Source organism: Danio rerio, chromosome 3, assembly GCF_052040795.2.
Source record: "Danio rerio strain M-AB ecotype USA chromosome 3, GRCz13ab, whole genome shotgun sequence".
NCBI classification, from domain to species: domain Eukaryota; kingdom Metazoa; phylum Chordata; class Actinopteri; order Cypriniformes; family Danionidae; genus Danio; species Danio rerio.
Genome location: NC_141023.1, coordinates 30,886,615 through 30,958,703, shown reverse-complemented (window position 1 = coordinate 30,958,703; position 72,089 = coordinate 30,886,615). Strand labels below are relative to the sequence as shown.

The 72,089-nt window shown below is 35.3% G+C and overlaps 1 protein-coding gene and 1 long non-coding RNA gene across 4 annotated transcripts in view; one reads left to right on the top strand and one right to left on the bottom strand.

Moving 5' to 3' along the window:
* LOC147845657 (uncharacterized) overlaps window positions 1-2,070 on the top strand; it is a 154,784-nt gene extending 152,714 nt beyond the window's left edge. For both annotated transcript variants that reach the window (XR_015480946.1, XR_015480949.1), the window contains one exon: window positions 1-2,070. This exon is cut by the window's left edge and continues 373 nt beyond it. This is a non-coding gene — a long non-coding RNA (uncharacterized LOC147845657).
* Window positions 2,071-14,056: 11,986 nt separating this feature from the next.
* Window positions 14,057-52,914, bottom strand: c1ql1l2 (complement component 1, q subcomponent-like 1-like 2). 2 transcript variants are annotated; one of them, XR_015480896.1, is made up of 3 exons: window positions 51,706-52,914; window positions 14,365-17,840; window positions 14,057-14,325 (listed from the first exon to the last, which is right to left on the bottom strand). XR_015480896.1 is itself a non-coding variant. In XM_087244690.1 (2 exons), exons 1-2 carry the CDS (start codon window positions 52,315-52,317, stop codon window positions 17,661-17,663), a joined length of 792 nt encoding a protein of 263 aa, XP_087100816.1. In that variant the 5' UTR covers window positions 52,318-52,914; the 3' UTR covers window positions 14,057-17,660. The 2 variants fall into 2 exon arrangements, 1 of the variants encoding a protein (XP_087100816.1); XM_087244690.1 differs by having other exon boundaries at window positions 14,057-17,840.
* Between the last annotated feature and the right edge of the window lie 19,175 nt (window positions 52,915-72,089).

Below are 72,089 nucleotides of genomic sequence, written 5' to 3'. Positions count from 1 at the left end.
ATTAATTTTTTGTACTTTTTACATTTTTTTTATTTTGCAAGTCTCTAAAGGCTGATTTTAAACCAGTTTCTCCCCATAGTTCAGACAATTCTAGTTAATGACCCAATTATCTTGGTGGTTCTAAATATTATCTTATAAAATTTTCCTGCGGTGCAAGGTGTGTTAAGTGTGAATTAATCTGCTCGGGAGAACATTGGAGGAGCTCTGATCACGAATTGTAAATATTCAACATGTTGAATAGATGTTAGACAGCAGAAAAGGAGGATTAGCTAGTTGATTTTTGGCAACAGCACAAATGTTTATTCGCTTTTTCATCCACCATGCTTATTCTTAAATCGAGAGATTTTGCAAGATTTCCTATGCTTAAATTGGAGAATCCGGTGGTGTGTGGTGTGCAATCTTTGTCACCTCATGGCACACCACACTCTATAGGATCAAAATGGTCAACTCAAGGATTTATTGTCCTCATGTTTGTCTCTAACTTTTTTGAAAATCAGATTTAAAAAATATATTTTAGTGTGTACCTTGCATAAATACATTTTGCTCCCTCTTGTTTGAAGTTTTACAAGATGCTTGTAGCACTGATTTAAACCTCTTTAAATAAATCATGATTACCATCTATATGTTTTAATTAAAAGCATGTCAGTTAACAATACAGTAGATTTGTTGTTACAATCCATATGAAAAATCAAGACTTACATCAACAGAATGACCAAAACATGGAAGCAGATAGTCAAATTTTGATTGACGATTACAAAATCAGCACCAACAACAGCAAAACTTTCATGGATAAATTTTGTCTTATGGAGTCACCAGTTAGCGAATCACTGATTTAAATGATCCAGTCAAATTGAGTCTCCAGTTAACGATTTATTGATTCAGATGATCTGGTCACAGCAAGTCTCCAGTTAGCAATTCACTGATTCAAATGATCAATATCATTTACTCAAAGCGAGTCTCCAGTCAATTGTTAGGTGATTAAGATCGTCTGGTCACCATGAGTCTTCAGTTATAATGAGTTAGTGAAATAAACTTCAAACATTTGGACTTGTTAAATTAACCACAGAATCATTTTATCAGTGTCAGTCATAACCCACACACCAACATGCTATATCTTAAATACACTGTCCAAAAATGATGATGATGATGGCCTTACTATATAATTGTGTTTGTATGTATATGTATCCATGTGGAGTGTGTGTTTATGACATTGCGATTTACATAAGAAATATGCACAAAAATAGCTGTACTGCTCGGCTGGACTGACTGACTGACTCTCTCACTTTTGGTCTGGACACTGATGCATGAGGAGCTCCTCGCTGCTTTTAATGAGCGCAAAGAGAAACACAGCCACAGAGCTGCTGCTGTTCCCTGACTCTAACTGTACATGATGTCTTCTTTCCTGGGCTTTGTGTGATGGATGGATTCAGTGTTAGACACATACAGTAGTGAGGAGTTCAGTTTTGTCGCTGTCCGTGGTGCTGAAAACCTGCAAGTCTGCAATGCTGTTGTTTTTATAATGCTTTCACTACAGATAAACACACATGAAAATCTGAAATTTTAACAGCCTACATTTTGTAAACTAAGCTGAACTAGTAGTTAGTCTGGCTGTATCGATATGCTATAGACGTGTGCAGCTCCAGATGAATATGTTATGATCTCCAGACTGGGATTGAAGCACTGACCTTTCTAAGACACGTCCTTGGCCTTTGTGCACCAGTACAAAGGAAGGTAAGAAGAAAGTAGCAGAGCAATATTTAGTGTCCGGCTGAAGAGTCATGCATTGATTCCAGAGCACACTATGTTAGGATTCCTTGACAAACCACACTACAAAGGTCATTGTGCTGAATCTGACAGCAGTTTTGTGTGTGCGCGTGTGTGTTATCTATCAGGGGGGTTGTGTTGTGTGTTTGTGTGTGTGTTTTGTGGAAGTCAGGCAGTGGGTCAGTCAAACGCCCAACTCAGCATTTCTGCTGGCGAACACTAATGTGATTTAGCCTTATCCTGAGGCTAAAACCAGCACAGAGGGGATGGACAAGAAAACGATCTTAATGGAGGTCAACAAAACACACGAGTCCACAGCCATTGACATGCATACTGTGCTCTCAGACTCTCACACTCATTAAATTAAGAGAATTCTGCGTTTGTTGTAGGTATGTTCTCAGGTTGTAGTAAATAACATACACAATATCCTGAAGAATTTACAGCAGTTTGTCAGTAACTTACTGTAAATCAAGTACAGCAAATATACTGTATTTACATTTACAGCTGTCTTGCTGTATATGCATTTAAAGTATTGTATATCGTTACTGTAAAATATACAGTAATTGTTTAAATGTATCTTTAAAATACAGTAACATACTGCATAATGGTCCTACAGCAAAAATCAGCAATCACCAGTAACGTACTGTAAATAAATTACTGCTAAAATACGGTATTATTTTACAGCACTGTTTATATTACTTTATATATATTTACTGTATTGTATAGGTTTACTGTAAAATGTACAGTAATTTTCACAATGCAAGTACAGTAACATACTGCATAATGATCCTACAGTAAAAATCTGTTCATATTACATTTCAGATCTCTAATAACGTACTGTAAATCAATTACAGCAAAAATACTGTATTAATATTTACAGCACAGTTTATCTGGCTGTATATTTATTTACAGTATTGTATATCTTTTCTGAAATAAAATACACAGTCCTTTATTCAATGCTTCTTTAAAATACAGTAACATACTGCAAAACTGTCCTAAAGTAAAAATCAGTTCACAGTATTGACTACGGCATACTGTATTAATATGTACAGCATCATTTTTGCTCTATATGTGTTTGCTGTAAATTACACAGTAAATTTCACAATGCAACTTTAAAATACAGTAACATACTGCATAACTGCCCTACAGTACAATTCAGTTAATTTTAGAGTTAAATACTGAGTAATTTACATAAAAAATTAACAGTGTTGCACATGTTAGTATGCAAAAGACAATTTGGCAACACTATTAATAACTGCACACTTGAATCACTTGTTAAGCATTTGCAAATAGTTTCTTTGTTAAGCATTAACTCTACAGTGTCAGTAATAGATATTAGTAGTTTATAGAAACAGCAACAAATGTGTATTCTTGACTTGCTGTATAAGGACATGAATAATGTGCTTAATGTTTGTATTGTCATGCTTTGTTAATGATTGATTGTTTATTACTAAATTATATATTATTTATTTTTAAAATATTCCATCCATCCATTCATTTTCCTTTGGCTTAGACCTTTTATTCAGGGGTCACCACAGCGAATAAACCCCCAACTTATCCAGCACAGTGGATGCGCTTCCAGCTGCAACTCAGAACTGGGAAACATTGGAGTATTATTTAGTATTTAAATATTATTTTAAAATCAGTAATTTAATATAGTTGCTGGTTTTTAAGATCATATAGAACTATTCAAATGAACATTTATACATTAATTTGTAGTACATCTATGTAGTAATAGTTATGCTTAATGTTAATAAATGCTTTATTCACATGTTTTCCTACAGTTTTGTGAGCTCATCTGTAAGGACTATTTATGATTTGCAAAATCTCTTATAAATGAAAATTGAACCCTTATAGTTATATTCTAAACAGGAAAAGGAAATGAGCGAGGGGATGATTGGTAGCAAAAAAATAATAATTTTCAAGATTACAAAATAAAACTGCTAAGTGAATGAAATGGAATATAAATATTATCTAAATATAAAATTAAAACAAAAACTGTACTGTTTAAACTTTTCTGAATAGCAGGAGTGTCAAAATAGGTTTTTTACATGCAACAAATTTGATAAAACAACAATACAAAAATTTAACAATATGATACAACATTTGTTTTCTTTACTGATATTCAGAAAAGACTTATAATTTTACTTCTAATTTTAATCGAACCTCTTTTCTTTATATAAAAAAATACTTTTTAATTACATATTTTAAAATCTCCAGAGTTGTGATATAACTTGATACACAACCCTTTAAAACAAATTCACACTTTTTTGAACAAGAAATGTCCTTGGCTTTATACCCTGCCATCATGCATAATCATGTGGGTCTAAGGATGTCATTGTGTAACAGCAAGATTAAGGTCAACATGTACAAACGTGAATGAGAAAGTGAAGAAGAGAGCGAGATAAAGCTGGCCTTTATCAAAGTCAGCAGCTGCCCTTTTCTCCTTGAGTGGAATGTGTGCGCTCTGCTTAAGTCTGTTGACAGTCCATGCGGTATTCAGGATGTGTTTGGATTATGGCGTGCGATAGGGCTCGCGCGCACTTCAAACACTCGCGCACACACTTGTTTTCATTAGGCACGGATGCTGAGAGGCCGGATTTGATGTTGACCTCCATTATGAGCGTCGGGGTAAAGACATCACGCCTGTCCCTTTGCAGCCAGCTAAACGCCGCAAACAGGCAAATGCACGTAATTGCTTACACTCTGGTAATGTCAAATCAACTCTAAATAGGGTCAAGCTGAATATTATGCCGCCATGCTGGGTTTCTGTTCTCTCATGCTGATGAAACACAAAAAAGGCAATGAAGGAAATCAGCAGTTGATTATGGGGAAGTGGATTGAGCTTTTGGAGTGCTGGCTCATATATTGGATCATAACAAAGCTCTGCTGGATTCTGGATTTACAGTGGATCATATGAAAGCTTGTTTCTGGCATACAGTGCGATCTCATGAGGTTTATCACGCAATTTGTGACTTATTTTTTGTGATAAAGAAACTTTATGGCAGAAAAAACTTTGATTTTTAAATTCATAAATCTGAGAGTGAAATTGGAATATGAAATATTTCTAGAAGAAGAGAAAGAAATGGTCCTAAATGAACAATTTTATTATTAGTAGAATTATTATTAATGATATTAATGCATTATTATTGTTATTATTATTATTATTATTATTATTATTATTATTATTATTATTATTATTATTATTTATTTATTTATTTATTTATTTATTTGTTGTTGTTGTTTTCCCCTTGTTATTCTTATTAATATTATTTAACTTTGTTTTCTTATTCTTCATATATTATCATTATTATTGTAATATTGAATTTTCCTCTTGTTATTCTGCTGAATATTCTGCTGTCTTCTGCATCTTTTCCTTTTTTCCTTTTTCTCACTTTTATTCATTCTCTTCTATTTCTTTTTCTTTATCTTCCTCTTCTATTTGTTATTGTTGTTGTTGTTATTATTATTATTATTATTATTATTATTATTATTATTATTATTGTCCCATTCTCCCCTGACCTCCTGATTATCATTATTGTCATTAATATTATTAGTTCTATTTTTTTATCATAATTGTTTTTACTGTTCTGACATGTCCTCCTGTTATCTCCTCATTGTCATCATTATTTGTATTTCTACCTTTCTCATTATTCAGATTGTTGTTGTTGTAGCGATTGAAGTTGTTGTAGTAATAGTAGTTGTTGTGGTTTTAGTAGTAGTTGTGGTTGTTGAAGTAGTAGTAGTAGTAGTCGCAGTATATTAGTATAGCTGTAGCAGCAGTTGTAGTCAATGTAGTAGCATCAGTAATTCCTGTAGTAGTAGTTGATATAGTACTTGTAATAATTGTTACTGTTGTTGTCATTCTTATGATTTCTTTTTTACTGTCATTATATCTATCAATAGATTACTATCATTGTTGTCACTCCTTACCACAGATTGGTTTCTATCTGTTTTATTTATATCTGTGTTATTTGCTTTATTTATGGATATGTGAGACCTATAATAATTTTCTATTGTTATGCATGTTGTATATATGTGTATGTATTTTTCCATTTGTATGTGACAATTTGTGTACCTTTTGCATAAAATTGTAATAAAAAAATGATAAGGCTATTAGCAACAAGCAAATGCAAAAATACACCAAACAATCGCAAGCAAAAATCTAAATTTTTGTAAATAGTATCAATTAGTTTTTCTTATAGTTTAAGTATAAGTTCAAGAAAAAACAATAAATAAATAAATAAATAAAACTGTGGATGTTAATTCGTAAATGTGACTTTTTCTGTGGGTATTTAGAATTGAAAAAAACATATAGAGTAGGGGGAAAAGTCTTCAACACAACATGCTTTTTTCTGGGAAAAAATATTCTGAAGAAGCTGTTGACATGAAATTGAACAGGATTTTGGTAAAAACCCAAATACAAACATAAAAATATAACAAAACAGAAGAAATATGAAATCTGATCTTTATTTTTTATTGGATTCAAGTCAGGTGATTGGCTAGGCCATTCTACAGCTTGATTTACTTTCTCTGAAACCATTTGAGAGTTCTCTTGGTTGTGCTTTGGATCATTGTCTTGCTAAAATCTTTATCATCCTGCTAATGTAGATGTTGGACTGTAGCAGCTGATATTAATTTACAATGACGAAGGGCTGAGGGTTGCTGAAGAACTACTGAGAGATTTCAGTTGCTGTCTAGGCTTTCACTGCCTTCTACACCTTCCTTTCTTCATGTGTTCAATACTTTTTTTCCCTGCTATTTAATTTTATTACACCTAACGTAACGTGTGAAGTAATTAATCTTGTTGTCTTTGCATAAATTGATTTCTTTGATTGTTACCAACATATGGTGAAAGTTTCAAGTCAACGGTACCTTTAGAATGTTTTTTCATATTTTTTTTGTGAAAAATTGTGACGTATTTCTTATTGTCCCCACTGTGTATGAGGAAATGGCTCACCTCACAGTTCAGTTTTTTTCAGTAAATCATAATAAATGGATGCATTAGGTGTAGATTAGCTTAATAAAAACATTTCAGATTAAACACTCTGATAAGAAGAAAAAATGCATAATTAACACCTCTAACTACCTATAAAGACAAATGTTAATGATCCTTTTAGATTCCCCTTTTACACAATGTAAACATCTTTTTTTTTATTATTTTTTTTTATTGTGATTCATGATGCTTTGCTTTGTGGTGCCCAAATCCAGACAAATGCTTTTGTGATGACCCGTCTTCAGGACACCAGAGGCAAACACTTCTCTGTGTGGTTATCAGTATTTGTGTTTGCGGAGGGATGTGCCATAATCACATTGGGTTCAGGAGGTGTGAATAGAGGATGAATGACACTCATAGCACCAGATCTCTTTCTTTCTATCTCTCTCTCTCTCTGTGTGCATCTCTCTGTCTTTTGTGTAGTTTTCCATGAAGTACATTATAAGAGTATTCACAGTTGTGTTTCTGTTTACACTCTTCCCTATACACACTCTATTTCTAGTCTTCAGTTAGCTATTATCTGATTTAAATCAACCAGTCAAAGCAAGTGTCCAGTCAATTAATTAATTCAAATGATCTTGTCATGAGGAGTCACCAGTTACCGATTCACTGATTTAAATGATCCAGTCAAAATGAGGCTCTAGTTAATGATTCATTGATTCAGCTGATCTGGTCACAGCAAGTCTCCAGTTAGCAATTAGCTGATTCAAATGATTATTTAGTCAAAGTGAGACTCTTATTAGTTGATAAAGATCATCTAGTCACCACAAGTCTTCAGTTAATGATCCTTTGATTCAGATGATCTGGTCACAGTCAATGATTCAGTGGTTCAGATTATCTGGTCACAGTGAGTCTTCAGTTAATGATCCACTGATTTTGATTATTTGACAGTTAAGCTGTGGTAACACTAGAGTTTGTGTGTGCGAAATTCTGTCGTACGGCTCTGTGAAAAGGGGCGGGATTAAACAAGATGATTAGACATTTAAAAAGCAAGTGATTGCATCATATTTTAAATTTTTGTCCAGAGAGGTCATGTTTTGATCCTCGATTAGTCTCACGCAGTCTAGTAATGAGATTTTGCAGGTCAGAGTTCATCAAGCTTGAACTTTGAACCGCAGCAACCTGTGAAACTTAACTCATGATACTGCGCTTAACTAACAGTTTTGGAGAATTAAATGTTTCCTCATTCAGCCAGAATGCCAGAGTGTAATTTGGGAAAGGCGTTTTATGGATGGTCGCAAGTGAATTGACTTGCCTTAAACGAACGTTGATGGTGTCCAGTTAATGATTCAGATCATCTGGTCACAATAGGTTTGTAGTTAATGATTCACTTATTTAAATGATCCGGTCAGAGCGAGTCTTCAGTTAACAATTAACTGAATCAAATGATCTGCTCACAGTGAGCATCCAGTTAGCAATTCAATGATTCATTATTTGGTTCATTCATTCATTAAACTGTAATTAGTTGATTAAAATGATTCGATAAGGGCAAGTGTCCTGTTCAAAAATTCAATGAGTCATCTGATTCGATTAGAGTGAGTCTTAGGTTAATGATTCACTGGTAAAAATTATCTGGTTGGAGCATGTCTTCAGTAAACAATTCATTGAATTCACAAGTGTGACACTACATAAGCAAAGAACAGATGATCCTCAGACATGAATGCATGTAACTTTAGAATTTGAGTATTTATTGTAAATGTAAATTACAGTTTAGGTCACTACTGTAACTGTAAATGTTTTATACGTACAGCATTATCACTGCTTTGAATGTATTTTTAATCGAACAGATGTTAGCATATGGACCTTTAGGGAAAGTGTGATGAATGTGACTCTTGACTAATCAGCTGTTTATTGTCATGAGATTCTCCCTCCTGAAATGTCAGTTAATATCAAAGCTCTATAAATACAAAATCTTAATATTACACAAATATTGCATTAATATTTACCTTTGCCTGCAGTTGGAAAGTTTCTGTAGTATATAAATACACTGAACTTTCGAGGTGCCAATTTCTTGAGAATATTAACAGCATTTAATTTGAGGAGCTGAAATCTTTCTCATTTTCTTAAGGTATTTTAGGCTTTTTTATACCAGACAAAACACACACACACACACACAGACTCACACACACACACACAGACACATTTATTAAGAAGGATTGAGTAAATCTTTAACTAACCAGCATGTCGGGACACTGTGGCCTTTTCAGCTGGCAGAAATTGATGACCAAACTTCAGCCATCATCATGGAAAGCGGTGACTTCTCAACATTAGGAGCCTTCCACTTGTGTGACTTTGACCTTTGAGTCAGAAACTCTGAAGAAAGTCAACCACTCTGAGTTTGGTTTGTGTGTGCGTTTGCTGGTTTACACACACCTATATTTGTGGCTACTGTTCCCTCTGCTGTTGGCCCTGCATGTGTGTGCATGGGCATGTTTGTGTGTGTGTGTGTTGTATGAGACGAGTGTGGTACTGTAATTCAAGAACTATGTATGGTGGGACCATTGTCTAATTGCGCAGATGGCTGTGTGAATCTCCCTCAGTGATGTGATGGCCTTAAAGCAAAACACACACACACACACACAGACATGACAACACCTTTCTCTTCACACATGTGCACACGCAATTATCTTTTCCCCTTTTGTCTGCCTCGTCAGCCCAGTGATGAACCTCCATCTGTTCATGAAGCTTGCTTGAAGATTTGCACTGTGAGAGTGAGTGTTGGAGTAGAAGTTCCCTCTAGGATTGTTTTTGTTTTGCTTTTTTTAAATCAAGGGCCACTTGTGAATGTTCAGTGCTTCTGTCTATCACTCTACCACTCTATCTGTTTATTGATTTATCTGTCTGTCTGTTGTTCGTTTTGTCTGTCCGTCTGTCTGTTGTTTTATCATTCTACCACTCTATCTTTCATTTGGTATATTGTTTGGTATATTGGTATATTTGGTATATTGTCTGTCTGTCGTTCTGTCATTCTGCATGATCGTCAGCTTACCTGTTAATATAATACATATATTGTTATTATTGACATATTAAATGAATATGATGCTATTCACAAAATTAACTTTTTCACTTATAATAGTTTAGTTTGGAATAGTTGATATCATATATTAGACTACTGTGTAAAAGTACAAGTCAGGTTTTTTTTTTTTTTTTGCATGGAGCAGCAGCTGTGTGTGTGTGTGTGTGAGAAAGAGAGAGAGAATCAGTGAATGCTTCAGTTCTTGTCAGGCAGGTGTGTTGAATTCCTCCGAGCTGATAGCTGTGTGTCTGACAGTCTTTAAACTGCTCTGTGATCGCACTAAACTCAGAGACTCTTTGATGGCGTTTTGGTGCAGGACAGATCCCAGGACAATAGCATGGAGGTGTGGAAGCTCTGGAAGGTTAGAGCTCGTGGAGGAAGAGAGGAGCACAGGATGTCTGTTGGATGTTTTATCTCGTTTTCCAGTGGCTCCCTAGAGATGCTCAACTACATGCTGTGTGTGAATAGCGCAGAGAGAAATGAAGAGAGAATAAAAGGGTCTTCTGACCCATGATATTGTCAGGCGTCGGTGCTGATGTTCAGTAAAAAGCGTTCAGAATGAGAAAAGACTCGCAGCACACCAGAGGACCAAAGTGTGGAAAACAGAGAGAAAGAAGTAAAGCAACCGTGACTTTGTGTGCAAAGTTATTTCCAAAAATCACAGTAATGATTTAATCAAAGGGAAATGTTGACATAAGCCAACCTCCTCACTCCCATTTGCATACAGCATTCATTATTAGAGGTGGAAGCAAATTCCTCACAAAACACACATTCAAGATATGAGTTAATCACAAGTTAATCACATCTTTACCTTGTGAATTGCAGTCCCATGGCATACTTTATATTAAATAAAATATAATAATAATAATAACATTAATAATAATAATAATAATAATAATAATAATTATTATTATTATTATTATAATAATTAAAATAATTATAACAATTTTATTAATAATAATTAATCGTTTGTGGGCACAAAACCAGTCATAATTAACAAATTTTGTTTTCACATGAAAGTGAATAATTAAGCTATTCATTGATATGGTTTATTTGGATTGGACAATATATTTGGCTCAAATACTATTATTTTTGATTTGAGTGTTCAAAACAATCAAAGTATAGAGAAAATACACAAGCTTTTTAAATTTGTCCTTGTTTTCAACCTCCTTAAATTTTGTACTTCTCTTAGATTATATCCCCCTTGTCTTTCTTCAAAAAATTTTTTGTATGCACTTCGGATGTTATTTATTCCTAGCTTTAAACATATATTGTGCTGTTTTAAATTTAACCAAATCATTGAACTTAAGTATCTTCAATTAAAAAAAATAAAGTATTTGCATGGAGATTTTTGGCATGAGAGAAAAAAACTTAATGTTGACGTCTCTATCATTGATGTCCAGTGTTCTCCAGCCTCCGGTGCCTAAACTGCAGCTCTGTGCAAGAACTTTGGCCAGAGGAGAAATGGTCATGCCCAACTAAGCCTAGTTTCTCTCGAGGTTTTTTTTTTGTTTCACTTTTGTCAATTGGTGAAGTTTGTTCCTCGCCACTGGCTTGCTTGGTTTTGGGACTTGTTAAGCTGTGGATCGATGGATTGCTCTTTAGTGTTTGGACTTTCAACAATGACATTTAAACCACACTGAACTGAACTAAACTGAACTTCAACTTTGAAAACTGGACTGACACAGTTTACTAGATTTACTATATTAAATTTACTAGAACTACTATATTAAAGGGGCACAAAACACTGTTTCAGCAGCGTGTTTTCATACCTCTAGTTTGGAAAAAGTCAGGAAAGTGGGCATGTCCAGCTCTGTTTAGGGGGGAGTGTCGGAGGAGGGAAAAAGGGAAAGTGCATAAAATACCGCTGACAATACGTTGTCAATAAAACTAACTTTGCCATCTGAATAAATAAACGTAGACCATTTATTACCAAATCTGTAAAGACAAGAAAATCAACAACAACTGGTCTTTTTTAAAAAGAGACGAGCAGCAAATCCGGATTTCACCATTTCCAGATGAGAAAAGTTCTAGAGTAAAAAATGTTCCTTAGACACGTATTTTTATCAAGCGTCACATGCACTGTAATCCACACGTGAGTTCAGCTGCACTCTCATAGCCGGAAAATGAATACAAAAAACTTTCTTGCAGTAAATTTTAAAAGCAACACTGACGACCCATATCTTCAAACAATTCTTCTTCTTCCACTTGTTTTGGTAACACAACGGGACCTTTCTCTGCCGTCTGAACACTGTACAGGTACAAACAGTCTTCGAAGCTATCATGCATATTAATGAAGTTGCACTGCATACACAATACAGTGCGCTGATTGGTGTGAACCAAGCCTTTCTCATGAATGAATGCAGCACACTCAGAGACATCATGAAGTACTCCTAGGTCTGACATCCAGTCTCCATACTGGAAAACACGCAAGTATCTAATCGGCGTGATGCAGCTTCAAAAATTAGTTTCAAACAGGAAGAACGAATTTGCTCGAAATAAAGCAAAAACAAACAATTTTCACTTTTTAGTGAACTATATGAGTCCTAATAGTGTTTTTAACAGCGTGGGACACATATACGACTGTCAACAACTCAAAAATGTGTTTTGGTGTTTCGTGACCCGAAGCTGCTTTGACACAATCTACATTATAAAAGGGCTATAGAAATAAAAAATTATTGAATTGAACCAAAAATTGTATACTTGTGCAACATACATGTTTTGTGGCCCATGCAGGGTCACATTTGTTATACTGTAAATCTATTATAATTTTGAAATATTATTATCTATTAGGTTCAGTTCAAAAATATAATTTTAAAATTAACAAAGCGTGGAGCACAATGTTACAAAAAGACCGAAAACCTAGTAAAATGTCATGGTTTCTTCTGGAAATACATTTCATTTAGCTTTTCAGTTGGGTTTAAGGTAAAGTTTAGTGTAGCTGGCATGTTATATTCAAACACGATAGAGCATTATCCCCCTCAATGGACTTTGATTTTTAAAGGTTGTGATACATGCATAATATCAAACCATAAATCATCGCCACTCTCACGTTTAACTGTTTATGAGAAAATGAAGCACTAGTGTAACTCAATTAAAACCAATGTGAAAGGTGCCAAAAGCAATGTATTATTATTATTATTAATTTATTTATCTATTCATTTTGTTTATTTATTTTGCATTAGCATTGTCTGCTCCAAAATAGACACAGCACAGTAAAAGATTAAAGTTCTTCCAGTACTTCAGGAGAAAATGTAAGCTTCATTACTACTAAGAACAAAACAACTGTGCCTTTATACAAGACGATATCTTTAAATTCAGTTATCTTGTGCAATTTAAAATGGCGTCATTGTGGTGCAGTGGGTAGCATGATCGCCTCACAGCAAGAAGGTCGCTTCGAGCCTCGGCTTGTTCAGTTGCCATTTCTGTGTGGAGTTTCCCCGTGTTGGCTTCTCAGGTTTCCCCCACAGTCCAAACACATGCGGTACAGGTGAATTGAATAAGCTCAATTGGCCATAGAATATGTGTGTAAATACAAGAGTGTATGGGTGTTTTCCATTGTTGGGTTGTGGCTGGAAGGGCATGCACTGTGTAAAACATATGCTGGATAAGTTGGTGGTTCATTCCGCTGTGGCGAACCCTGATTAATAACAGGACAAATCCGAAAAGAAATTGAATGAATGAATGTACAATTTAAGAACAAATCATAATCAATTTTTATGGCACCCCCATTTATTAATTAAAATAAAAATAAACACATCACAGATACTGCCAAAACTGCACATTAAACCCGTCTCCCAAGAATGTCAGTTAATGTGATGTGTTTTGCAAATCTGTGCCAGCGTTTCTCTGGGTCTCAGTGGAAGTGACTGCTCAGAACAGCCAGTGTGTCCTCTGGAAGAAAGTGTCCTGAGATGCAACACAGGTGACAACGTGAATCAAGCAATGCGGCACACTTAATGAAAGCTTTTGTTAAGTCTACAGCTGTGTTTTTCCCTCTGTGCTTTTGTGAGCCAGGCCAGGTGACAGGCACAAGATAAAAATAGAGAGACAGGAGGGAAAAAAGTACATGGATGGATGGAATAGAAACCGAGGCTAAAACGTGCTATTTATTCTGATGTAATTTCAAACGACTAGAGTGTTTATTAAGTGCCCTGTAATGTAAAGTATTAGATAAATTGGAAGATTTATGCAAATGGGCTTCTGTTTCCCCAAAATCTGTTTTCTTGCATTGTCGGAGTGAATAAAAACAAAAACATTACACCACAAATGACTCCAAGTTTCCCATTTGTTATTTAAATTTATTCAACATTTTCAAAAGATAGAGTAGGACTGACAAACATAGCATAGATTCATTTAATTTACAGCTTTATTGTTTCTTTTATATCTTCTCTGTATAGGCTTAGCTAAACGTGTCTGATGCAATCTCATTGGCTCTATATCACGTCTTTGACCGGCTAAAGCATAGAACATTTCTCAAACCAATAATGTGGCAAAGACAAAATATAGTTCATGCTCTGGTGTTGGTACTGACACACACATACACACCCTGCCACACACACACACACACACACACACACACACACACACACACACACACACACACACACTTACAAATGCACATGCACGCTTACAAATAAACCTCATTTGCACACATTCATTCATCCCGCCGGGAATAAAATACTGCTGCGTAAATATTCTCTCTGCATGTAGTTGCATTTGTTATCAGGAATGATTGATTGGCAAGTGAAGAACCTCAAGAGCACCTCAAATATGCGTCTCCACACCTCTTCAAAAACTTCTGTTTTGATTATTTTATTTTATAAAAACCCATTTGACGTCTGAATTTCAGGATTAGTGTTTAGGTTATATCTGCTTCATCTGAAATTGCATGCTGTAAAGTAGATTTGACATAAAAAAAGTGTATTGTCCACCTTTTTCCTGTGTAACTGATGAAAGGTGATAGATTCTAACTTTTGAATGCTGTCTTGTTCTGGTCTCCATGTAACTACAGTGCTCAGCGTAATCGAGTACAGCCCATTTTGAAAATGGATATTTTTCTCCATTTCTCAGTAAATATAGGCTATGTATTTTGGTGCATTTAAACAAAACAGATTTATTAAACAGATATATTTATTAAAATAATATTTTATCCACCAAACATATTTAGAAATTGAAGGATAATACAATTAAATTCAAGTAAAATATTGCAAAACAAAATTACAACCTATACAATTTTAAGTAAATTTTTCAATATTTTTGCTTTTCTTGATTTTTCCTTCATTTTTTATATTTGTATTTAATATTTTTCTATAACATAAATTTGGAAGTACTAGTTTTTGGAGTGTTATTGTAGGTTATTTTGTTAGATAAGCTCCAGATTTGGCTTTAGTACCGACTAATCTAATGTATATGCACAAATATAATATTGTATAGCTTCCTATTAAAATATGAATTTAAATGATAGATTTGTGAGGGGTGTACTTACATATGCTGAGCACTGTACATGTTAAAAAATAAATGGAAATAAAAATGAAAACTTGATTTTTGCACTACTATAATATATTTACTTAAAGAAGTATATTTGTGCTTTAATACTTTTCACAACAACATCAATTTTCACCCTGAGATTAAGGTAGGATAAAATCGTTTATCTATATTCATTGTAGCAATCATCAGAGCACTTTTTGTCATTTACTCATTGATTAATGCTGTTAAGTGATAGAAAATTCATAGGCTTAACCCCATCTTTCCTTTCTGTTCTTATTTATTTGGTCTAGAAATTAAATCAAGAGTTAAATTTGTTTGTGGGGAACAAAATCATACAATCTTGTATTTGTTGGTTTCTGCCATTACAGAGTCATAAACTCTCAGTAATAATGGTTCAAAATCTGTCAGTGGGGTGGTAGCTGTTCAAGGTGGTACCATACAGGTGGACATTAGTATCTTTAGAGTACATTCTGTAAAACCCCAAAAGTTAAGGTAACTCAAACCATTTGAGGAAACCGATTGCAACAAACCATTTAACTACAAAAACTAATATATATATATGAGTACTGTGAGCTTACTCCATTTGAGCAAACAAAGCAATTTGAACACAGTAAAACCCAATAAATGAAGAGAACTCAAACCAACTGAAAACTGTAAAACTCAGTAAGTTAAGGCAACTCAAACCGTTTGAGGAAACCGATTGCAACAAACCATTTGAGTTAAAAACTAATCTATATGAACAGATTAGTTGTGAACTTACGTTATTTAAGTAATGAGGTATTTAATGAACTCATTATCTTCAACACTGAGTTCAAAACTCTTTTCAAATGAGTAGAGTAACTTTCAGTAAATTTTAACTACAGTAAGTTAACTACAGTAAGTTAACTATCAGTAAATTAACTACACTCATTTCAATTGATAAAGTTGACTGTTGGGTTTTACAGTGCAGTTTTGTACCGTTCAGGTTCACTTTTGCACTTTAAGGTACTGTGAGGTACACATTTGTACTTTTTAGGTATTAATATGTACCTTTAAGGACCTCACATTTTGTAACATTATTTCTGAGAGTGTAAAGAAAGCAATCAAGATTGGATAAAAAATTTCCAACTTTTTTTCTGTGTGTGCATTCTAAGTTCAAGTATGACAAATATCGAAAAGACCCAAAGAAAATAACTTATTTAATCAACAACATGCTAATTTGACTAGAAATAAGAAGCAGGATAAAATTCAGTGCTCAGGAAAAAGGTGGATTTTGTACTGAAAGTGTGTATTATGAAAAAATACATCTGCCATGTCAAAAGTGTCCAGAGGATGTGCACTTTCATGCATACTGTGATTTCTCACATACTACACACATTTACACCTACTGTTTATGGTATGGAAGTAGACATATTCAGAATAATCCCTATAAAGCAGTATTAGTGTGATTTTTATAATTCAAAACACCACCCATTTTTTTTTAAATGCTATTCTTCACATTTGACCTTTGTTGTTTAATTAGCTTCAGAAAAATAATCCTTTATAATGATTTCTTTCGACTGTCACATTCAGGCTCTGCATTCATTCCCCACACCATGTTAACAAATACTAAAGCATACGCATAAACATCCTTTAAACCATCATTTGCAGTCACTCATGATTATACGAAAGAGAACAGACTGGTACAAACTCATCTGCAGTCACTGGCAGGGGCAGGAGGAGACCAAGAGGAGGGAGTTTCGGGTCGAGTGCTAATTGACGGGGAGGAAAAGGATCATGGGAGGAGGGAATAGCAGCAGAGTATCAATTGTCTAAACTGAGTATCAAGTGCCTGTAAAGAAAAAACAAAATGAAAACATTCATTCACAACGCTCATTGGCTACTGCAGTCCCAACAGAGAACAACACATATGGAAAGAATGCAGATGAAAACCAGTTACCAACAATAGCCAACAGGGGGCGCTGTGTCCAATGTAGAGGTGAGGAGAAATCGAACACCAGCGTTATAATTCTATGAATACAGAACTTGTCATCATATATCCTTTAAAAGAAACACTTTTTTTCCACAGGGATATTTCAAAATTAGATATTTGTCGGTAAAGAAAGTTTTACTGAGGAGAAGCACACCATGAAGAGGTTAAAGATCTCTGCAAGTCACTCTTGGAGTCTTAAATGAAACCCTCTTTCAAAACTGAAAGAGAAAAATGTCCTATTTATCACTTTATTTCCTTGTTTTAAATCAATCGGTGAGGTGGTTCAAAGAGAAGCTACTGAACCCTTGTTCCACAGTTTGAAGTAGAAGTGCTGAAGCAACGGTGAGATCCTGAAAAAAAAAAGCGCTGGGTTGATGAATGCTCCTTTACCTTTCGCTTTTCCTCTTTCTTTCCCCAACTCCTTTTCCTCTGCACTCACATATTCAGTCAGCGTACAGAATGAAGCCAGAGAAGGTACTGTATTTGTTGTTGTTGCCCCCGTGGGCTTTGCCACCATCCAGTTTGATGTAGACTTCATCGCCAGCGTCTAGATGCAGGATCACACTGTTCGAGGCGTAGTCATAGTTCTGATCAGCATCTTGAGCAATCGCACTGGCTCGCACCTACAGGAGAGACAGAAAGATAGAAGAGAGAAAACTGACTAGGAGATTCAGCAATGGAAAATAATAGTCTTAGGTTTAGCTGGTTAGTTGGATTTGTTAATCCCAAAGTATACTATGGATTATGCTAGTGTACAGCACATGCAGAGGAAAGGTCTTCTTGTGTTCTAATATCTGGTCCTGAATCGCTTCTTACTTAAGCCCAACATTCCTAAATTAGCTCAAAGGGGAAAAACCCAACCTCAGACACCCGATAAATACACGATAACTGAATGACATTTATTTTCATTTCCAACCCAGACCCAGATGTAAACAGCATTGGTGCACAGTTCTGGTCCTGCGAACTGATTTGGAAAATGACTCTCATTTCTGTATTTACTTCTTGCAGTATGAAAGTACCTATCAGATGTAAACAAGTTAATGCTGAGTTTGGGTTTTAACTGCGATTAGAAGAGTGAAAAAAAGAAAAGAAAATACAAATTAAATCGGTCACACTTTACAATAAGGTTCATTAGTTAATGTTAAGTAATGCATTTACTAACAGGAACAAACAATGAACAATACATTTACTACTGTATTTGTTCATGTTAGTTAACGTTAATTAATGAAAATACAGTTGTTCATTGTTAGTTCATGTTAACTTATGGTGCATTAACTAATGTTAACAAGCATGGACTTGAATGTTAATAATGCATTAGTAAATATTCAATTATGATTAATAAATGCTGTACATGTGTTGTTCATGATTAGTTCATGTTAGTAAATGCATTAACTAATGAACCTTATTGTAAAGTGTTACCATTAAATCAATAGACTAACAGATCCTTAATTCACTGGTGTTGTCTGCAACCTTTACCTCATCTTTTTCTGATGGATCTGATGTTTTGTTTTTTGTTTTTTTTTGTTATTTCTTGTCTTTTTCTTTATAAAAGTTACTTGAACATACTGTTTAACTAGACACTATATCTAGAATACCATTTCATCCCTCAGTGATTATCACTGTAATTTCATTAAATCAGAAACTCCTACTATTCATACATTCTCCTTCAGCTTAGTCCCTTATTAGGGTTGCCTCAGTCAACCGCCAACTACTCCGGCTATGTTTTACACAGCAAATGCCCTTCTAGCTGCAACCCAGTACTGGGAAACACCTATTTACACACACACACACACACACACACACACACACACACACACACACACACACACACACTCATAAACTACGGCCAATTTTGTTTATACCACATGTTATTGGACTGTGGGGGAAACCAGAGCACTCAGAGCAATCCCACGTAAACACAGGGAGAACATGCAAACTCATTACAGAAATGCCAAATGAGCCAGCCATGAATCGAACCAGCGACCATCTTGCTATGAGGAAGCAATTCTTACCACTGAGCCACTGTGCCACCCAAACTCTTACTATATCCACTTAAAGTATCCAGGATTTTTTCAAATAAATACGTTGTTATCGGAACTTGTTTTGGGGGGGACACATTTATTTTGAATTGCCAAGGCCATTAATAGAGTACCTGACCCATGTCCACGGCACTCGTCACAGTTCTGTCAATTTTTGTTTGTTACTTTTGTACAATGTTTACACAGATAACGTACATGCAATTACAAGTACATGCAAAAAACTTACTTTGTTTGTTCACCAAGACAATAACTGCACTATCATTTTTGTGAGAAAAGAGAAAAAAGAGAACAGCAACAAACTACTGAAGCCAGCAACACCTCCTGATATGTGCTTGTGTGATATGATTAAAATGTATAAACAACTCTATTTTAAATTATTTTATTCCATGGTCTGTTGAAACTCTTGATTCTGATTAGCTGGAGGGTGTGCATTAAATTTATTAAAATGCACAGGTAGTCTCAGTCAGTTTTTATTATGGTTTAAAATAAATGTGCTTTTCCCAAACATTAGTTGTAACCATAGCAACTGTTATGAGTGACAGTTGCCGGAGCCTTAATTTTTCTGTAGTGCGGACGCATGTGTTCAATAGCTACTAAACACTGCCTTCTCTTCGCTGCTGAGTTCATTCTTCAACCCATTGTATGTGTGAGCTGGAGAAAGAGATTTTAACTTTGTCGTTAATAAGCTTAGGTTTTGTATTAAAATCAAAAAAAATGTATAAATTAAAACGTTCTCTCACCATTCCTAATATGTTTAAACAATTTCTTTTGCAAAAACAAATATGCATTAGACTGCAAATGAGATTTCTGATATGGGATAATATGGCTGCATTTTCAAACATTCCACACCCGTGAGCTGGTGTTTTTCATAAAATATAGCTTTATGAATGTTTCATTTCATATGTATAGTCTTTAATGTGTTTTTAATAATTGTATTTTATTTAAAGCCACATTAATGGATGTGTATGTGTGTATTTGTTGAATGATCAGTAATTTTGCATGATCAACTCCTTGGCATAATAATTATAATACTGTTTTATTATTAGATATTTTAATTACCTTTGATGTTAACAATAATAATAATAATAATAATAATAATAATAATAATAATAATAATATATAGCTTATATAGCCCCCCTTGGATTTTAATTTTCTTTTTTAAATATTTCCCAAATTATGTTTAACAGATCAAGGAAATTTTCACAGTGCTAAGGCAATTTTTAATTATTTAAAAGGCATTTTAAGGGCAAAACTATTAGCCCCTTTAAGCTATATTTTTCTTGATAGTCTGCAGAACAAACCATCATTATACAATAACTTGCCTAATTATCCTAACATGTATAAGTGACCCTTATTAATCTAGTTAAGCCTTTAAATGTCATTTTAATCCCTATAGAAGTGTCTTGAAAAATATCTAGTAAAATATTATTTACTGTCATCATGACAAAGATAAAAGAAAGATGTATATATTATCTTTTTCATGATGACAGTAAATAATATTTTACTAGATATTTTTCAAGACACTTCTATATATTATTGTATTGGAAATAAAATATATAGCCTGTCCAGTGTTGGGGAAAGTTACTTTAGAAAGTAATGCATTACAATATTGAGTTACTCCCCCCAAAAGTAAATTGTTACTTAGTTACTTTTTATGGTAAGTAATATGTTAACATTACTTTTGAGTTAATTTTGTGATACTTTTTGGCTTGATCTCTTTCAGAACTTGTTTATTTTTCTTTTTAATAGAGGAGCTCTACAATTAGCAATGCACGGTATAACCTACACCTTTAAAGAACACATAAAAAATAAATTAGGAAAATGTAACTTTCTTACTCCTGAGCTCTACATGCTGTATATACAGATTATATAAAGTCTAAAGCAATGTGTTTGCTACTTTTGTACTATTTGTCTTAAGTAAAATCACAGTCCATTGAGAATGTAATCCCTTTTTCTTTTTTTCGAAGCGTTCAAAATAATGAATCTCTCAATGACTGCATAATTCATTGTGACTAGTTTAATTTTAATTCAACAATTTATTTTTAAAAGCTTATTAATTAAACTAAAAAGTAACTTGCATTACATTTTTCAAAAAAAATAAGTCAAAAGTAAATTACTTATGTTTTAAACGTAAGGCGTTACTTTACTTGTTCCTTAAAAAGTAATATTGTTACATAATTCACGTTACTTGTAATGCATTACAGTACCTCAACACTGCCTATCATTTCATTAGTCAATGCATAAAGTAGCATACTCATGTTTAATTGCTCTGCTCTTTGGATGGTCCATTGGAAGGATTTATTGTGCAATAACAACCACATGAATGCACTTTATCCTTTACATAAAAAATAAAAATAAACATTTTGATTACTCAACTTTTAGAAAGAAGAATAGCAACTGGACAAGGATGATCACGCATTATATAATGGAAGACACTTTAAGATACAGTTGAAGTCAGAATTGTTACCCCCCTGAATTGTTAGCCCCCTTGTTTATTTTTTCCCCCAATTTAGAGAAGATTTCTTCAACACATTTCTAAACAGAATAGTTTTAATAACTCATTTCCAATAACTAATTTATTTTATCTTTGCCATGATGACAGTAAATAATATTTCACTAGATATTTTTCAAGACTCTTCTATGACACTTCTTCTAAGTGACATTTAAAGGCTTAATTAGGTTAACTAGGCAGGTTATTGTATTTAGGCAAGTTATTGTATAACGATGGTTTGTTCTGTAGACTATCGAGAAAAAAATAGCTTAAAAGGGCTAATTATTTTGACTTTAAGATGGTGTTTAAAAAATTTAAAACTGCTTTTATTCTAGCCGAAATTAAACAAATAAGACTTTCTCCAGAAAAAAAATATATATATTATCAGTCATATTGTGAAAATGTCTTTGCTCTGTTAAACATAATTCGGGAAATATTTAAAAAAAGTAAAAAAAAAAAAAGTAAAAGGGGGGCTAATAATTCTGACTTCAACTGAATGTGTGACAATCTGCATTGTATTTGCTTATGCTCACTTTGAGCTTTACATAATTGTTAATATAGTTTAGACCAATTTGAGAGATGTAAACAAAAACCTGTTTTTCAATTTTTTTTCCATAGCTTCTGAGAATCCAAAAAGAGACACATTTTGATAAATATTGTTATGAAAGCTGTTTTAACGTTGAGTTAGGGTTAAATTGTCTCTTGGTACAGGTATGAAATGGTTTGATAACAAGTAGGAAATGTTAATGGGCCAATGACATGACCACATTGAAATGGTCTATAGCTTCCCCAACTCAACAGCCATATATGAAAGTAACACTTGAGGTCATTAGCTAAAATAAAGGGAGATTATGTGCCAGTAACTGCCATTGGGATGAATGTGAATGTTAATGGATAGCTTTCTCCGTCTATTAATGATAAATCATGCAGTGAGAGTTATTGTACAAGCTATTCAGCTTAACGGTTGACACCAAGGTAATGAATGAATTTTAGTGGCAATTTTCTTTTCTGCCTTTGATACTTGAAAATCCGCAACCTCTGTGAAGGTTAAATCTCCCTCATTAAACAGGAACTATCAGATAACCACCAACACAAGACTCCGGGACACTTAAATACACGCAAGCATTGACACACATTCAGACTGGCTTAAAATTGATGACAACTGTTACCGTTCACCTGAGCGGCCCGGGAAAAGATTGAGACACGGATGGGTTTAATATATGTGGATTTGTTCGAGTAGCGCACAACAGCGTTCGGGAAATTGCTGAGGATTTCTGTAATCTGTCTGGTGAATTAAAGTTCGAGCTGGTAAAGGCATGAATATGTACAGCATGACTGCTTGGATTTTGCTCGCAACAAGCTGTGAAATGCGAGCATGTTTTAAAAGCAATGAACGTGACAGGCTGACTTTTTTTTTTACTTTTTTTTTCTAGTTCATTATCAGACAAAGTTCAGCTTCACATAAGTGCTAATGTCTGTTTAATTTATTAGAGAAACAGAAGAAAGGAAGGAAGTGTTTGTGTGGGTGTGTATTTGTGTGTCCTTGTGTTCTGGTTCTAGATGACCTCTGTTCCATCTAATTAAGAGTTCTGTTTGAAAGGGCTTTTTCAGACTCGAGGGAGAGACTCCGTAGGCAGAGGTGTTATAGCAAACCCCGATACACTATTATAATCAACACCAACATATGTGTGCGTGTGTCTCCCACACAATGATGCTTGCACTCATTGGCAAAATTGGTAAGGAATACACTGTAGAGATTTTGCAAGGTGAAGGGTCAGAAATAAATTTGCCTGAGTTAAATGTACATACTTTGTAGAGTTTGTTGGATGTATGCATACTGACAAACAAATGTTTTGTTTTGTGTTTAAAAGGAAATGTTACATGGCCACCTACAGTTGTTCTACTCCTTTATATTGTATATATATATATATATATATATATATATATATATATATATATATATATATATATATATGTATATATATATATATATATATATATATATATATATATATATATATATATATATATATATATATATATATCTATATATATATATATATATATATATATATATATATCTTTTTAATTTCTCCTTTTGTGTTTCAGAAGAAATAAGGTCATATACACCTGACAAAAGTTTTGTTGCCTATCAAAGTTTTAGGAACAACAAACAATAACTAGTTGATCATTTGGTGTCAGAAGTGGCTTATATGAAAGGCAAAGGCCTCTAGATCACGCTTCATTTACCAAAATTAAATACGATCATGCCTTGATTTTTAATTATCTAATTAGGACAGTAATGACTGACTTTGCTTAGAAAAAAGTCTTGTCACTTAACAAAAATATTGTACAGTATAGAATATAAAGTCATGGTGCAGTGGGAAAATAAATAATATTGTGTATGACTCCTATGAGCTTGGAGGACTGCATCCATACATCTCTGCAACTACTCAAATAACCTATTAATAGTTATCTGGAATGGCAAAAAAACCATACATGCAGGACTTCAAGAGTTCATCAAGATTCTTTGGATTCATCTTCAATGCCTCCTCCTTCACCTTACCCCAGACATGCTTAATCATGTTCATATCTTGTGACTGGGCTGGCCAATCCTGAAGGCTGTTCTACCTTCTGCTACTTTTATTCGAAGTCAGTCTACTAGAAGTCAAGTTGTAATTTGTTGCTCTTACAGCTGGGATCGACGACAAGACCTTTGTCAGGTAATGAATGGGTTTTGCAAGCATTTTCTTTTTAAGCCTCTTTTAAATCCACTTTTGGAGCCATTTTATGGTCTCAACACTATTACACAACAGAAAGGCATTCCCAGAAAGTAGTTTGAGAAGTTCTCAATATTTCCAAGTTTAGATAAAGAATTTGAATCCTAATTAGTTCAAACAAAAAAGTATTGGTGCAATGTGTTGTCAGCTCAGACATGTATAAAACAGATACTAAATATGACAAGATGGTTCATTATTGTTAATGTTCCTGACTCATTTTGAAGTTTGTCTGCTAAAGGTTGTTTGTCAGGCACATGCAGTATACATCACTGACGGTGTCTGTTTCGAGAAAAGAAAACATCATAAAACTGACTGTTATTCCTTGTGTTTTTTTTTATCTTTTAAAATCCAATGGCTTTTCTGATGATGTGTTTAGCCATAAATGCAACATCTGAAGTGTGCGTGCTGCCTTTAAAATGAGACTGAGGCTGCTTCTCAAATGGCTCAATAGGATGAGCGTCCTTCTGAGGCTTCAAGGCTAAAGCACTTCTCAGCATTTAACACAAGTGTGAGTCAAACTGATAAGTATGCAAGGCCGTGTCATACATGTTTCTGACCCTGCTGTCCTGGCCCCTCAAATAGTATTAAATCTCTGAAGGATACTTAAGTGCAGTACAGGTAGGGACACATCTGTGGTCTCCAAGTAGTTTACAAAAATTATTACCCAAAACCATTTTTTATATCTTGTTTACATAGTGAACTGAGCAAGATCTGTTTTGTCTGTTCTAATATTTAATTTAATTTTGTTTTGTTTTATTATTTTACTTTTATTTTACTATTTTATTTATTAATTATTTTTATTTTATTTATGTTTTATTTTATTTTATGATTTTAGTTAATGATTTAATTTTTTTATTCTTTATTCTATTCTATTTTATTTATATTTTTATTATTTTATTGTTTATTTATATTTTATTCATTTTTATTTTTATTTATTTATAATATTTTTATTTACATTTTTGTTTTATTTTATTTTACTTTGTTTAATTTTTTTATTAATTATTTTTATTAATTATTTTTATTTTATTTTATAATTTTTTAATTACATTTTTATTTTATTTATTTATTTTATTTTTACTTTTTTTATTTTATTTTTCATTCACTCATTTACACTCATCTTTTTGGCTTAGTCCCTTCATTAATCTGGGGTCGCCAAAGTGGAATGAACCGGCAACTTATCCAGCATATGTTTGTGCGCAGCAGATGCCCTTCCAGCTGCAACCCATCACTGGGAAACATCCATACACACTCATACACAACGGACAATTTAGCCTACCCAATTCACCTGAACCACATGTCTTTGGACTGTGGGGGAAACCGAAGAACCCGGAGAAAACCCACGCGAACGCAGGGAGAACATGCAAACCTTTTGTCACCATAATATTTAGAGAGGGTTTTGACACTATTTTGAATAAAAAATGGAAAAAAAATTTGGTATTTTGTGCAAGTTTTTCTTTATGCAGATATTTAAATGCGAGTTTGAAAGTAGAAGTTGACCGGTTTCTCTCGCACACCCATATTTTATATGCATAGCAATTATGGATTTTGCTCAAACTGCGCATGAATCATCTGTTTGTAATGCTGTTTGTGTGATGTGTGGATTTTCTACCTATGAGATTCTGCCCCAGAAAGCAGCTGCTTGTGTAGAGTGTGACTCTAAAGCAGCTCTCTAGGTTTTGGAACAGAGCTGGTATGTTTGTGTTGCTTGAGTAAATGGCTGGATTGATTAGCCAGGCACATATCACCACCTGTCCCATTGAAATGTTGGCTGCTGTTTGTGGGCATGCATGTGCGTGTGTAGCTGTCTAATTACATTCGTCCACACAAACACACTGTAAATGCTCTGGCAGTGAGGATTCCCTCAGGTCAAGGCCATATGGATATTTGGGCTGATGTACAGTGGCTGTAGAGGGACACATGAGGTTTCAGTGTTGATGTGTAGTGGATATCGGTAATTTGACCAGCTGCTGCCAAATATACTTTATTCAAGCACAATCAGAAATGCAGATATTGAAGCACACAGTAACACTGTTTTGATGGACCCCTCTGAATATTCTGTTAATTGAAGGTAGCTACATGTCAATTAGCAGTCATTAGAGTATTAGGCCCTCTGCATTATTTCTGCTAAACGTAACCACACAGTCTACTAATCCTCGGTAATAAAAAACAAAAACAAATTCCGGTAAAATATGGACAAACCAAACAGTTTTTTTTTTTTTAATTATATAAATTATAGAATATTTGTCCATATTTGGCTCAAATTGTAACACTTTACAACAAAAAGGTTCTATTAGTAAAAGTTAAATAATCAATTTACTAACATGAACAAACAATAAAAATATATATTTATTACAGTATTTATACCCCTTTGCTGATGTTAGTTAATGAAAATGCAACTGTTATTTATTAGTTGTTAATTCACCATGCATTAATTTATGTTAAGATGTTAAGGAAATGGATTTTAATAATGCACTAGTAAATGCTGAACTACACTCACCGGCCACTTTATTAGGTACACCTGTCCAAATGTTCGTTAACACAAATTTCTAATTAGCACATCAATGCATTTACACAAGTAGACATGTTTAAGGTGATCTGCTGTAGTTAAAAACAGTGCACGCAAAGCCATCTCTAGGGTTTACAGAAAATGGTCAAAAAAAAAAAATTAAAAATAAATTATATATATATATATATATATATATATATATATATATATATATATACATATCTACATTAGCAGAAGACCACACCGGATGCCACTCCTGTCAGCTAAGAACAGGAAACTGAGGCTACAGTTCCCACAAGCTGACCAAAATTGGACAATAGAAGATTGGAAAAACATTGCCTGCTCTGAGTCTCGATTTCTGCTGCAGCATTCAGATGGTAGGCTCAGAATTAGGCATCAACAACATGAAAGTATGGATCCATCCTGCCTTGTATCAACAGTTCAGGCAGGTGGTGGTGGGGTGAGGTTTTCTTGGCACACTTTTGGCCCATTACCAATTGAGCATCATATCAATGCCACAGCCTACCTGAGTATTGTCTCAAGGGAAAAGGGGGTCCGACTAGGTACTAGGTGTACCTAATAAAGTGGCCAGTGAGTGTACTGCATATGGTTAAGGTTATAACTGTTGCATAAGTATGGTTTATTTTTAGTTCATTGTAGTAAATACATTAACTAACATTTAAATAGATTAACCATCATTTTTACAATACTCCAGTTAGTTAGCATTTACAGTATAGCAGTTGCAAATTTACTCATACAGTCAACATGACCATATAAGTGTTATCAAACATAACTGTTCTCTAAAATATATTCAGCAGTGTACACAAACTTGAATAAAATATGGACAAATCAATCCACGGGGTTACAATTTTAAGTAAACCTTTTCACCCAATTGTAATTCATAGTTTACCCAAATTTGCTTTAAAGGAACTTAGCGTTTTAAGGACAAATGAATATCCAGGTTTTTTAAAAATAGAACTTACGTTTTGTTCTTATATACTTTTAATGCAATTATAATCAGAGAGTATTTCATGTTATTTATTTATATATTAAGTATCCAATGTGCAAACCTACTTATACAAGGCCAGTGCTGTGGGGATTGCAAAAGGTTGAATTGGATTGATTGATTCAATTTAACCAAATCAGTTCTTTGTGAATTTCAGCAGGGATAGCTACTAAAATCTCTGTGGGACCGTATCAGCTTGTGATTTTAGTGACTAAGCAAATGGTTGAAGAAAATGCAATAATAATAAAAAAAACCAGCGAGAGATTGGGGGAGAATATTATGAAGCTGTCTTGAAAAGAGCTGTCAATTGCTTCAAATCGAATGATTCTGCTGTGTTTTCTATTTTGTGCTGAGGCAGCTCTTGCCAAAATCATTCCTCATTGATCGGGCACATTGTTTACCCAATGTGCCAGCTTAAGAGCGCTTCACCGAGTGAGTGACATTGCCCGAAATTCGCCCTCCTCTTTCAGTGTCCACTTTCTAAGCCAGAGAGAGAAAGAGAGAGAGAGAGAAAGAGAGAGAGAGAGAGAGAGAGAGAGAGAGAGAGAGAGAGAGAGAGAGAGAGAGAGATTTGGAGCTTTCCATCATCCAGAAAGGTGGAGCAGTCCTCCTCAGGGACGCGGTGGAATCAGCAAACACAGCGGAGCCCTTTCATTAGTTTTCATTTTGGGCCGAATGGCAGTGGGTTTGTCAGGCAGAGACTGTAATGTGTTCTTTAATTATGATAGACAGAGCGTAGTGCGAGAAGGAATGGCTAAAAATGTGACAGGACCATGAAGAAGACTGAGAGCTGGCTGTTCTACAGACATCAGAGAGCTTCAGGAGTCTTGGACTTTTCCATACTATGTGCTTCTTATGTACCGTAGAAAACATAAGTTAAGATTTATCAAGCTATAAATCCCATGTTTTGCTTCAAAGGAGTTAATGAAAGTTAAACTAAATTGAGTGTTAGTGTAAGTTGTTCCTTTATGATTAGTTTGAAAAATAGTTTCTGTAGTTTCTGCATTTTTATGGAGGTTACCATTGTGCTGAAGACTAAAGCATCTGGTTAGGCTTAAAAAGTGCTAAAAGGTTAAGGTAACTCAAACAATTTGAGGAAACCGATTGCAACAAACCATTTAAGTCCAAAGAAATAATCCTAATGAGTACTGTGAACTTAATCCATTTGAGTAAACAAAGCAATTTGAGCACAGTAAAGACCAATAAATTAAGAGAACTCAAACCAATTTAGTACTGTAAAACTCAGAAAGTTAAGGCAACTCAAATCGTTTGAGGAAACCGATGGCAACAAACCATTTAAGTCCAAATAAATAATTCTGAGTACTGTCAACTTAATCCATTTGAGTAAAAAAAGCAATTTGAGCACAGTAAAGACCAATAAATGCAGAGAACTCAAATCAACTTAGTATTATAAACTCGGAAAGTTAAGGCAACTCAAACCGTTTGAGGAAACCGATTGCAACAAACCATTTAAGTCCAAAGAAATAATTCTAATGAGTAATGTCAACTTAATCCATTTGAGTAAACAAAGCAATTTGAGCACAGTAAAGACCAATAAATGCAGAGAACTCAAATCAACTTAGTATTGTAAAACTCAGAAAGTTAAGGCAACTCAAACCGTTTGAGGAAACCGATTGCAACAAACCATTTAAGTTCAAAAACTAATCCTGATGAGTACTGTGAACTTACTCCATTTAAGTTGAAGTAATGAGAGATTTAATAAACTCATTACCTTCAAGACTAAGCTCAATATAGATAAATGTAGATAATGTAGATAACTACACTCATTTCATTTGATAAAGTTGACTGTAGGGTTTTACAGTGCATAGCATGCTTTAAAAAGTTGTTGTTGCAGTGGTAGTCTTTCTGTTGGCTATGTTAACTTACATGTGTGCTGTTGCTAGCTGGATGATTGAAGCTCTTGTTTTTTACTGCTTGGTCATTTAAAGACAATCTTGTTTATGTGTTTTAACAAATAAATAAAACCATTGCTTAATATTAAACAACTGATAATTCATTTGCAGTCAATTCTATCTCAACTTAAAGGTCTCGTGAAGTGCTTTGAAATGTGAATTTTATATTTGATGTTTGGCATAATCTCATTGTGAGACATAAAGTAGGCCCTCCCCTTTATAAAATACAGCCAAAGACATTTAGTTTTTATTACAGCTCTGCCAGTGAGAGTGGTTCTGATCAAGTGCATCAAGTGAAAAAAAAATGAGAGGCATCTTGGAGGGGGCAGGGCATGTCAGACAATAGAGAGCTTTTGATTGGTTAAGATTTGCTGAGAAAATAAAGTATGAGGTGACATAAAAAATCGTTTATACATTTAGGTAGAAGTGATATACTGCAAGCTTTGGAAGTTTATATCAGTTTTAAATTTTCTAAACATAAATTTTGTCACTGTTTTGAAGCACACTAGCTTACAGACATCCTTAAAACTAAGAGACTGAAGCTAACATCTAAAATGTTTTATTTTAATTTACGGGAGCTCTAAACATGTTGTTTGAAATACACAACTAGTATATTTAGCTTAAAATTAATTAGTTGTTTAAACAAACAAAAAGTATTTTTTGTTTGTTTTTTTAGTGTCAAGTAGAACTGTAGACTATATTGGTGCCGTGACCCAGATGGGAGTGAGGTTTAGGGGCATTAGGGTAACTGAAGCCAGTTATTTACGAGTTGAATGTGAATACTATTAATTACACTATTAATCTCAAAAGGTGAACCAGCAATAGATTCTAAAGGATGAAGATTTTACTTCATTGTGAGTGCATGTGCTGTTTTTAATTCAAGGGATCTATAGCCCATGACATAAAACTAGTTTATAACCCTAACCTGTCATCAAAAGCAAAGATAAATGCATTGATTGTTGATTACTCTTTATCTAACTTCGCTCATTTGCTCTAAATTCCTGTATTGTAACTGGATCTAACTTACTGTATAGTGCCTTTTTCTGAAGTTGTTCAAGATATCTAAAGCTCAAATTAATTTTAAACAGGTTGCCAACTTTTGAGAATTATTCCTGCTGGGAATAATTATTCATATTTGTTATTCAGCTAAATTGGCCGCAGTTCTACTACATTTATGCATTTAGTAGACACTTTTGTCCAAAGCGACTCACACCCATGATACTACGTGTTAATTAAAAAAAAAAAAAAAAACACACACACACACACATACACAAATGTTGCTAATTTTTCAGGGAGCCTTTTTATTAAACATTAATACTAATAACACATTTCTATATAAAACTGTATTGTAATAACAATAATATTAATACTAATATTAGTTACATAACTTTAATAAATATATTGTATCATTAATTCATTTCACTACTGTTGGGAAAAGGGATTGATTTTTATTGCTTTTAAATCTCTTTTACTCTTATTAAATATATGTATTGCCTAGAGATACAGTTGAAGTCAGAATTATTAAACCCCTGAATTATTAGCCCCCGTTTTTTCCCCCCAATTTCTGTTTAATAGAGAGAAGATTTCTTCAACACATTTCTAAACATAATAGTTTTAGTAACTCATCATTTCTAATAACTGATTTATTTTATCTTTGCCATGATGACAGTAAATAATAATTTTCTAGATGTTTTTCAAGACACTTCTATACAGTTTAAATTGACAAAGGCTTAACTAGGTTAATTAGGCAGGTTAGGGCAAGTATTGTATAAAGATGGTTTGTAGTGTAACCTATAAAAAATATATATAGCTTAAAGGGGCTAATAGTTTTGACCTTAAAATGGTTTTTAAAAAATTAAAAACTGCTTTTTTTTTTTCTTGCAGAAATAAAACAAATAAGATTTTCTCCTGAAGAAAACACATTATCAGACATACTATGAAAATTTCCTTACTTTGTTAAACATCACTTGGGAAATATTTAAGAAAAGAAAAAAAATTCAAAGGGGATTTAATAATTCACTTCAACTGTAGATTAACCAAACTTCTTCTCTAAGTGTGATAGGCTAATTAAGCATGTTTGCATAAGGTGAGGCAGCTGCCAACAAAAATTACTTTCACTTCTTGTTTAAGGCTCTCTGTAGAGCAGGGAAGTGAAATGCGCCTAAAGTCTCTAAGAGCTAAATGTTTGCAAGGTTTTACTATAGATGCAAATTATAATGGGGTCATTTGAGCCTCAAAACTGTTCAGTTTTGATATTCAGAGAAGGGTTGCAGAAAAAGGAAGTATGTTTGGGTGCCAAAGGACTGCAGAATGATTGACAAGTGACAAATTCCACCAAAAATCCACCTTTTAAGATAAGATGTGTACAAATACTGGAGTCAGGAAAATGTAGAATTGTTGCATACCTTCTGAATGTAATTCTTGCATTGAATTGGTGTAACGCCACATAGGGCTCTGTTATCAAATTATTCAGTTGTATCTAACATATTACTAATATGTTTGGCATTAAAGACAACACTCTTCTGACCTTTTTATTGAACACGCATTGAATTGGTTAGATATTTCACCACTAGATACTTCTGTCTAGATTATATTTTTATTGTTTATGGACATTGAGTGCCTTCTGAGGTACATAAAGGGGTTTAATCTTTATAAGCTTTTATTATTGTTTTCGCCACAGTTGAAACACTGAATAAGTTTTAAGACATAATTAATTTCCTTGACTTCAATTTACCATTGGATGTTTTTGTATGTTTACTTTATTCTTTATTACTTTGCAAGTGTGCTTTAGATTCATTTAAGGCAAGTGCTACTATTTTTAAATAAAACTTTCATAATTTGAAACCCCAAACTTTTTTTATATAAAAATTAACTTATACCCTGTCCCATCAGTCAGCATGTTGCTTGTGTCCTTTTTTGCTTCATGACAGTTTTCACCGTCTATTTAAATTATGTAGGCACCAGAGGAATATCTATAATATAAATGCTTTTTTGATAATATGAAATTTAAAAAAAAAAATGTCCAGTGTCCCTACCCTTAAAATCAAAAACAAACTACACTCTCAGAAATAAAGGTACAGGAGCTGTCGCTAGGGTGGTACCTTTTTAAATGGTACATATTTGAACTTAAAGGGTATATTTTGGTAACTCAAAGGTATATATTACTACCTACAAATTTCAAGAGGTACACTTTTGTACTTTTTAGGTACTAATATGTACTCTTAAAGGATTAATAAGGAGTCTTTAGGTACAAATATGTACCTTTCAAAAAGGTACCACCCCAGTGACAATTTTATTTCTGAGTGTATAATCAAAGATAACAAATGCTAAATTGCCTTCTGTTTGGCATTTTGTCAAATAATCAAGTGGAATTCATTTATTTAAATGCACTTAAACTTTCCAAATACATTTTGCAAGTACTGTCTATTTGGTGTGGTTAGTATCTCTCCTCTCAGCAAAGAAAGATTTTCTTATATACTTGAGTTTCTCTTATCATATATCAAGTCCCTTTTATAAATCTCTTCACTTGCGTGTCTTGACTTTCTTCCATTCGATTTGTTTTCTTAGTTATCACGGAACTTTGGGTTCTTTCATTTCCCCTCATAAATTAAATTTTTTTCTTTCTAATTTCTGTTTCCATCCCTGTCTATGTCTTGAGGTCTGATAGCAGACGATTGATAGCTCAGGTAAGGGGAGCGTGTGGAGATGTAGATGAGAAGGGCATGAGAGAGACGAATAAACATGGACTCTCTGACCATCTGTCCACCATCTTCACTGCCACATTTCACTTCTTGGAAGCATCCTTGTATTTTTTATTATCTTAATTATTTCTGTTTGTTCCAAATCCCTTTTTAAGCCCTTCATTGTTGATTAAATTAATTATTTTTATAATTAATATTTAATTAATTCTTCTGCCAAAACTGTCTAAAAGACACTATAGCAACACTGTGCTTACTTTACATAATTCTTAAAGTATTTTTCCCCTTTTTATCCTTTCTGAGTATTTTAACTATACATTTTTAAATATATTTAATCATATTACAATATTACTTGATTTAGAAAGGTTATTTACATTAGACGTCTGCCATCATCTACAGGTTTCAAAAGATTAGCAGGATCTTCTTAACATTACATAATTCTTATAGTTTTGTCTGCCACCCTAAAACTGTGAATTGCCTTGTTAATGGTATACTGTAGTATATGCTGTTTTTGAGTCTGTATATCAAGTATAATCAGAAGATGAGAGTGAGAAGATGTGCATGAATATTCAGCTTGACATTTTTACAAAATGCCTTTTTTCAATTCATTTTAAATAAAGGTGAAGAGTTGGAATTTGTTGATTCATCAAACAACATTCCCTAATAATATAATCAATAGTGTAAAAAGTGACATTTTGCTTTGACCTACTGAGTTTAATTAAAAGGTTTAAATCAGAATTAAGAAATAAAGGGGCTTGTATTCTGAGTTTGTGTTTTACACATGTTGTGTTTCAGGTAATAAAGTTGTTATAATGCTGTTGCTTTAAATTGCCTCTGTGCTTTAAAAGTCATATGGAATGGAAATATTTTCAGATAATATTGTGTCTTTAAATGGATAGTTGACTTAAAAATGTCAATTCAAAAATGAGAATTTAATTATTAAATCAGTTATTTTGAAAAATATTGAAAATGTATAATCATTGACATTCACTAGCTGCACTTTTTGGACATGCTATAAAAACGGTTGATGGAAACGCCAAGATGTGCTTGTTCACTTTGATAATTAGACTGATGGTTGGATGACATTTTTGTTCACTTTTACTCATCGAATAGCAATGATGCTTTTTTTGCACGTCTTTTATTCAATATCCCTGATTTACACATACATTTAATTCACGTCTTTTTATGGAAATATAACTATTGGAGGTAAAATGAATATCATGGAAGTCAGTGATTACAGGTAAAAAAAAAAACTGCTAATGAAAATATGTTGACATATTAGCAAACATGAATAAACATACAAGTAAACATACTGTATGAGTAAATGATGACAATTTTCAATTTTTTGGTGAAGTATCTCCTTTAAATTGAGTATCTTAAACCCTTAATCGTAACCATTTTTAATCAATATAGAAACCTAATATTTAATCAATCTCACAAAGTTTTCTCTGGAATTATATTTTTGTACAAATCCTGTATTTGAATAAAGTCTAGGCTTTTAAAAAAAAGTTTAATTCTAGCTTAGTTATTATTTTTTAATTTTATTTTTATTAAAACTTGATTAAAAATGTTGATGAGAAAAAAAGCATTACTCAAGATGTGTGGACTCGATTAGAATCGTATAGAGTAAATCAGTGCTCCAAAATCTCACAGTAAACAGTCATGACAGTGCCTCAATTTTATTTTTTATAATTAATTTAAATTTATTTATTTGGCCGTGGTATTTTTATGCTTCTGAATTGTTAATAAGTACATGGTATGTGTGTGAACTGCTTATTTTCTCTCTTTATAATAAAAATAATGTAGTGTTTTATAGCACCCTCTACCATATAACAGTGAAAATGTGGATTGACAGAAATATCAGTCAGTGGCAAGAAAATGTCATAAATTAAGGTAAAGTCTTGTAAATGGCAGTGAAAGAGTTTAAATTAAAGACTCTTTATTGGCATTGATGTTTCCATGAAAGTTGGTTAAAATTTATGGAAACTTTCCATCAGATGAAAGGTTCTTTATCCTGTGTGTCCATCAAAGCATTATAATCTAAATTTAGCATTGTTCCATACATACACAAAGGAAACCTCTGCATATTTTAGAATGGCAGCAGTATGAAAATGTGTGCTGACCATACAGGAATATTTCACTTATGTAGTTGCCTTTTTATTTTGATTGTCAAAGTTAAGTGTTGTGTGAAAAGCACTGCTTTTTGCTATCACTTTTTATCAAGTCGTCTAATCACAGTTGAGAAGGGGTGGGGCAAATACCTCATCAGCCAGCCATCACATTCTGCATCAGTGTCTTGCATTTTGAAGTTACAGTTTAATGTTAAAAGGTCATTCTTTTTTAAAGTTATAATGCTGCTTTGTGCAGTCTAAATAAACACACAACATAGTAGAGCGTATTTGGTGTTTTCATGTTTTCTATAAAACCAACTGGAAATCAAGTATATGTGATGTCATTAGCCTGGCTATTCAGTAATGGTCTGTGTGACTTGTTAAATTGATTGTTTCTCTGGATTTGGATAATTTAAATAATTAAGGCTTTTGGATATTTTAATGAAAACATCTTACATTAAGAAACCAAACATTTATTTACAGTGTAAGCAGAGAACAAAAGAGTCACCACAGTTGTGTCAGGTCGGTCATCTTTCATCTGAGATCACCTAAAATCTTACATTGTTTACTGGGTATTGGAGGAAAAAAGTCTGATATTTAACTAAATACAACAACAAAACAAAAAAAGAACAGGTTTTAGATTCTTTAGTGAACCCACATTGCTGCTTTTATTGCACTGCTGTGAAAATGAGGTTATTATGTGTGTTCAGAGGTAAAGCTTGCTTTGGATGGCACATTCAGTGCAATAAAGCAGCTGTAGAACTCCTATGGTGGTTTGTTGTTGTATAAAGCCTCTGTCGGTCAAACGGAAGAGGACCTGCCCATCACTCAACCCAGATGACTGTGTTGCTCTCTCTGCCTTTTTTTATTCTCTATCTTTTTTCTATTCATTGTTTACCTACTTGATTAAATCTGGTGAGTCTAATATCGATGTGCAAACAAAGTCTGCTATTCTGAATCCATGGTGACGATCGTCCGATGCATATTAATATCAAATAATCCGCCTTTAGCACACACAGCCTGCACAGCAGCCTTATTAAAGGGTGAGCTCTTAGTGCCCTGGGAGCATGTGGGATTTGTTGGAGAGGATTTTCATGAAACATGTTTTAATTTTTTTTTTCTCATTTGTCTCCTCTGGGAGGTTGGACTTTCGTTGTTGGCTGTGTTTTGGACATCATTTCAGGGTAATTAAAATGCAATTAAACTGAGTTCCAAATCAAAGCTTTTTTAACTGACAATAACTGCTCTGACTGACATTACTGTAAAACTGATTTTACTGGTAAAGTCATTATGAATTTAAATGATATTCAAAGCAATGAGGAGACACCACAAGGCATATCAAGCTCTGTGTAAACAGAAATCAAATAGAATGAAGGATATATCAATTGCCTCTTATAGGACCAAAGTAAATCCTTACTTTATGATGCCCTTAGAGAATCTGTGTAAACCTAAACTAATTTATTAACAAAGACAGTCGATGCAATAAACATTGAGATTTAAAGGAATATTCTGGTCATTTTTACTATGGGCTCTGTTTATTTATTTGGTAAAATAAAAAGTAAAAGTGCTTAATTGAAAAGCAAAATAACATCAAATATAATGTCTTTTTTTTCTGGGAAAAATAGGAAGATTAATTATTTATACCCCATGGCAGATTTTAAAGATAGCCTTTCATTCGCTGAAGAAAAGTAAAGGTACAGTGTCGTTATTGATAGCCATAGTTCATCCAAAACTGAAAATTCTGTTAACTTACACTCACCCTTTACTCGTACAAAACCAATTTAGGTTTTATGTTCTATTGAGCACAAAAGAAAGATGTTTTGAAGAATGTTGGAAACCTGTAACTATTAACTTCTATATTACGTGTTTTTCCTACTAGATACAGTAAGTCAATGGTCACAGGGTTTCAGCTTTATTCAACATACCTTGTTTTGTGTTCAACTGAAAAAAAGTCGACTGATCAAGGATGAGTAAACAATGGCAAAATTTTCATTTTTGGGTGAACTATACCTTTAACCAAGTAATTCATTTTTGTACTGTGAATCAACAATACTAAGAAAATCTTTATTATGTCATATTTTTTATTAACCTATTTAATGCAATTTTAAACATTTTTTAAAAAAACTAAATAATATCAATAATTGTTGATCAGATTGAGTTAATGATATTTAGTGATAATCAGCATAACAACACATTTACTATAATATACAGTACACACAAAATATTCAACCCAGAATGTTCCTTCACCATGGAGTGAAATAGCAGGAAAACCGGTCTGTGGGGAACAGATGGGGGAGGGAGGCAGTAAACTTGGGCAAAGTCAAAGAATGTAAGTCCAAAGACATCGCTGGGCTGTAGGGCTGGGTTAGGGGGACAAACAGCCTGCATTTAGCATTTCAAACAGACAGAAACCGCCGGCCCCGCTCTGACACACATCTGTTTGTCCCTGTTTGGAAAACAGTCGGTGTGTGCTCAGAGCACATACATGTCATGTGTTTATAAACTTCATCATGGAGGAGCTATGCGACTTTCAACCCATGACCTGTCTCTCTGAAATCTGCATGATGTTTGTGACTAATCACTGACCTAAATGCCTAAACATGTATGTAGATACTACTAGGCCCACACGGAATCTGCGGGCGCAGAAGTACTTAAATTATTCCGCAGATTTTAAGCCCATCGAGTCTTTTTAGTTCCTAAAATGAAATGTGTGTAAATGTGTATTTATTCAGTTTTTAAATTTATTTCAGTCATATTACTGGCTAATTACTGACTAAAGTAATACTTTCTGTCTTTTGGTAGAAATATTATATGAGAAACTTGCTTTATTTACCAATAATAAGTACCAATAAGTGGATCTAATTGGATTTGCATTGTAAACATTCAATAAAAGTTAAAAAGGTATTGTTGTTTGTTTTATATATTAAGTTTTTCGTAATGATACTCCTAAATTAATTCCACATACACCTGCAGATTTTTTTTACAAAATTATGCGCAGAAATAGCTAAAAATATCCGCAGATTCTGTCTGGGTCTTTTTACAAGACAAAGTAACATTGAATTTATTCCTCCATTTGAATAAGTAGGATTCTATATGCATTCTGGGTGATATTCAGGTATTTAAACTATTTAAATGCATAGCTATTTTTATTTACAAATACAGTATTCACAAATGCATTTACAGTTTTGTAGCAATAATAGTAAATTATGCAGAATATACTTAAATTATAATATAACACATTCCATAAAACTCATCCTATACCAAACATACCCCTAAAGCTAACCATCTGGTATGTATATGATCTTAATTACTATTACTTGATGTGTAAAAATAGAATTGCCACCATAAATTGTAACTTTAATGAACAGTTTACACAATTTAATAGGAATTTTCTCACTATTTACTCACTATCAAGTGGAACTACAATAGAAGTTGGTAGTTACAGGTTCCTAACATTTCTCTTGATAGCTTCTTTTCTGTTCAACAGGAAAAAGGAAAGTCAAACTGGTTTGCTACAAGTGAAAAGTGAGAAAACGGAGCCATTCCTTTAACATTTGAACCTTAAATCAAACATCTGTGCTAAAACACAAACAATACAACTTTATTTTAATACCAGGGTTCATATGGTCATGAAAAACCTGAAAAAGTCATGGAATTTTGAAATGGTATTTTCCAGGCCTGGAAAAGTTTTGGAAAATCTGAAAAACAAAGTTTTGGAAAAGTAATGGAAATTAGTTTAACAAATGTCTCTATACTTAAATATGGGTTAGTTGTCTTTACTACTTTTCTGTCCATGACCAAACACTTGCTCTCACATTATTAGTTCTGTGTGAGCATTATCTAAACCAATTTTACTTAGATATAAAGGTTTATTTAAACTAGATAGATTGTTGCATGTTTTATGATATGTTGTAATAAGTTGAATGTGCATTTTCTTTTTTTTTTATTAACTAAGTATACGCAAACATTACATGAAACATTAGGTCGTGAAAACGTACTTGAAAGTCCTGGAAAAATTATGAAAAGTCATTGAATTTTAGTAGTAAATATGTGTATGAACCCTGTAAAACTCTAGATTGTTATTTGAGTAATGAGGCAAAATCAAGCACAACCGCAATGCATCTATATAGTTTGACTATAAATTGTCAGTATCCTTAAAACCAACATGCAGCCTTATATTTCAGCCACAAACCACAGCAACAACTCATCCTTTGAAATTCCTGGATCAGTTTCTTAATACAGTCAATGGAGAGATTAAGCGCGCCGTGACTGAAACTCAGTAGTAGCCAGTGGATATTCTTACAGATGTCAGCAGTGTCTCCCAGCCGGAGACTGATCTGTCTCTGAACGATACCAAACATTTCATCTATGAAAAGTGACCTTAATCCTGATGGACATATCCTGCCGTCTCCATGTCCCCTCGTTCCCTCCATCTTTCTTGCTTTTTATCTTTTTTTTTTTTAGTAGTGACTGACACCATTTGACTTCTGTAGCCCCATTACAGGCTCTTAGTGGGTTATTGGTAGTGTGGATGAATTAAAGCAAGCGCCTGTCTCTAATTATACTTAAAAGGTGGACCGTGAGCTGCATTTCTGATTGAGGCTTAGAGAAGCACTTCATACGGAGCTCAGATAAAAAAAAATCCCCCCTGTGGACGAAAGCCAGCCAGATGCTCTCCGCTCATGCGAAATTCCTGAGGACATTAGAGACCTCCGTGTGCTCCTTTTTCACTTGGGTTTATTAGCAAAGCAAACCTGATTAAGTAGGAGATAAGTTGTGGAGAACAAAAGTGAAGGTGCCACACTTTCATTTCCATCTGTCGCAGAGATTAATCTGCCCAGCTGCTCTTTGTCTAGTCAGCGAACTTCAGGAATAGTTAAATAACACTGATATGATGTTTAAATGACGATTAAAGCTGTTTGAGGAGAAAGGACGGTGGTGTTTTATTTGGGGGTGTTGAGAATGAACGATAAGTAAAGGTGGAAGACAAGGGTTTTTAGGAAACTTCTGAAGTGCTGCTAATTAAGTTATTACCGAGAAGAAGTTTAAATAATAATGTGGTCTGCTGATGGCCATGATGATAGACGAGGGCCAGCTGGCTAGAAAACAGGATGCCAGCAGCCATCAGCAAATGCCAGAGCAGCTTTCCATCAGTTACTCACACTTATGCATCTCTAAGAAATTTAAGCAGGCTGATTCATGCACAGTTCAAGTAGACAAAGTCGAGGGAGACAGTTGACAAACTAGCCCCCGCAAAAACATAAACACTTCTGGGGGGAAAACGATTTTCTGAGAATTTTTAAACTGCTTGGAAAATACATTTTTGCATCATTTTTTAAAATAAAAGTCTGTGCCAAAACAGCCAGGAACTGTAGCCTAATATGTTTAAGCCCATCTATTATGAATCTCTTAAAGTTTTGGTGATTTTACACTCTGTTTAGGGTTATTTTTGGGTCACACTTTATTTTGATGGTTCATTTGTTGAATTTAAGTTACATTGCATCTACATGCTAACTAATTCTCATTAGATTACAAGTAGGTTGGTTTGAGTTAGGGTCAGAGTTAGTGTAAGCCTACATGTACTTGCAAAGTTTCTTATAGTCAGTTAAATGTCTGTTGAAGGAGCAGTATCAACATAATAAGCAGACAGTATATTAATACTCAAATGGACCATTAAAATAAATGTATTACCTATTTTATGTTGTGTCAGTTGCACCAAACTGTGTTACAGTTTAAAGAAAAAAACAAATTTTTATTTAAATACGCCTCTGTGCATGATCTGTAGAAAATTAATAGAAAAAATGTCTCATAATGAAATATTTGTTATCTAAATGTTATCTAAAAATTAAATTTTTTTTTTGGTATTTGAGATTACAGTATTGTATCATTATTGCTTCCTATTTTTGGAACTAAACTATGTTTTTTGTAGCCTTTTATAAGCCCACCCATTGTCAAAGTTTTGGTGATTTTAGACTCTGTTTAGGATTATATTTGTTGTGTCAGTTGCGCCAAAATGTGTTACAGATTAGTTTTGTTTATTTAAAATTTGACAGGACAGACTAATGCAGCACAATTTCATGAAATGCGTCTAACACTCTCAAAACAATATTTGACAAATACAAATTCTAGTAAATAACATGATAAACAAACAAAGTAAAAAGAAATAAATGAAAAACATCAAACACTTTAAATGATAAGTTTTCTCTACAACAATTTTAGAGCATGAGGAATAAAGGAGAGTTCATGACGTTTAGTTTTACGCCTGGGTATAGCAAAGGCATTTGTCGTCGAAGAAGGTAGGATGACACTGGAGGCTTAAGCAGGAAACAATGCAGTGGTGATAAACTGTCATTAAATATTTTAGTGAGAGTACGTACAGTTTTATTTAAATTTAAATAATTTTTATTTAAAAGTGATCTATAGAAAGTAAGTGATCTATAGAAAATTAATCTTTAATTACTTTTTTGTGATTACAGTATTACAATTTTTTTGCTTCCTATTTTGGGAATAACCTACGTTTTTGTATTTATAATCAATTAATGACCTTTTAATCATTTGTGCTAAAAAAGTTAACCTTAAGTACTTTAAAGTAAACACTTTGCAGATTGCTGCTAAAGTAAAAAAAAAAAAAGGTTAATCAAAAATGTTGTAGAAAGATTGTCTGTTTTTTATGAAAAATGCACAAACATGCTAATTTCATATTTAGTATGTGTAATTTCTGTCAGATGTTTTACTCTTAATATGGAATGATAATTAGATGCATTTTTAACCCATTTTGATATTCGGACATATTATAAATGGTCTACTATACTGTATGTGCAAAATATGTACCTACAATTGAAGTCAGAATTATTAAACCCTCTAAATTATTAGCCCCCGTTTATTTTTCCCCAATTTCTGTTTAACGGAGGGAGAATTTTTCAAACACATTTCTAAACATAAAAGTTTTAGTAACTCATTTCGGTCCCACTTTATATTAAGTGGCCTTAACTAATATGTACTTACACAGGAATTAATAGTTTGTTACAATGCACTTATTGTGTAAATACATGTATTTACTGTGTACTTATGCTTGATAAAATACATGTATGTAATTACATTTGTATTTAACTTTTGTAACTACATTTGTAAATACACTGTTGACCATCCCTTACACCTTAACCCACCCTTAAACCACCCATACCACCAAACCTCTATTCCAACTCAAAAGCACCACGTGTTCTCAAATACATAATAAACACAGTAAGTACATTGTATTTATTTTTTGATGTAAGTACATAGTAGTTAAGGACACTTAATATAAAGTGGGACCCTCATTTCTAATATCAAATTTATTTCATCTTTGCCATAATGACAGTGAATAATATTTGACTAGATATTTTTCAAGACACTTCGATACAGCTTAAAGTGACATTTAAAAGCTTAACTAGATTAACTAGGCAGGTTATGGTAATTAGGCAAGTCATTGTATAACGATGGTTTGCTCTGTAGACTAGCGAAAAAAATATATGCTTAAAACTTAAAAACTGCTTTTATTCTAGCCAAAATAAAGCAAATAAGACTTTTCTTATTTTCTTATTATTAAAAAAATATCATCAGGCATACTGTGAAAATGTTTTGCTCTGTTAGACATAATTTGGGAAATATTTAAAAATGAAAAAAAAAAATTAACGGAGGTGTATTAATTCTGATTTCAACTGTACTTTTACACATCATGTATGGAAACTTGTCTTAGTACTTAGCTCTTCTCAGCTAAATTTTTACCAATTAAAAAACTGAATACTCAAAGTTTGATTCATTGAGTGCACTCCTTTTCTTTAGAAAACATTAATTTAAACACAAGCCACAAACTAAAAGTTATAACTGACAAACACATACATTTTAATTGGCTTGTTTAAAAAAACACCATTCTCAAACTACAGTGGCCTCCCACTTAAACCAGTAATTATTCCCATATTTCCAATTTCCCACAAAGCACTGCTGGCGGATCCCCCTAAAGATGAAGTGCCCTCTGAAGCGACACAGTGACCTGACCTCTATGCAAAGAAGAGCGCAACTGCATAATGAAACATCCCACTGCATTATAAAGCATTACATCGGCTGATAGAGTATCCTCACCTCCTCTCAGCTCCATAATGAGGAGAGTGCAGTAATTCTGGTCTTGGGGGAGAGCGAAGGGGGAGAAAGATGAGGAGAGGGAGTGAGGGAGAAACGCATGATTTCTGCTGCAGCATACATTTTTCATGAATTGCCCTATTCATCATATGGCGGCGGGCGGAGAGCTGTTATCTTACAGTAGCCGTTGTTTATTTTCCGAGGTGATCGAGGTGTTAAACACGCACATATACGGCACTGACTAATTCGACCGAGTAAGTGGGCCGAGTGAGGGAGAACATAGCAGAGTCGTTTGAAAGCATCATCTAGATGTTTACAGAGGATCTTTGCCGAAGGGCAAGTTGTTATTCCCCGAGAGAGCATGACTGTGTGTGTGTGTGTGTGTGTATGGTGAAGGGCTTTGGGTATCAGTGTTGACTTGTGCTCATTAAAAGAGAAAGAGGGTCCCCCTCCTGAGTCACCATCCCGGCCACAGTCACTCACACAAGGAGGCGCAGCTATTTTAGTGCATGCATTCAACAATCGCGCTCCCAACAGTATCACTGAAGTCTCTCCGGGCTGGATATTTGACTGATAGGGCTGAGGTGCAGAAAGGACGCTGCTTTAAAAGCGTAGTTCCGTCGACTATAAATAAATGATGGATTCCTCCGCAGCTTTTGTTCCATCTCGCCCAGACACATCTGACACGTGTGGCATTTCTTCGGTACGCAGACAAATCCAGTGCTAATAACCCTACAGCACCCAATTAGAGTGGTTTTAATGTTCTGCTCCACTGGGTGGCAAATTTAGTGTCCAATTAGACATCACATCAGGGGCAAAGGCGCCGCCCCTGCGCCTCAACAGCTGATTAGAAGAGTGGAGAGCAGGATAAGAGTGTTTGACTATATCACAAGTACACCACCGACACTGATGCAAATTAACAAGCTGTTATTGAAGAGGACCGCTTATTGGACTTGTTAAAAGATACTGGAGTTTTGTTTTTTCTTTTGTTTTTCAGGAGATCATTTCGAGGATAACAAGTTAGTTGGGTGACTTTGAAGACAAGTGAAAGATTTTGTATAATTTAACTAAAGTAATGATCGCACACGCTATACTGTATGTTCTTTTCTCTTGTTTCCTGCAAAAGTAGTATTGATCCGGGGGATGTTTTCGCTGTGGAAGTGTGTTGCTTGTCCCTCTCCTCGCCCAAATACCAATGAACAACACTTGCATTTATGTACGGCGTGTAATTAAACATGAGTAATTTGTTTGACTCTAATAACTCTGTAATTAAAAACATGTTTTTTTGGAAGTTTTTTTTTTTTTTTTGCTGTTCCAGATGGTGATGTTCTCCCCCCACCCCCCTACACACACATACTGTACATGTCTATTATATTGAACACATTGCGCTTAGTCATATTAATTATATTTGCAAATTTTATACATGTTAACACAATTGCCCTGAAGCATACAATATGTCCAAAGACATTAAAGATGGAGTGAGTGAATACAAAAGCAATTTGCTTGTACTCATGTTGCTGTGCACACTTAATTTTTTTTATTATTATTATTCATATTTTGCTGTGTACTCTTAAAGTCCTGATGAAACTGAAAGCAGCGATTGTTTCTTTTCTAAAACTGAATTTTAAATGAACAAGGAATAAGAAATAAGGGTTGCAACTTCAACTGTACATTTAAAACAAAAATCAGAGGCCATAATTGATTAAAATGTAAAATTATGATTATTTTGATGGATAAAGCAAGGACAAGAAGTGAAATGCATTTTAAAATTCCCTAGGTTTACAAATAAATCTAAAATAATAATATTGACTGTAGTGTAGCCTAAAATTAGCCTTTTTGGTGGGTTTTAAACAGACATTTAGCCTACATGGAGCACATAAAATTGTTGTTGCTGTTTTAAACTAAACCACACATCAAACAATTTACTTCATCTCATCGGTATTGGATTTAATAATCAATCTATTTTTTTTTTTTCTGCAAAGGAAGCGTTTCATTTATGAAACTTACATTCACTCTCATTAGTGTCCTAACTTTATTATTAAATTATTATTATTATTATTTTTTTATTCAATTCAATTCAGCTTTATTTGTATAGTGCTTTTACAATGTAGATTGTGTCAAAGCAGCTTCACATAAATGGTCATAGTAACTGGAAAAGTGTGGTTCAGTAACTTGAACAGTGTGGTTCAGGTTTTAGTGTTTAAGTTCAGTTCAGTTTTAATAACTGAATTTTATTAAATTCAGTTATTAAATGCACATTTCAGAGCGGGTGTATTATACAGCAGGAGTGCACCACTTGACAAAACACATTTCATTCTGAAAGATCGGGAATGAGGTTTTAGAAGAGCAATCACAACCTAAACAACTCCTCCTGCTCACCATTTCTGTTTGCTGTTAAAAACAGTTGAACCAGCGTGGTTTAGTATTTTATCCACACCCATTACCTCAAAATCATGTCAAATCTGAGAATAAAACTGAAAACAAATAGGAAGTGCTTTTACAGATTACAAGATTAGAGGGGCAAACTTTTTTTTTTTTTTACGACATGCACAGATAAATTATTCACCACAAAACTAGCAATGTGAGCTAACAAAATCATATTGTTAGTTTTGATTTGTTGGGAACTTTAAAAAAGAAAGATTTCAACGAAAGGTTCACTGTTTTTAAGTCATGCCAGGACCCTTTTGGTTCCTCAAACAATTTTGTTCTTTATGTAAAAAACATTTTAATAATGTAACTTTGTTTTTTTTTTGTTTGTTTTTTTTTTTTTGGGGGGGGGGGGGGGCTATTTACTTAATGTAAAATAGCATTTTCTGTAAGTCAACAGTTCCCAAACAAGAAGAACATTTAAATCATCTAAAGAGCATGTTTCCACTTTTATGAGTATGCGCAGAAACTTTTGTGGAAAGGTTGATGCTCTACCAAATGGTTGACCACATTGGTTGACTGTTAAATAATTTCTGTTAAAGAATTACTGTTTTAAATAATGGTTTACATTACACAGCATTGTTGGTTTACAAAAATAAATCAAACAAACATAATCCTGTTGAAATATTACACTTGATTTTGGTTTTATTATAAAAAATAAAATAAAAATGTTGAATGAGAATATGACATACTTCAAAAAATAAAGGTGATGTATTGTTCAAAAATGTTTTATTTTAATTAAATGGTTTTACACTTGATATTTTTTAGATTTTTCATAGTATAGGTATTAATTCCTGGACTTTAACCATGAACTGACATACTGTACAGTTGAAGTCAGAATTAATAGCCCCCTGTTTATTTTTGCCCCTAAATTCTGTTTAACGGAGAGAACATTTTTTCCAACACATTTCTAAACATAATAGTTTTAATAACTCATTTCTAATAACTGATTTATGAAGAAACTTTTATATTTTTAGAAATGGCATGTTTTGAAAAAAACACATTAAGCGTGTTAACTATAGCGACATTAGGAGTTAAGAAATGCAATAAAAAATGTTTTTCTTGGTGGGGCAGTTAAAGGGTTATCATAAAACAATCAATACAAATGAAGAACCTTTATATGCTTGTTCATTCTGTGTATTTAAAGTCAGTGTGTCTGTTTTGTGGATCCTTCTGACATCCATAAAATGAACAAAATACTGATTAATATACATTCTCTTGTGAAAGACATTGTCAAACAGATACACAAGGGTGAATAAATGATGACAGAATTAGATTTTTGGGGGGTCAAATATCCATTCAACACATTTGCAAAACATTGTAAATCAGCTGTAAACCAAACAGGTGATTTTCAGATGACTACTCGAGACTGCGCATGTGTAAGTGTTTTTGCGAGTGTGTGAGTGTGGTCTGAGACAGCAAGATTATCTCGAAGCAGCCTCTTGAGGAACACAAAGAGTGCCTGGATGCATTTGCTTATAATGAAGTCAGAATGGGTTTGGGTGGATTAATGACAATACCAACAGAAGGAACACGAGGACAGGTGCCAGCGCATTCTGGATGCGGTTCAAAGTTTTTAATTACGATTAAAAAGACTCTCTGGCACGTCGCAAACGCCTTTTCTTTTCACAGCCTTTCATATACCCCCCTTCTTTATCACATTTGAAGTGGAATTCCTTGTAAAGCCGATGGAGTTTCAAAAAGGAATGCACAGGCATCTGTACAAGTCCATCTGGCAAAACGAGTTTTTTTCCAGAAAATATTTGGCAAATTAAGAAAAGAAAGTCAAGATGGCAAGAAATAAACAGAAGGAGTGGAGTGGAGATGGATGAAAAGAAATGCATCCTGTGAATAAAGCCCATTAAACACAGACAAAAGTATGGCAGTGCTAATGTTTTCCCACACAGATTGCAAGACAAAAATGTTCTTCCTCATTCACTCACGTACTGTATACATCCTGCACAGCAGCTGTGTGGGTTTGTATGACGGTATGGTCAGTGGCCGCTTGAAGAATAGAGCAAGTCCTCTGGGATCCAGCAGACTAGCTGAAAGTCTGTTAGCACTCCATCACTGCCACTGAGAAACACTACGCTGCGCTCGCATACGTTCACATGTAAGACGGTTACAACAAAGTTAAATAGTGAAAATTTCCTTTAAACAATGTAAGACTCCAAAATCAGCACATCCAACAGCAGCTCGCCTGCGGTCCTCTTTGCCCACACACACACACACACACACACACACACACACACTGCTGCAGTTTCTCTGATCTGGAATAGCGGTTTAATTAGTGAGGCGGTAACCACTTTATAAAGATTAGCTTGCTCTCAGGAGGAAGACTCATCGCCCATGTCTGCCTAAAGTGTCTGTGAGGAGGGTCTCTGGAGATCAAGACCCATTGTGTTCAACAGACGGTGCTTTACGACAACATATGCTTCGCTCCCCAATGCTCTTCCTCCACACACTCCATAAATGCTGTACTGTGCTCCCAGCAGTTTTTCGCCTTTGCCATTAGTGTACTTCTTTTATGGTTTTGCTTAGGCAATCTAGTTAGGGCACGGGCAAAACAAAGAAACCTTAAAACAGCACTTGGGAAGATTGCAAGTTAGCAGACAAACTTTTTTTCAAGCAAAGCTTAGCAATACGTCTCGTGCGTTTGATAGACTTTTCCAGTAGTTGATTAGTAGGACTGGATTCTGAGCAGGACGTGATTAATCAAATCAAAGACGTGTTTGTAACAGAAGCAAGTGTTCGTCTCAATTAAGAGAAAGAGATCTGCCTATTGTTATGGCACCATGGGACCAGACGAGTTAAATTAATATGGCAACTGGAGTATAAAAAGACAGGCAGCGCTTAAGGACTCTGTTTCTGCTAGCTGCCTGGTTTGATCTAATAAAAAACATGATTAACTTTAAATAAGGTTTAGAAAGAGATAGAAAAAGGAGGGGTAGTGAAACGTGAGTAGAGATTGAGGGAGGGAGGGAGGGAGGGATAGAGAGAGAGAGAGGCATGTTGGGGACAAGAAAAGCATATTTCAGTTTCAGATATTACAGTGACCGTTTAAGTTCCTTTTATTGTATCTTTCATTTCTTCCGCTTACCCTCTGGGCTATCTTTGAAACGTCTGGCGGTCTTTCCTCTGTCACAATTTCTTTATGGGAGTTGAACTGTTTCCTCCACGAGAGGCGGCAGGCGGATAACCCTCGGTAATTGTATTTATCTGACTGAAATATCGGCGGTGTCGCGCAAGCTTCGGTTGCAGCGGTAACACTGTGACCTGCGCGCGCGCCAACCTGCAGGCCACGGAGAGACTAAAAACACACGCGCCCACCAGGTGCTGCTCTCCTCACCCCGTTTTCAATTGCAGGTGCATTTCCAGCGAAAGAGTTAAAAATAAATGTTGACAAATATACTTTACAGGTAGCTTTGTCTGTGTTACCGAGGCAAATTAGAGACATTTAAGTAGCACTTTATTAACAGAGACACATGCCATGCGCATACAAAGACTTGAAATGCATCATTGCACTGATTACTCATTTAAATTATTGTGAATGTGGACACGCAGGTTGTACTTCAGAAATGTCATACACTTTTATTAATTAGTAGATTTGTATATGTTTAATAAAATACGCCCATGTATACCCACTGAATACCCGAAATGCGCTTTAAATGAGTGATTGGATGCATAAGTATGAATGCTGTCAGTGTGTGATTGAGCTAAAGAAAACCATTTTTTAAAAAGCGCATAAGTTGACTCTCTTTAAAGGATTATAACATGTATTTGAGTGCCAACATGAGCTCTTCATATATTGGCCTAGTACATTTCAAATAAACATGTAAGGGTGGTAGTTGCACATTCGAAGGTGTTTCAAATGCATTACTTTTTTTTTTCTCCTGAGAGTGCAGAAACTGATTTTAAACATCAGTTCTGGTCTTATGGACTTCTAAATGGCGAAAAATATATAACATTTAGGTTATGATAATGCTCGTTCTAAATCACCAGATCCTGAAGAGACAGAAGTCTACTGTATAATTCTATTCCATCTGTCATGAGCTCCCCCGTTGCGCGCGTGCGGCAGAACTCTGTGGATGACGCTGCACGTGCGCTTTTCTCCCACCTAAAAGTTAGTCTCGCGTGCCAAACGACTCCAACGGCTCAGAATAAATATAAAACTGTCTGCTAATAAATACTGCATCAGGAATTACAACTGTGGCGACAAAACTTTAATAACACTCGCAAGCGTCTCAGATCTTTCAAGAACGTTCCACTTCTGTCTGTTCACGACTGCGCTTTGACTTGTCACTATATTTCGAGCACAGTCGCTCAACCTTCTATAAAAAACGAACAGAACGGAGGAAAAGGCATCCATGCAAACGCAAAGTAAAGGACAGTAAAAGCGAGTAAATGGCCATTAAATGGACGTTTCCTGAGACAAGCTGAGATAATAAGGTATGATTGTGGCTGAATCGTGTCTTCCTGGCACAGTGATTACATGTTCAAGAAGTTGGACGATTTGGCACGCTCTAGCGAATTTTGTCATGCTGTAGCATTTTCTTTCACGACCCCTAATTAACCAGCCTTACAACAACAGATCCTGTATTTACGGGCAAAATAGCACAATTGTGGTGAAGCATTTCTTCAGTTCCTGTAAACGAGTATGTTATTGTGCAAACAGATTCGAACAACAGCCTTTTTAATCGGTAATAATTTCAATCAAATTAATAAAAAATAACATCAACGTTTGCATTGCTGATTATAAGCTACATCCTTCTATCAACATAAAAAATATAATCCCAAGATTCAAAATATTACTAATAGCAGCCTAAATAATTAGGCTTTATACGCTTTAAATGCACTGCACACTTTCATAAAAGTTTGAAGCGGCAGACTTTCAAGTGTCGTACAAATTCCATAAAAGAGAGAGAGGGAGAGAGAATCTCTGTCCTCTGTTAACGGGGACACGCACAATGTCAGCGCGCATTAAGCGCATTCTGCGCGTGTCTTGTCGCCGGGTATGTGGCGCCGCAGCTGTGCGAACTTCACCCGCATGCTCTGGGGGGACGAGAAACTCACAGCAGATGTTACAGCGTCTCCCACCAGTCTCCCGCGGAAAAAAAAGCAGAGGAGAGAGAAACGACAGTCTTGTTTGTCCTCTGCGGGGTCATTATTAACAGCTTAATTAATTTTAGATCTGCCTTGCGAATACCAGTTCAAACCTATACCACCAGCACACGAGCTGAGGAAATGCACTTTACAAAAAACAAAACTTGGAAAAAGTACACAACCGAAAAAAACGTACTGAGAATATATATATATATATATATATACACACACACACACACACACACTTTCAGCAGAGTTCACAAACAACTTTTGTTCAATAGAAATAATTTGAAACTCACCTGTCCGTTCTTGCACAGGTCAGCCCACATGCTGGTTCCATCGCCTCCCCTCATCAGAACGTGGTAGATAAAGAAGTATGTGCCGGGCACGCTGCAGATGAACTTTCCCGAAGTGCCATCATAGTTGTTGCCGAGGTTGGTGACCACATCGTCGAACTTGAGGATCTCGTAGCCCTCGTGTGGGTTTTTGAGTCCAGCGTAGAAAGCCACTCGTGGGTGCGTGTTGTATGTAACTGTGCTGATAGCTCCATCATTGCCCAGACTCAGAACCCCGTTTCGGCCCCTGTCCCCCCGGTCCCCCGGGGGCCCCATTGGACCCGGGGGCCCTGGCTCCCCTGGAGGCCCCGGAGGTCCGGGTTTGCCTGGTCGGCCCGGCTTCCCCGGTGGCCCCTGGAGGAGCGTAGAGGGTGGAGGCATGTTGCTGTGGTCGGCCAGAGCCTCGGCCTCGGCCTGTACAGAAGAGCCGGTGCTGGCGATGCCCGTGGTGGTGCCCTTGTTCTGGTATGGATCGCACACCATTCGACAGGTGCCCAGCATCTCATAGTGGCTGTTGTCATTGCTCACGGAGCTGACCAGCACGGGGATAAGCACCACCAGCACCAGCACCAGCATGACCCCTACAGCAGCCGCCACCAGGGTCTTCCTGCCCAGGCTGAGGCGCGGGAGTGGCTGGGCAGCCAGCGTGGGTCTGCCGGGAGCCGAAATGGTGACTGCTGGAGAAGAAGAGACCGCAGAAAGAGAGAAAGAGAGACAGAAGGGTGAGGGGGTCCCGAGAAGGGACAGGTGCCAAGCCCTAGGAGCCCAAGCTTGTGGAGGAGCGTGTGAGGGTGAAAGAGACCCACATGTACACGCTCACCCACTCTTGCCTGCTTTTCTAAGCTGATTCACTGGATCCTTTGGGCTGGCAGGAAAGAGCTTTCATACAGATCCCACATCCGCTCGATCTCACTCTCACTCACTCACACACATACGCACTCACACACACACGCGCGCATGCATGCCGACGCGCTCACACACTCTCCCAAAAAGTCAATCCCATTGTCTGGTGCACAGAGTTGCACTCGGTAATGAAGAGAATGAGGGATGGCAGAAGCAGCAAAAAGGAAGAGAGGATGAAGAGAGCAAGTGTGTGCATGGGAGTGAAGGACAGCATGCACGCAAGAGAAAGAGAGAGAGTACAGATATAGAGGAGAGACAGGGTATGTTTGCAGAGGCGTTTTCTCAGACTGAGGGTTTTATACTGAGCCCCCCCTCCCCTCCTCCTCTCCTCTCCCTCTCTGTGTCACAGCGATACAGCCAGGGGAAGGGAAGAAAAGTAACCAAGAGAAGAGGAGAGAAGGAAACAGGAACATTTAAATGGGTGAAAACAATACAGTAGGATACAAACAAAATATATCACAAAGAAAAAAGTCCAAAGTGAACATTGATTTGCTTTCTGCTAAGCTTTATTAAAAAGCCTTCTTTAAATAAATAAAAAAAAAATTATATACTTTTTATATAATAAATACACAAATACATTTTGCAACCCTGATCCAGAAATGTGGACTGTGCAAAAAATATAAAATGTTTTAGACAAAGTTATCGTGAAAGTCAGCCTCTGCTCTAAACATAACCATCACTGCAGGGCATAAGACGATTGTTTGACACCAAATGAGATGCTTCAAATTCGTATGAATTAGACCACAGTTGACATTCCTGGATGGGGGTATAGTCCTTATGCTCATAAATCCTTATGCTGAACATTTAAACAAGGAATCTGTCACATTCATATTCATGGCACATCAATATTATATTTCAATATTAATTAGTTAAAAATGTGCACAACAACAACAATAATATTAATAATATATAATAATAATATTAATAATAATAATAATAATAATAATAATAATAATTAGAGTTTACATGTTCTTCCTGCGTTCGTGTGGATTTCCTCCAGGTGCTCCGGTTTCCCCTACAAGTCCAAAGACATGCACTATAGGTGAATTGGGTAGGCTAAATTGTCCGTAGTTTACATGTGTGAATGAGTGTGTATGGGTGTTTCCCAGTGATGGGTTGCAGCTGGAAGGGCATCCGCTGCATAAAAACATTTGCTGGATAAGTTAATGGTTCATTCCGCTGTGGCAACCCCAGATTAATAAAGGGACTAAGCCGAAAAAAAATGAATGAATAAATAAATGAATAAATGAATGAATAATAATAATAATAATAGTAATAATGACCCATTTAATCGAAATGCAACAGTAAAATATTTTAGATTTTAAAAAGCACAATTATAATAATAATAATAATTTCATAATAATAATTTAATAAAGCTTTCCAAACAGCAAATCAATGTTTAAATATATATATAATAATATATTATATATATATATATATTATATTATATTATATATTATATATAATATATTATAAATATAATAATAATAATTTCATAATAATAATTTAATAAAGCTTTCCAAACAGCAAATCAATGTTTATATATATATATATATATATATATATATATATATATATATATATCCTTGGCGCAGTGGGTAGCACAGTCGCCTTACAGCCAGAAGGTCGCTGTTTCTAGCCTCTGCTGGGTCAGTTGGGATTTCTGTGTGGAGTTTGCATGTTCTCCCTGTGTTCGCGTGGGTTTCCTCCGCTTTCCCCCACAAGTCCAAAGACATGCGATACAGGTCAATTGGGTAGGCTAAATTGTCTTTAGGGTGTGTGTGTGTGTGTGTGAATGAGTGTGTATGGATGTTTCCCAGTGATGGGTTGCAGCTGGAAGGGCATGGATGAGTTGGCGCTTCATCCTGCTGTTGCGACCCCAGATTAATAAAGGGACTAAGCCAAAAAGAAAATAATGAATAATTATTATTATTATTATTATTGGTAGTAGTAGTAATAATCATAATAATAATAAAAAATTATATCAATCATAAAATAATATTAATAATAATAATAATAATAATAATAATAATAATGACCCATTTAATAGTAATGCAACCATGGAATATTAAAAAAAAAATAAAACCTTTCTTGTTCATTTTGGAGTGAAAATCCACTCACATGCAGACATCAACATCCTGTTATAGAACTGTCATACTGTAATAATTATTTTAAATAGCATTATAATAAGATGATCGTTTAAGGACAAACTCACTTGCTATACCTAATTGCATGTGCCTTCGACTTTGAGTTTGTCATATAGAGTCTTATTGTATTTCACTTACTTTTTTTTCCTTGGGTGCCAATAAAGTTCCCTCCTCCTCCTCTTGCTCAGAAATGGTTTGTTATTGGCCTGTTGCGTTTTTGAGCATGGTGTCTATTGATCTGGTCTTTTGATTGAATTAAGGGTCCTGTGTGGAAAAGAAATCCATCTCTGTGGCTCATACTACACAGCTGACATTTCTATCCAGAGTGCGGCTCGCTGGAAAGAAAACTGAAGGTTTCTGGACATATTGTATGATCTTAAATTACAGCAGGTGTGTGATGTGGATAAAGATGAGGTTTTGTTAGGATTCCCAAGTGTTTTGATCTGATCATTTTGAAAGAAACATCTGTGTTTTGATTCGTTCACTATTTTATCCGAAGATTCTTTCAGGCTATGAGAGAAAACAGCGAGAGGAAGTGAGAGATAAAGAAGCAATGAAAGATAGAGATGTCAATAGATAGAAAGAGCTACTGAATGGCTAGAAAGGGAGGCAGTGATGATCCCGTGTGTTCACTGGTCTAAGCACTGTGGTAATATATGACTTGATGATGTTTTCATTGCCATTGATGGGTTCAGTAAAAGAAGTGTGATTGAAGAGAGGAAGGTGTGGTGACATTTATTGGTAGGGAACTGTGAGTATTTGCGCTGCTCAGTTTCACATATTGATCTTTTCCAGGAGTTCACTGGACACCTATGTCCAATCTTCTCATTCACCCTGTAACTGGATTATTGAAAACCATGTTTTTAACCCTAAATATTTATGTCCATTAATGTAAATACAAGTTTTTTAATCTAACTAAAAAGCTATGAATGAGATCAAATAACCACTCTGTTTATTGAATCGTGATTATGCAACATAGAAATCAATGACATGCATCCAGCCAATAAAAAACAAAGAAAATGTCTCTACAAAATTTAAAATTGTATTTAACGCCAAAAGTCATTAAAATATTGAGTAAATATAATCTTCCATAAATATATTGTGTGAATGTTCTTTCATAAGGATATCGAATTTAATTTCTGATTCATAAAATGTTTATCTTAGCATAGCTAAGAGTTAATTTCAATAAATTTAAAGGCGGTTTTTAAATAATTTTTGAATCCTCCGATTCCAGATTCGGGCAACACGATGGCACAGTTGGTAACACTGGTGCCTCAAAGCAAGAAGGTCACTGGTTCAAGCCCCAACTGAGTCAGTTGCCATTTCTGTGTGGAGTTTGCATGTTCTCCCCGTGTTCGCTTGGGTTTCCTCTAGTTTCTGCCACAGTCCAAAGACATGCGCTATGTGTGAATTGAATGAGCTAAATTGGTCGTATTGTACAGTGTGTGTGTGAATGCAGGAGTGTATGGGTGTTTCCTAGTGCTGGGTTGCGGCTGGAAGGCCATCCGTGGTGTAATAACATGCTGGATAAGTTGCCGGTTCATTCGGAAAATGGAACACTTATTCATTCAGGTTTCATGTGTTTTAAAATCTCAATATGAAAGCATTGATATTTAAGACCGGATTTGTGGTCCTCTGTCACATTTTGTCCAGAAATTGTATTCTGGTTTATTTATTAGCATAATACCATTTACATATTTTTTTTTTATCCAGAAAGCAAAAGTGAATCTTATGAAGAGATGATTAAACATTTAAATAATATATATACAGTAGTACTCTCACTACAGTGATTTATTTAAACTTCTCTGTTGGTTTTAAGAATATCAACCAGCCAACATACACTCACCGGCCACTTTATTAGGTACACCTATTCAACTGCTTGTTAACTCAAATTTCTAATCAGCCAATCACATGACAGCAACGCAATGGATTTAGACATGTAAACATGGTCAAGACGATCTGCTGCAGTTAAAACAGAGCATCAGAATGGGGGGGAAAGGTGATTTAAGTAACTTTGAACGTGACATGGTTAGTGCCAGACGGGCTGGTCTGAGTATTTCAGAAACTGCTGATCTACTGGGATTTTCACTCACAACCATCTCTAGGGTTTACAGTGAATGGTCTGAAAAAGAGATCTCCAGTGAGCGGCAGTTCTGTGGACATGAATGCCTTGTTGATGGCGGAGGTCAGAGGAGAATGGCCAAACTGGTTTAAGATGATAAAAAGGCAAATGTAACTCAGCAGCAGAAAACCACACCTTGTGTCACTCATATCAGCTAAGAACAGTAAACTGAGGCTACAGCTCGCACAGGATCCATCCTGCCTTGTATCAATGGTTCAGGCTGGTGGTGGTGGTGTAATGGTGTGTGGAATACTTTCTTGGCACACTTTAGGCTTGTTAGTACCAATTGAGCATCCTTTCAATTTCACAGCCTACCTGAGTATTGTTGCTTACCATGTCCATCCCTTTATGACACCAGTGTACCCATGTTCTGATGGCTACTTCCAGCATTATAATGCGCCATGGCATAAGGCACAAATCATCTCAGAGTGGTTTCTTGAACATGTAAAGGAATTCACTGTACTCAAATGGCCTCCACAGTCACCAGACCTCCATCCAATAAAGCTTCTTTGGGATGTGGTGGAACGTAAAATTCACATCATGGATGTGCAGCTGACAAATCTGCAGCAACTGCGTGATACTTTCATGTCAATTTGGACCAAAATCTCTGAGGAATATTTCAAGTCCTTGTTGAATCTATGCCACAAAAGGATTAAGGCAGTTTTGAAGGCAAAAGGGGGTCCAACCCAGTACTAGTAAGAAGTACCTAATAAAGTGGCCGGTGAGTGTATGGTAACAACTCAACCAATATCCAAACAATGTTTCCTATTTTAGAATATGAATTTTACCTGTGATGGCAAAGCTGAAATTTAAGTATTACTTCAATCTTCAATGTCACCTGACCTCTCAGAGGTCATTCTTGTACTTGCTGTGCTCAACACTATTAGTGTTGAAAATGGTTTGCTGCTTTTTTCAAGAAATATATTTCAATGAACTGCATTTATCTGAAATCCTTTAAATTAAATATATATAAACTGCTGATTTTATCAGCTAAATTCAAGCTTGGTGAATAAAAGTATTCATTTCTTTAAAAAAGATTTGGCCACAAACTTTTGCAGAGAAGTGTATAAAATAGATAGATATCTATATACGATACTAAATCATAAGTGAACTTCAGCCCTCTTAATAATTTGATTGATTCGTCCAAGACTTTTAAAGCAAGACGTTTTGTAAGAAGCGATGAGTGTGAAAGCCAAGTCAGAAGGACAGGAGTGATGCATGTTTATTTAGCCTTTGATCTGTGTGCTGTTAGGAGCCTTGTGCTTCAGAGAGACTCATATCTCCACCTACTGAAGATTACACACTAACCGTCCACACTAGAAAGGGTCTCAAATGGATTCTCTTACATTCATGTTTGTCATGGCAACCAAATAAAGTGCCCAAGACAAAAAGATTGGAGACTCTTAAGAGCTATAATGCCTGAAAAAACAAACTAACATGCAAATAAATATATAAGGGAAAAATATAGCGCTCGAGAGGAACAAATGAATAGATCACTTTTAGTGCTCGGGGGACTTTCTGGACTTAATAATACAGCGGGGGGAAAAAAAAGGATACAACAAGAAAGCAGAATAGTTAACATTATATACACACACGCACACACATAGTCCTAATGTCTTTGACTTCTTCCCTGCATCCTTCCTGACTGCTGCTGTATCAAAGAGCTCCTTTCAGAGGCGAGCACTGCTGAGCTTCAGAGAATAGCCAGAGAGAAACACTTTGGCTTTTGTCAGACTTGATTTGAAGTCACAACTCACATTGATAGCTTTTGCTAAATGTTGGGCACATTAGACAAATATTTACATACTCAGATAGAACTAAAACGAACATATTATTAAAGAAAGTAAAACACAAATATAGTGTTTTTAAATAGAGCGATGGAAAATTCAAGGTAAAATACGAAATAGCACTTTTGGTAGTCACTCGATTGCATTTTTACAGGACTGTAAAAGCCTCGATTTCAGTCATAAAAGCTGACATTTGATGGTGTCGTGTTTTATGTTAGGACCGAGAGAGACGTATCCATTGAGGGGGTTGTATATTCAGAATTTGCGTGTTTATGTATAATTGAATGTTTGTGTAAGGCCAATCCAAAATGAAACGCAGGAAGAGCAGGGCTGAATAAGAAACACTTCCTTGACCTGGGTGGAATATATGGCAGGCGCCAATAAGCACAAACACTTTTTAGCCCATCAAAGCCAGACAATTTTCTGTGAGCTGAAAGATTTTTGCAGATTGAAAGACACTCTATTTGGAGGGCACACTTTTTTATTGATAGATGGCTAAATGTGAGACATTAGCACCTGCGCTGCCTCTGTGCTCCCTCTGAGCTTTAAAATGGATAGATGGATAGATAGATGAAAGTGACGGGGAAGACAGGCTGGCCTCACCTCTTGCTCTCTGGGAAGCCCAGTGTGGGTAATGCATCCACTCCAGCTATTCATTCTCTTCCGCTCAATCCACAGACACTTGCGCAGAGAAAAAAAACCCAGCGTGGCTATGAGAACAATACTTTCTTGCAGTCCCTACAGTGAGTATACATTACAGTTCAAAAGTTTGAGGTCTGCAATGTGTTTCTTTAATGTTTTTTGAAGTCTTTTATCCTCACCAGGGCTCTCTTTCTTTGATCAGAAATGCTGTAAAAAATGAAAAAAAAAAAAAAACATGAAATTGACATTTACACTTTGTATTATGTATTATTGCTTATTTTAAAGTATTCTTTGCAGTAGCCATTGTTGCAGGCATCTGTGTCACACAATCCTTCAGAGAATCCTTGAATGTGTTGATTTGATGCTCCGGAAACATTTATTATTGTTGTTAATATTGAAAGAAATTGTTCGGTTTAATGCATCTTAATAAAACCATTAACTACTTCTTTTTTAAATATCACTGGCCCCGAATAATACATATCCACTTTTAAAAAATTAAAAAAAATTTATTTAGTGTCAAATAAAAAGTAATCAACAGCCAATCAACAATTAACCAATAGCCATTACATACCATAAAACATACCCTAAATTCAATATATTGTTGCATGCATATTATTACTGACATGCTGGGATATACACTACCTGACAAAAGTCTTGTCGCCTATCCAAGTTTTAGGAACAACTACTAATAACTTGACTTCTAGTTGATCGTTTAGTATCAGAAATGGCTTATATGAAAGGCAAAGGTCTCTAGATTACACTTATTTTACCAAACTAAAATATGATCATGCCTTGATTTTTAGTTATTTCTTTAGGACAGTAAGGTCTGACTCTGCTTAGACAAAATACTTGTCTTTTAGAAATAACGTACAGCATAGAATATAAAGTCATGGTGCATTGGGAAAATAATTAATTTTGTGTCTGACTCCCATGAGCTTGGAGGACTGCATCCATACATCTCTGCAATTATTAATAAAGTCATCTGGAATGGCAAAGAAAGCGTTCTTGCAGAACTCCCAGAGTTCATCAAGCTACTTTAGATTTATCTTCAATGCATCCTTCATCTTACCCCAGACATGCTCAATAATGTTCATGTCTGGTGACTGTGCTTGCCAATCCTAGAGCACCTTGACCTTTTTTGCTTTCAGGAACTTTGATGTGGAGGCTGAAGTGTGAGAAGGAGTGCTATCCTGCTGAAGAATTTGCCTTCTGCTGTGGTTTGTAATATAATGGGCTGCACAAATGTCTTGATACCTCAGGCTGTTGATGTTGCCTTCCACTCTGTAGATATCTTGTATGCCCCATATTGAATGTAAACCCAAACCATGATTTTTCCTTCACCAAACGTGACTCATTTCTGTGAGAATCTATGCGGGTTCCTATAGGTCAGTATTTGTGATGATTGGGATGCAGTTCAACAGATGATTCATCAGAAAAATCAACCTTCTGCCACTTTTCCAAATGATCAAATAGCAGTCAAATTTTTATATATTTTTTTTCCTACAACTGGGATCGATGACAATACTTTTTTCAGGTAGTGTAGTATTATAGTAATGATTTTTAATGGGCTCACCTAACCCCACCCCTAACCCTACCCCACACAGTAATGTTACTCCCTCAATTTGAGTGCATTGTGTCTGACATTGCATAGCTGAGTGATGCAATCTCAGCTTGCATCATAAAGGCTGCATCCTGAAACTATTGCTTCCCCGAGGCCTCCTCCCAGTGGAACATACCTTAAACACCTCCCTAGGTAGACATCCAGGAAGCATCCGAAACAGATGCCTGAGCCACCTCAGCTGACTTCTCTTAATGTGGATCTATAAGGGTGCACCGTGCCACCCTGCAAAGGAAACCGCTTCAGCCGCTTGTATCTGATATCTTGTCCTTTCAGTTATGACCCAAAGCTCTTGACCATAGGTGAGATTAGGAACGTAGATTCACTGGTAAATCAAGAGCGTTGCCTTTCGGCTCAACTCCTTCTTTACCACAACAGATTGGTAAATCGACAGCATTACTGCTGCCGCTGCACCGATCTGCCTGTCAATCACATGTTCAATCTTTCCCTCATTTGTGAACAAAACCCCAAGATACTTGAACTCCTCCACCTAGCGTAAGGACTCTCCTCCAACCTGGAGATGGCAAACCACCTTTTTCTTGTGGATGACCTTGGCCTCGGACGTAGAGGTGCTGATTCTCATCCCAGCCACATCACACTCTGCAGCAAACTGCTCCAGGATTACAAGAATAATAGTGTAAAAACATCAACAATTATTTTCAATGAATAGTTCAGAAAAGAATAGATCAGAAAAGAATAAAAAAGAAAAGAAAAAGAAAAACATTCCCTAATGTTACTTTAAACCTATGTGCTTTTTTATCCTGTGAAACTTCTGAAGAATAATGTGAGAACTTTCAAAAAAAAAATCTTATGAACTAAATGCTGTAAATTCCTGAAGGCACGTATAAAGGAATGTTTGTGAATTCATCATTTTTTACTGGTAGTTTACAAAAAATTTATTTTTTGTCTAATCAACTGACAAATCGAACTAACAGGTAATAGTTAACTTGAAATGTAATAAAAATCGTTGTATGAATCACTTTTATGATATCTCTAATAACATTAGTGTTTTTGGAAGTCTCTTTAATTTTCTTTATACTAAAAATAGTATGCAGAATATTCTTATACATTTTACAGTCAGAAAGCAAGTCATTAAGGTTTGGAGCGATGTGATGAGTCATTTCATGTCTGACACAAGCTACTGTATGCATGAGACACATTTGCCCTGAACTCCACAACTACATCACTGTCTTTTCAACAGTTTTTTCTCCTCCATTTTCTAATTAATCTTGGTGGCAGTCCTCAACAGCAACCACATTTAACATAAACTGCTTCTGCTAGTAAATAATTACATTTATCCATTCCACATCTGCATCTTTAAAAGCCACATTGACTGTAAAGACAGAGCTCATCTGAAGAGGTCAATGTTCAGTTTTCCACATCAGGATGACACCAATTACATGTTTTACAGAGTTTTGTCAGCTTCAAAGGCGCTTTACTGTGTTCACGCTTATACTGATTTCATCTAAAAGGTTTATTCAAAGCAAGCGTGCTGTTTTTGTCTTTTTCTTCCTTTGTTGAAAAAGCACCAAGGCCACAGACAAGAGTCTTCGTGTGCATTAATGAGTCACTGGCGTTATTCAGGAAAAGGAATAAATAAAAGTGACATTGCCACCCCTTTGTCCATCAATTTTTCGCTTCTTCTTTGCAAAGCCTCGACTCTGCAGAGCTGCCGGCGAGGGAATGTGGAGCTGTCAGTGGATTCTTCTGGTAAGTCATCCTGCTGGTTACATTTGCCTAGACTAGAGGGCATGGCTAGATATAGTGACAGCGCTGCTAGTCATGATTATGGCTTCTCTTCCTTGGCTCATTGTTAATTTTTACAGCTTTATGTGCTGTAGTTTTGTTTCATTGTAAGCTTGAATAAAATGGTGTAGTCAACATAACTTGAAAATGTGTATTTAATTCGAACACATTGAATACCTTTTTCTTAATACAAAGGTTTTTTATTCTAATATAAAAATACAGATTATATCAAATATTATGTCAGAGGAACTACTTTCACAGATCGACTGTTTTGTTACGAAACAGGGAGTAAAATTGTTACAATGTTGCTTTTTGTTCTTGGTGCAGTTCGTTTTCACATGGCAAAGTTTCTACACGGACCAAAATAGCGAAAACAAGTCACGTGCAAGTAAACTCTCGTCACATTTGTCAGAGTTTTAAGTTGTTGTTTTTTTTTTTTTGCTGAGTGCATATCTATACATATCTATAATACACTGTGATATAGCCTGGTTCATTAGTTTATTGGATCGTATTGCTTTCTAACTACAGACAATCTGCTCCAGAATTAGTTTCAATCGAGCCGAGGCCACCTCATTCAGGCGATATTGAACCGATTGATTTGTCGTGGATCCGAGTGCAATTGCTGGATTCACATAAGTCAAACAAACCACGCTGACTGGGGAATAGTGGCAGCTTCCGAAACAAAAGTCTCTGTGTGAAAGCAGCCTAAAATGTATTATATATAGAAGTGTTTCTCAACCATGTTCCTGGAAGACCACCAGCTCTATACACAACTTCCTTTCTCCTTAACCAAACACTCCTAATTCAGATCATAAGTTCATTAGCAAAGACTGCAAAACCTGTAATGGGTGTGACAGACCAAGGAGACATGTAAGACATGAAGTGTTGGTGATCTTCAAGGAACGTGGTTGAGAAACTGATATAGAGTAATATGATTTTTTTATTCACCTTTCAAAATTGGAAGGAATTTTACCTTTGGCAAAAAATACAATGTCCTTTGACAAAAACCCAATTTGGGTTTGGATTAATTTTGGATTATTAATTTTGGAAGTAATGTCATCTTTATTGTTCAAATATTTAATAAATTTTATTTGTGGCAATGCCATGCTATTAGAACAATGTTTTGCAAAGTAACCATTTCGATTAAAGTCCCTTATTTTGTGGACAGCACAAAGATCAATTGTAGAGAACAGCAACTGTAGCACAAGGAAATGTTTCTGAAGTTTGTAGCAGTCAAAAATGAGTAGTAAGTGGTTTGACCTTAAAATTGAGGAAATTATAGGTTGATATCTGTTGTGCTAAATATTGTGAACACCTGGAAAAAGACCAATGGTTTTACCTCATTTTGCCTTGTATAAGCTTCTCAGAAAAAAATATATATAATTTGTGAACCATTTTAATTGGGATGCCAACTATTAGAGAACCCACAGTACCACTTGTTCCAGGAGAAAATCTGCTTCTCATACTCTTACTGTTATCTAAACCCACAGCGGTTCATTAATGTTCAAGTCCAGTGAATAATCTGTCAAGGGCAGAGGTTGAAGTTCGTCTTGGTGCTGCAGCTGTCTGGGTTTTATGATTGTGACTCTCTCCTTTTTGCATTTTAGCACTTGTGTTTGTGATTAAAGTTTCAGTGACTGCAGCCTTTTCAATGAAATTTAGCTTTCTAAAGTGGTTGTTTTTGTGGAAACGTAGTCTTCCTGTTGGATATTGAGTTTTGCTGGCACATTTTCAATAGTTGAAACAACAATTGTTATATGGATAAATCTTGCCATAAAGATGTTAAAAATAAAAAGCACTTGTTAAACATGTAATCTTGTTAGATTTTTAATGTTTTTTGGGCAATGATCCAAAATGAAACCATGGGCGGTAGTTTTTCTTTCTGACACTTGTCATGATATTAGCGTATGACGTTTGCCATAATCGTGCAACACTCTTTACAGCAGTGAGAATTTTGATGGGTGAGGATGTCAGTTTCCAGAGAAGAAAAGTTTATGAAGAAAATTTGAGTTTTAAAAATTATTTGAGAGTGAGGTATGTATTCATTTTGCACCAGTCCAACACAAAACTGTTCAGTTTGATTTGTACGTAATGAGATTTACGTGATGAGAACTTTTCTTTAGTCAGCTGATGAAATACATAGATCGTTCTGAATTTTATACCGGGATATTTTAGACCTGGCTCTGTTTATTTGTTTATTTATTTGTTTGTTTATTCTTTTATTTAAATAGGAAATTGTTGATACTTAAATTACTTGTCATTTTGGCACTTTTGCAATTGTCATTAATGTATTTTTAAATGGGAAAAATGCATTTTATTTTTATTATTAAATGTTGTTACAGTATTACCATTTTTTCCAGACCTTTGAAAATTCAGATTTGAAACTATGAATTGTGAACAACCCCTTCTACAGGTGATGTTTTAAATAAAAACATGTTTTAAACTTGTAATCTTGCTAGAATTTTAATGTCTTTTTAGCAATGGTCCAAAATGAAACCAAAGGCTGTAGTTTTCCGTGCTGTTGTGATGACATCAGCATGTAACATTTGCGTATTTAGTATTTAGTCAGCTGATGAAATATTTAAAGTGTCATTTCTCACATTGGACTGTTCTGAATTTTACATCTGGTTTATATTGACCTGCCTTTTTTTGTTTATGTATTTATTTATTTGTTTGTTTGTTTGTTTGTTTGTTTTATAAGAAAACTGTTGATTACTTAAATTGTGTTACTTGCATTTTGGCACTTTTGCAATTGTCATTAATGCACTTTTAAATGGGAAAATTGTATAACTTTTTTTTAAATGGCGCATTTCTGTATGTGCACGTTTATAAAAATCGTTTATAAAAAAGTGTTACAGTATAACCAATTTTTCCAGACCTTTGTCCTTGATGAAAATTCAGATTTGGAACTATGAATTGAGAACAACCCTTTCTAGGTGATGTCTTTAAAAAAAACTAAAAGCCTGTAACCACTGACCTTTAAAGTGGGAAAAACAAAACCTAAATAAGGGTTACTAGTTTCCAGCTTTCTTCAAAATATCTTCTTTTGTGTTCAACAGAAGAAAAAAAGTTAAACAGGTTTATGACAAGTAGAGGGTGACTAAATGATGACAAAATCTTCAGTTTTGGTTGAACGATCCGCCCTTTAATGTCATTTATTAGCTAGAAGAGTAAAAAGTGGTCGATTTGTGCAATTACAAAATGGCTAGCCCAAAATGCACTTCATGAAACAACGTGTTTGACAGGTCTCTTGTTGAACAGCTCTGGAGGAGGACGAGGAAGTTAAAGACTCGGAATTCCTCCATTTCTTATTACAGTCAGTGTCAGTCGATTCACAGAGAGGAGTCGAGAATTGAGGATCTTTATTCACCGAAAGGGACACAACTGAATATACTCTCTTTGAGTAGTCACTCTCTAAAGTTCAGAGATATGAGAGCAGTTTTCTCTATTGCCCACTTCTTTTCATGTTCTACACTCCACCCCTCTGCAATGTGGAGACAGCTGTCAAAATATATCTTTAAAGAAATAAATTAATAAATGAAAACTTTCCTGAGCATGTTTTTCTATTCCTCTCCTTTTATCTGACCCTGGGGAGAAATTGCAGGACGGTTTCTGTCATCCAGGCGTGGGGAAGCTGAGGCTGTCAGCCTTCAGGCAAGATCCCAGCTGGGGTGCATCGTGCTCGGCCCCAGTCTGTGGCTCGGCCTGGAAGAATCCCATCTCTCCGGGGAGGGGTGTGAGGGGCACGGATCCGGAGGGAGAGAGGAGTTTTTCCAAGCAAAATCAGACACACATTCAGACATGATCCGGTTGACCCGGACTCCCCTCTGTCTTGCCACTCGCTCCATCATTCCTTCAGATGTGAAATAAAATTAAGCCGGAGGTCTGTTTCACACATATAGTGTCTGCGGCATGTGAGCGAGCTTGCCTTGCTTTTTCACACTGCTGGTGCTTCTGTTTCCACACTCCAGCTTTAGACATATTATAAAGTAATTTCTGGCTTATTTCTTTTAAATACTAGTTTTACATTTTAATGTTCAAATTACGTTTACTTCTTTAAGCCATGTTTTTACTCAGTTACTGCAAGTAAAACAATGAAATGGCTAACTTCATTGTGCCACTTGAAATAAGTTGCAAATGGAAAAGATGTGTTTATGCATAGATGGAAATGTGAAGAAGCATATTTAATTGAGAAAAAAACACTTTTTGTTATTATCTATATACTAAAATGGTAGTTTTTCATTTGTTGCAACATTGTGCAGTTCGACCACTTTTTTAAAAACAATAGCATCCTATGGATGGAAATGTGCAGAAATGTGTGTGTGTATATATATATATATATATAGAGTCACATTAGTTATGTTTCCATTCAAAGATGCGAATTCAACTTGCAAAAAGTTACAGTTCTGCACAGTTTATCTTTAACCCTGATTAAACTAATTGAGTTGTTCAGGCTCATTTGAAAAACATGGTAAGTGTGTTGAAGCTGGGTTGGAACTAAACTCTACAGGGCTGCGGCTCTCCAGGAACTGAGTTTGATATGCATCTAGATTCACACCACTCTATGGTCATACACAGAAAGGGAGAAGCAGAGTATCAGGATGCAAAGGTTAATCTAAAGAAGGGTGCCCAAACTCTGTTCTGGAGCGCCGGTGTCCAGCAAAGTTTAGTTTCAGAGTTTGGTTGCCAACCTGCGAATAAGTTTCCAGTATGCTAGCTAGAGCTTAAGTCGCTGTGTCAGGTATATCCAATTGGGGTTAGAGCTACTCTGCAGGACACCTAAAGCTTAATGACAAAAAAGTGGCTCCCACCTCTGCTTCATATCCACCAACAACTGCTTTCTGAGGTTCATCACTAAATAATAAACATTAGTAAATAAGTACATTCAATCGGTACCCCACACAAACACACAATACACCATTTATGACTGGTGTTTGGTGAAATACTACTTGTTGTTATTGATTGTTAAATTAAAACTTTTTCTAATTTATTTATGGCTTGTTTTTCTCATATAATAATATAATAATAACAATACACAGAAAACTTTGGTGCTTTAGTGTCCCAATAGCATTTTGTTGCCCTACGGCAATAAACCAAAATCGGGTTGGGTGGGGCTTTTTTGAGGGGGGAGGGGGAAGGGGATAAAATATTTAAAATAATTCGGTCCCACTTTATATTAAGTGTCCCTAACTACTATGTACTTACATCAAAAAATAAATACAATGTACTTACTGTGTTTATAATGTATTTGAGAACACTTGTGGTGCTTTTGAGTTGGGATAGAGGTTGGGTTATGGACAGGTTTGGTGGTATGGGTAGGTTTAAGGGTGGGTTAAGGTGTAAGGGATGGTCAACAGTTTATTTACAAATGTAATTACAAAAGTTAATTACAGATGTAATTACATACATGTATTTAATCAAGCATAAGTACACAGTAAATACTTGTATTTACACAATAAGTACATTGTAACAAACTATTAATTCCTATGTAAGTACATATTAGTTAAGGCCACTTAATATAAAGTAGGACCAATAATTCTATTAAAAATCTTAACTAAATAGTGAGATTAGTATCGAGAATCACGAGTCAGGTGAATTGTTACAACCCCGTGTATAAGTATTGATAAAATTGTCAGAGCAGCTTATAACAATTTTGTACGTGGATTTTGAGAGGGAATGTATGTGCTTTCTGTGCACATTTCTGTGTTTTTCTTTTTGGTAATCTATTACCCAAACCATCAAAATACATCTCTTCTGATGCATTGAGTGACTAAAAAAGTGAGAAATGCAACACAAAAGAAAAAAAAGTAACGATGTAAAGCATAAGGTTTATTTTGCATATTTATTTCTTTGAGGAATTCACTAATGGATTACTATCAAAAGTCATATTTCCACCACCCTGTTTATATAAAAAACATTTTACTTCCAAAGCAACTGAAAATACCCCCAGATTTACAGGAAAAACAAAGCAAGATGCATGCCTGAAGAGCACATTAGCATCTAACTGGTTTCATTTAACATATCTAATAGGCACAACACCACCCTGACTCCTCTAAATGTCAATTTTTCTATCAATATTGTCTATATTTGAACTTTTTAAAGATGCCATTCTTGAGCCTTTGAGTCTTTTCTGCACACATTCTCTATAAACAGCCTCTCAGACATCTTTAAAGTGCTGCTCTGCAAGCCTGGCTCTTTGTTAACAGGTATTTTTGCACTACTATGGCCTCTGATAACCGTGCATGCATTAATATGTATGTATTCAAATGATAGCTACAATGCCTTGTGGTAATGTCAGTAGTGAAATGTTTGCGAAGCTGTATAATAGCATTTCCAAGACTGTCACAAATGACCACACAGGAGAAAACGGGCATTGTAGGAGAAAACAGGCATTGTATTATAGTGCACTATTGCTTGTGTATTTGTTTTGGCCCTCAGGACAGAGATAAAGGAATACCTTTCTACAACAGAGATGTGCAGAAAACGAGAGCAGGATAAAATACTGTATGCTTTCATTTGAAGGCATGTGCAGACAGATTAATACTGCTCTAATGCTTTAGATTGCAGGACATGATTTTCATGAAAGAAAACAACATGAAATGTTTAGTGAAACAATGGGGTGATTTTACAGCCTACAAACGTTATATTTACCCTGTTTCTTACCCATTTCAATCCATCCATCCATTTCCATCCATCTATCCATCAAAATCCATCTATCCATCTATCCATTTCCATCTATCCAACCAAATCCATTCATCCATCCAAATCCATCCACCATTCATCCATCCATTTCCAGCAATCCATCCATCCGTCCATCCATTTCCATCCATCCATCCATCCATTTCCATCCATCCATCCATCCATCCATCCATTTCCATCCATTCATCCATCATCCATCCATCCATTCATCCATCTATTCATCCAAATCCATTCATCCAGCCGAATCTATCCATCCACCTATCTGTTTTCTGCCGTCCATCCATCCATCCATCCATTTATCCTAATCCACCCAACTATCCATTTAGATCTATCCATACAAATCCATTTATCCATCCAAATCTATCCAACCATCCATCCATCCATCCATCCATCCACCCACCCATCCATTAATCCATTCATCCATTTCCATCCATCTATCTATCCATCAAATTTCATCTATCCATCTATCCATTTCCATCTATCTATACAAATCCATTCATCCATTCAAATCCATCCATCATCAATCCATCCATTTCCAGCCATCCATCAATCCATCCATTTCCATCCATCCATTCATCATTTCCATCCATCCATCCATCCATCCATCCATCCATCCACCCATCCATCCATCCATCCATCCATCCATCCAAATCCATCCACCCATCTATCCATTTCCATCTATCCATACAAATCCATTCATCCATCCAAGTCCATCCATCCGTTTCTATCCATCCATCCATCCATCCATTCCCATCCATTCATCTATCCATCCAAATCCATCCATCTATCCATTTCCATCTATCCATCCAAATGCATTCATCCCTCCAAACCCATCCATCCATCCATTCATCCATTTTCATTTATCCATCCATCTATCCATCCAAACCTATCCACCCACCTATCGATTTCCATCTATCCATCTAAATCCATCTATTTTCAGCCATTCATCCATCCATTTCCATCCATCCATTTATCCATTTCCTTACATCCATCCATCCATCCATCCATCTATCCATCTATTCATTTCCATCTATCCATCCATTTATCCATTTATCCTTTTCCATCCATCCACCCATTTTTCCATCAAATCCATCCATCCATCTATCCATTTCCATCTATCCATGCAAATTCATCCATCCATCCATCCATCCGTCCATTTTAATCCATCCATCCATCCATCCATCCATTTCCATTCATCCAGTCATTTCCATCCATCCATCCACATCCATCCATTTTTATCCATTCCTCCATCCACTTTCATCTGCTTCCATCCATTCATTCATCCCCTTCCATACACTTCCATTCATCCATGCACTCCCATCTACTTCCATTCACTTCCATCCATCCACTTCCATCCATCCATCCATCCATCCATCCATCCATCCATCCATCCATCCTTTTTAGTTACATTTCTTAAGAAGCATAACTGATTTTTGTTGGACAGTTGTGCAATAAACATTAAAGTTCTAAAGCATCAAATATGCTTTATTGATTTACAATAATACTATATTTTGGTATTCTGTTTATTTTTTGTGTCTATTTCAATCAAGTAAAATATTTATCTTGGAGCATACAAGTTTTTTTTAAATATGTTTTTATTTTTAAAAGTAACACAATAATGACTTTCCATGGCAATTAATTACTTTTAAAATGAAGAAACAGATACTACTCCATTACTATTTGTGAGAAGTAACTAGTATTATAAAGTAAGCTATAAAGCTATAAAGTAACCTGCCCAACATTGGTTACCAGTAATGCATGGAAAGAAAGAAGAAAAGTGGCAAAGAAGGAAAAGAAAAAAGAAAGCAAAACAAATCAGGAGGACCAGAAGAGCAAGAATCACAGCGTGATAATCCAGCAAGCGCTGCGAGTCAGATTTAGCCTGAGAGCATTCTCTCCTCTACACATGTATACATCATCTTGAAGTCTTCTAAGAAACAGCTCCCCTGCCATGAGGCTTCAACGACGTGTCACACTAAGTGAGGCTCTGCTCCGCATCTCATATGCAGGCATTTTGGGGACTGCCCTTTTCAGCACTATGAACACAGTCTTCTTCCAGCCTGGCATCACCTTCTCTTTCTCGCTCGTACTGTTTCGCTCCCGGGCATTTCGCCCATCCGCTTACATATTAATGAGAAGCGAACAGCTATTTTCTTTTAATCATGAGGAGAGCAAGACATCCAATGGGAGTGAACAGGACAGCTCTGGAGATTTCTGGGAGGGTCAGAGGGGGCTGACTTTTTCTACTGCTCGAAGCCAATCAGTGGAAAAATGAGACCATTAACATGCTCCATATTCAGTTTAGGGACGGCCTTTGGCTGCACCCAATAAATTTTTGAGTGAATTATAATATACGCTGTAACTATGATGACATGGAGGGAATTATAGGTTCTAGAGCAGCATAGGCTCACAAGGAATTTAATGATTCTGGTTCTAGTTGTAGCCGTTGTAAGACGAAAAAAGAAATTCCATTGCCAAATAATGAGATTATTTTAATTATTAATAAAAACTGGGCAGTGCTGCATCATTGCAGAGGTTAAGTGGTTTGCAAAATAGATGGGTGGAGGATGCATTAAAAATGGCTTTAATAAATTTATTAGGTGATCACACCTCTCTTAACAACTGGTTTGGTAACACTTAACAGTACATGAATAATGATGTGTTAATATGTAAACTAAGCATTA

Bases quoted from the DNA above. Each gene is read 5' to 3' on its own strand.
- c1ql1l2 (XM_087244690.1), bottom strand. From the start codon at position 52,317: ATGCTGGTGCTGGTGCTGGTGGTGCTTATCCCCGTGCTGGTCAGCTCC. The intron at 17,841-51,705 runs GTGAGTTTCAAA...TCTCTCCTGTAG, and splicing joins ACCTGTGCAAGAACGGACAG to GTGCGAGCCAGTGCGATTGC.